The following is a 72,089-nucleotide window of genomic DNA, read 5'->3' as shown; positions in this document are numbered from 1 at the left end:
ATAGTTAGTTTTTATTTTTCCATGATAGTTTAAAATTTCAGCCTGAATACCAGATAGTAATAAATATTACATTTCAAGAAAAAGTTGTTTTTAATTTTTTACATTTATATCAATTTTTAATGTAATTGTATTTTGGTCAGAGTGTGCTCTTTATACTATGGGGTAATTTTAAATTATGAGTGCCTGTACTGGACCAAGAGCTATACTTTTTTATTAATACACCATTAGCAATTCAAAGGTCAAAAAACTGAGCATCATCATCACCACAGAAAGTCTTTTTTTTTTTTTTTTTTTTTTTTCTCCGGTACCGGGAACCAAACTTACGACCTTGCGCTTCCCAGGCAGGCGCTTTTGCCGCTGAGCTAAATCCTCAGCCCCCCACCAGAGAAAGTGTTTTCATTGTCTCTTTTTTTTAATTTAAGAGACAAAAAAATTCAATATTTTTCCATCATAACTAAATCTAGGTTTTCTAGAAACTCATCTTAATACTATCACACAGTGAAGATTGTTCAGGACAAAGTGCTTTTTCTCTGAGTACTTTACTTATTCAAGCATGCTGTGGTCAGGAGGTCAGTTTTTATTTTAAGGTTATATTACATGAGCATACCACATGTCTTTTCCTTCCTTCTCATATTGATGAAGAGTGGTTTCTTGTTATCAGTAGAAAAATGTAAAAATATTTAACATCTTCTGAATTGCATCATGGGATAGTTACCTATATCATTTTAATAGAAGCCAAAATATATTAGAAAGTTTAATATCACATAATTAAATATGATTCTAATTGTACATTTTCTTGAATTTTTTATGTGATGAAACATGTTCTTTATATTGCTCACAATTTAAGCACTAACACTTCTAACTTGAATCAGATGTTTTTTCTGTATCATTGAGTTAGTCATGTGTTGTTCTTCACTAACCTAAAATAAAACTTTTCACACGTATTTTAAAATATTAATCAGGATGAGCTTGACTATTGCTCCCCAATTGTGTGAATTAGGTTTCCATTACTGTTAAAAATACATGCTCAAAACTGAGAGGTAGAGAAGATTTATTTTGGGTTAATGTTTTGGATCATTCAGACTAGAATTACTTGGCCTCTTTGGTGGGGAATGTTGCATTCAAGACACTGAAATAAGCTTGTGAGAACACAATCACTTACTTCATGTGTAGGGAATAGAAAAGGAGGAACAGAATGTGTTCTCATAAGTCTCTTAAAGAGCAAGTTCCTAACAATGTAATGTCGTCCCTGTAGGCCCTAAGTCTTAAAAGTTCTACCCCCTGTCTATAATGTCAAACTGCAGATCAAACCTTTAACACATTGGATTTTTAGACACTTCCCAGATCCAAATGTACCACAGCTCCTCTATACCCAAAAGATTCATCCCATCACACAGTTCAGCCTACATGCAGCCAATTTTCCAGATTTACAAAGTATTACCCTTTCCAGTGTTGCTTAGTGTATAATTTCCAAGTCTTCCCTGAGACTTGGAAATACAAATTTAGAGTTGTGAATTCCCATGAGAAATCCAAAATTCAAGTTACACACATCCAAGTAGAAATGGTATGATAGACACAGGGTGAAAATTCACATTCTACAAAAGGAACAGGAAAATATAATGAGCATGTTAGACCAAAGCAAAGTGAAAATCCAATAAGGCAAATACTAAATACCATAGGTCCATGGGTAGTATCTGAAACAAATAGTGTTGGGGTATATGAAAGCTCCTGAAGTGTTCAGATTCCTTGTCTTATATCCTTGCTGACTGCAGCCTTGATGGCATCTCTCCTAGACAATTTTTTCTACTTCTAGCAGATTCCTTTGACAGGCATCAATGTTTCTAGTACCTCTTCTGTTTTGGAGATTCCATTATAGTTCCTGCTTTATTATCACAGTTCCATGTGTCACTTGTGTGCTTGACTTCCCAGGTGAAATCTTGGTTGAAATGTTCATAACTTATAACTATGACATCTTGCAGGACTGCAAACACAGGTGCCACTGCTGAAGGCTGCTACTAGTGCAAACTATACCTATGTCCAATTGAGCCATGGATATAGTCATCTCTGGTTGCACTTCCGGTTATACATGAAATACAAAAACTTAGGCCTTTGGGGGAATGCTGGATGTGGAATGGCTCTCTTCTCAAAAGACTGCCTTGGAATACCTTTGAAACAAATTTGCATTTATACATCTCTGAGCCTGGAGTACCTTGCCAGTTCCTGAGATGACATCAAGGCTTCTTTCTTATTGTCCTGATGCAAAACACTCAGATTAATTTTATGGCCACTAATCAAGCCTACCTTTGTGGTTGTACTTTCCTTCAAAACAGCTTTGAATATGCTACTTTTCTGGATAAACTGCAAGCTTTCCAAATAGTCCTGCTCTGTTCCTTTGGCTCCAAATTCATACTGTCAATTTGACTAAATACAGCCATTAATACCCATTCTGCAGCCTGAGTGTTTTGCTGCTTTGAAAATCTCTTTGCCAAGTAAACTAGTCCACCACCTTTAAGCTCAGAATTCCCAAAATATTAGTGTTTGGAAAACTGCAGTCAAATTCTTGGTCACAATGATGACTCATGTGAAACGTCATCAACATTGCCTTTATGCTGTACAGTCATTCTTTTGAGCCCTCACCAGAATTAATTAACAAGCTCCACTTACAGTATCCTAGACATTTTGATATGTGTTATGGTTTGTGTCTGTATCTCCCCCCAAAGCCTCATGCAGTCATGCAGCAGGCATTATGGGTGTGAGTGCTACACTGGCCCTGGGGCAGATAGTTTGCATGTGTATGGGAGAGAAAGAGGCTGCTTGCTGCCACTCCTCCCTTTAGCTCTTGCTGCTTTTTATCAATACTTTATGATAGAGTGTTGTATTTGTCTTCAAAAGTGCTATTTATTTATCTCTTTCATTTGAGGGTACAATTTTATTACCAAGATTTAGGGATAGATATCAATACAAACTTTAGATTTTTGTTTCATCATTAATAGAAGCAGATATGTAATGCTTTCGTTATTTCTTATTTGATCCTTTGATCATCGTTATCATTGAAAATATTTGATCTTGGAGAATTTTTAATGTAATATAACTTATAACAAATAATTTAATAAGTATAGTATTTCAGGTTGCTTTACTTCCATGTTAGTTTTGGAAGTTGTACTTTTTAAGACATATATCCATTCCATTTATAAGTCAACTCTGTTAGTATAAAATGATAATTCATATATGCTTTTTATTTTTTAATCCCTATATTATCCTAAGTTGTGCTGCAGTAGAAATTAAGAATTTGTGCTTTCTCAATTTTTTAATTGAGTAAGCTAAAATATTATTTATTCCTCTCATATTTTGTGAGGATGAAATTTGGTTTTATTAGTGTTATGTATTCTTTTTATTTAAGACTGTAATTATATGTGTATTAGAACCTTTTATTAGTCCACATATCCTAAAATACTTCATTAATTTTCAACCTTTGTTTGTCAATTGTTGAATCTGCAAAGAAACAAAATAAAAAAAATTAGGCATGCACAAAATAAAACCATTAAAAAGCTCTGGCTTGTACAAATGTATAGTAATTATTGTGATGCTATTGTTAGATGATACAATGATATGAATGCTAAATTTTTTCAGTGAAAATGGTGAAATTTATTAATTTATTATGAGAGGTAACTCTAAGATGTTTATTGAGTTTATCTTTTGTCTAGTATTTCAAATACCTAGAACAAAGTTTTCAAACTCTAGTTCATAGAGTGGTCATTTATAGTTTTAAATGAAGCACTATTGACATATAGGACATCATGTGTTTTCAGAGTGTTTTTTGGTGTGTTAATGCTAAGGTTAATTAATTAAACTTGGTACCATAATTACCAGAAGTATTAGATGCTTCCTATCTTGTTCTTTACAAGAACTATTTAGATAAGGCTATGAAGAATATAATATATTTATTATATTATGTAAATATAATAAAATACTTTATATGAGTGTATTTAACATGTTTATATACTAACAGAACCACAAAATGTGTACACACATCATTTGAAAATTACTATATGATAAGGCATATTTATTTATTTATTTATTTATTTATTTTTTGGTTTTTCTCTGGTACCGGGAACCGAACTCATGACCTTGCGCTTGCCAGGCAGGCGCTTTTTGCCACTGAGCTAAATACCCAACCCCAATAAGGCATATTTATATGTATAAGTAATGTGTATTTCTCTGAGAAGTGTTATCTTTTACTATCTACTTGATAAAATAAAGCATATTAGAAACACTTTTCAGATATTAAAAAATACTAAAAGACATACTATTTATATGATAATTAAACAGGTGAAATCCATATATATTAATTGTTGTAAAGTTGTCTAATGGAGGAACTTGTTACCTAAGGAAGGATATGTATATTTTAAAATAACTAAACATGAGGGCCAGAAATATACTAATAATCATGGTCTCATCTATTGTCAGTTATAATAGACTTAAAAATCGAAACGTAAAACTTTGGTAATATGTTAAATACATATTGAGGATTTAAAGTAATTATAAGTGTCTGCAAATATGAATGAGTTAATAGATAATTTTATCATTAAAACAATTATACTGATATAATTGTAAAATAAAACAAAGTGGACATATATGATCAATAAGAACAAGAGTAGCTTCATTAAATTTCTAGGTACTAGATTAAATCTTCTAAAAAATATCATCAAATATACTAAATATATTAATAGACTAGAAGAACAATGCTTATGTTACCCCCAAATTAATTACAGGTTAAAGCAACATAGCATGTCATGAGAATAACAGAAAGAATTTCTGAGATTACATAAAAAGCAAGACAGAAAATGTCTATTAAATAAATTAAGCTTTGGTTTATTCTAAAAAGTATCATCAAATATACTAAATATATTAATAGACTAGAAAAACAATGCTTATGTTACACAAAAATTAATTAAAGGTTAAAGCAATATAGCATGTCATGAGAATAACAGATAATTCCTGAGATTACATAAAAAGCAACACAGAAAATGTTTATTAAATAAATTAAGCTTTGGTTTATTATCTCAGGATAAGCTCCCCAAAACTACGTGAAATCAGATCTATGCCTGACATAATCAAAAGCAGAAATGTAATCCCACTCACCTGAGGAGAGGTTCTAGAAAAAGAAGCTTGGACTAAAAAATTCAGATCAGTTCCTTCACTTAGAGACTGAATTAAATGTGATCAGTAGAAATTCTATGGCTAGTGGCCAAAATTCAATGCAAAAGTCAATGAAAATCATAAGGATGACTGACTCCTTCTTTACTATTTCCTATATTTACATCAAATTTATAGAGATTTTCTATATATCAAGTGAGCAAAGAGATTAAGAATTAATATTTAAATATAGGTTAATCTGCCTTAGGCATTACTCTATGTTCCTATAGTATTCACAATAACCTTATGCTATTGAAAGATTTCATATTTGACAGCTTTCCTAGACATACAATAACTCTCAAGGAAACCTGTGCTCAACTGTTGCCCCTGCTACAAGGAAATGTAAAGAGTAAATGTTTACTGCTGCAAAGTTTGGGGGATGCAAGGAACATCTTCCTTTCTTACATGAGCTGTGAGTTACAAGATCTGGTAAGAACAATGCCCTGCAAAGTATGATATTTTATTATTGTACATATATAATGGCAGATACACAAAGACATTCTTATAAGGACAATATTAGAAATATCTAATGACTACTGCCAAACCCTAAGGTAAAATGCTGTACCTTACTCTGGATAGTATCAAATTTTTACTAATCATATAATTATATGAATTACATAAAATATATTTTTAGATTTGTATTACACAAAAACTTAAAGACAGCACATTTTGTATGTCATATCTCGTTGAGCATTCTATCCTAAGCAAATATGGTACTCTTGTAAAACAGCAACATAAATATACGTTATAAATGGTTATGTGATCTTGAAAGCATTCTAAGTATACTTCTATGGATGACTACTGGAAAATATGTTTTCAAGAAAAAATATAAGATCAAAATTATTATTATAATATGTTTTCCACACACCTTCTATCTAAGAGACTTGTGAGAATGATACAACCTAAAACAGTTACAAGCAAGAATGTTACAATTTCATTAAGAGACTATATTTTTATGAATTATAAATAAAACACTATATGCTAATGATAAATAAAACAATGTATTCACCAAAGCTATGCTGGGCAAGCACAAACTCTAACCTGTAGTTAACATAAAGTACAAGTACAACCAAGGGAAAAAATAGTGTTGAATAGTAAAGCTGTATCAGTATTGTTTATAGGGTCATATGTAATTATTTGTCCTTAGATTTTCTTTTTTTTCGGTTTTTCTCCGGTACCGGGAACCTAACTCACAACGTTGTGCTTGCCAGGCAGGCGCTTTGCCGCTGAGCTAAATCCCCATCACCGTTTTTAGATTTTCTGAGAGGAAATTTAAAAGTGAGTATACCTTAAATGAGTTCACTCTACCATATTAAAAATGATGAATTCTATGTATTGGTAAAGAAACATACCTATTTATTAGTACAGTTTATGAATGTGCTCAGATCAGATATTTTTCTTGCTTTGGAAAGTATGAAGAATGTGGTGATGTGGAATTTCTTCTCAATATTTGCAGTACAGCTATTCAAAAATATAGTAGCTACTAGCATTTTGACTTCTAGCCTTAATGAATACTTTTACTGGAAATGAAGTGCATCATTTCGGGCATTCATCTGTGATGTCGGTACCAAGCGTAATGTTTTTTTTTTTTTTTTGGTTTTTCTCCGGTACCGGGAACCGAACTCACGACCTTGCGCTTGCCAGGAAGACGCTTTGCCGCTGAGCTAAATCCCCAGCCCCTCCAATAATAATTTATGTTATTTCTATTTTGCTCTTGATATGAATGTACAATCTTGATCTTTATAATTCATTTTTAAAAACTAAATTGTTATAAATATATACAAATTAAAACAATTTTAAATAATACTAGTGAACAATTCACTTGGTTGATTACATTTAGAATGCTATGAAAATATTATTATTATTACAAAAATATTTATTTTTCTCCAAACAGAATCTCTACTCATAGGAGTTAACAGGTCCTCATGCATGCATCTTTGAATTTTAATTTAGAGTTTTTTTTATACATTTTATTCAGTGGCTAGTTTCTATAAGTGTAACTTAGTACAGCTTTTATCTCAACCTTGAATGTTATTTCTGCTTACTAAACCATAAATGCAATGATGGTTACAGGACTGAAAATATGACTCCTTTCCTATACTATGGTACTGGGGAGTAGTGAGAGATCATGAACTTCTAGTAAAAATATGGTCATATAGCGGCAATAAAAGGAAATATTCAAAAATTTACTTAGCTATATGCTACAGACTTACTAAATAATATGGGAGCGTCTTCAGGTCACAGAAGGTATGGAACATTTCTCATACTTTCACTGTGTAAACCTGAAAGAGTTAATTTAAACTTATAGGTATGGTAGACACTGTGAAATGAAGGAAAATGCTCAAGGGTAAAGGACAACTGGGATGTGGGAAAAGAGAAGGGAAAGCAGGAGAAATTTTGTATGTATATATATATACAGGATAGCTAACATAGTTGTTCTACTGTCTTCTATTTCTTTGCTGAAAGAAACTGTCAGTGAGTCCTTGATTGTTCAGTATTGCATGTCTCTATCTGTTTTCATGAGAAACCACTTTGAAGGTATCAATATGTAATACAACAAGCATTGTTAATTTCCTACCACTTTGTTTGTAACTCTGTATTGCCTGTACTGTTCTTTTGCTATTGTGTAAAAGGTTGTCTGTTCATGTTTTCCTCCTTTCACTTTTAAAATAAAAAAATAAAATAAAATATCTCCTGAGCATCCAATAGAGGAATATAATACTTTTATAATAACCTAATTTATTTCTCTGTTTTCAGCACATTCTGCTCACAGATATCAAGGAGTTACCACCAGATAATATGCTTTCTCAACACTTTCTTAAATTAAGAGTAAATACAAAGAATAAACCTAAGCCAAATGTAGTCACTGATTTTTGAGTGTTGACCTTGTATCCAGCTGTGCGACTGAATTTGGTTATTGGATGTAGAAGTCTTTGTATAAAATTTGTAGGGCCTTCTGTATAGATTATCACGTCATCTGCTAATAATGATAATTTAACTTTTTGTTTTCCTATCTTTATTCATTTTCTTTTTTTCTAGGTATTCTGGCTACTGTTTCCAGAACTATATTAATTAAGTAGTAGTGGTGATAAAGGACATAGTTGTCCTGTTCCTTATTTAGGGTGAAAGATTTAAGTTTGTGGGCATTCAGTGTAATGTTGGTGGTTAGTTTGTCATAAATGACTTTCATCAGATTGAGATAAAGACATTCATTCCAATTTTCTGTAGATTTTTTTTGTCATGAATGGGTGTTGAACATTGTCAAATGTCTTTTCTATCTGCATCTATTGAGACGATTAACTGTTTTTTGTAGTTGGTTTTGTTGATTTGGTTGCAATACTGATTTTAATGAATCTTAAATATCATTCTATATATTATTTTCAAAATATAAAAATAGCCTTATTTTTGAAGCATACAATCTGCAGTGTACTATTTTTGTGTCATGAACTATGAGAAATTTTAAAACCAGATGTGGTGCGCCATGGCTTTAATCTCAGAGTCTGGGAGGTTAAAAAAAGAAGATCAAGATTTGTACTCCAGGTGGAGAGTAATTTTGCAACTTAGTGAGACCCTGTTTCAAAAATAAATAAATAAATAAATAAATAGGTCTGGGGGAATTGATCAGTGCAACTATCCTGTATTCAATCTGCAATATCAAGAATATAAGAACTTATTATGAAATTTTATGTATACACATATAGTAACCTGATTTCAATGTACATTAATTTAAAATTCTAGTTTCATTTAAAATCTGATAAGTGTACAGAACTATAATGGAATCCAACCTGTCTCTCTGTTTGTGCATATATAAAATCCTCCACAGTATACCTGAAATCAAAGTGTCTTTATTTGAGTTCATTTATTTTAGGAGTCAAATTTGCTAATGTTTAAGCTTCCGCCCTCAGATTATCTAAATGAAGAGATCATTAACTGCAGCTACTCTTCCCATCTCAGTCACACACACTTTGTCACTTACCAGTGGTGTCTTTTCTTTCTTTACTTCTATGCCTAACAACTACATAGGAATTGCATATTTTAAAAGCTTCCTGATTTTTTGCCTACTAGTACCTGTAACTATTTGCTCATTTAATTATGTCTCTTCTGAGTTGCCGCAAGGTATAAATTTTACCTATGGCTGAACTTATACCATAGAAACCATGATTCTCTTTCCTTTACCTTAGTCAGTCTCACTAATTTTAACAATCTTTACCATACTTTACTTTTTTGTTCCTGATACCTAGTCCACCATATAAAATATTGCAAAGCATAATCGTAGCTTATCTACTTTCCATGCCTTAAAAACTTGAGAACATTCTCCCTTTAAAATGTCCACCTTCTTAAGACACACAAATTCAAACGTCTGGAGGAAATTTACTTGTGCCTGAAAACTTGAAAATAAGTTGGAGAAATTATTGCTTATGTAATCTTGGCCAACTTGCTTAACCACAATGTACCTCTATTTTCTCATCTGTGTGACAAAGATAATAGAATTTATCATTCAGTGTTGTTGGGAAGATTGTGCAAATTATATGTGCAAACACACAAAGTAGAGTTGGAAGCCTGTTGAGCACTTTGTAAATATCAGCTCTTATTTCACAAAGATATGCAAAGACAAGAACCATGACAGCGTTTATCATAGTGACAATCACCAATCAATATATATCTTCAAATAATAATTTCAGTGGTGTGCTGTTAAATTCACACCAAATTATTATTAAATATAGAAATAGATGATACTCCCTTCCTTTGCCATAAATTGGAGGACATAGTACAAGTCTACAATGCAGAATACTTGCACTAAAGCACTTGTGCAGTCTTAATGTGAGCAGTGAGTGCGTGCTATCTTAGACATACTAAATAAAATATTTTCAAGGTTTTTTCCATTTCATAATCTTGTTCATAAACGTGAACAGTTTGATTTTTGATTTTTATAGTTGATTGTAATCTTAGTATAACTAAACTAAAATTCTCATTCATAACTGAAGACATTATGTTTCAAAACATAAAGACTTCTAATTACAATAATGCAGAATTGCATTCTTTATTTTACAAGACATAATCACATTTTACTTTGGAATCAGAATGAGCCTTGGGTGTTTCCAATCTACATATATTAATCATACAATTTTACTGATGAACACACAGTTTTCTATGAGTACCAACCCCACTGCAATCTTAGAGTACAAATGTAGCGTAATGTGTGAGATATACAATTATACTCTAAGCCTTCGCAATGTTTTGTATATATATTTTACCAGACACTTCTTAAAATCTATCCTAAAAATTTTTTGGGGGAGAATGTTAGTTTTTATTACAGAAAGATATTTAAAAACTATTTTAGAACATGGTATATTCTCATAAAAATGTCCTAATCTCAAGCACATGGTTCCATCAAGCCAGAGAGCAAAAGGAGAGGCCCAAACAAAGCACATTTTAAACACTTCTGGTTTACAAATTTCTTTACGTTTTTACAAAGGTAATTACAAATAAACATATAAATATATCTTTCTGAAGGTTTTTCCTTGCAACTCTAACTCCTCCTGGGCAATCTGTTGACCTAAATCTGTCAGTTTAGGAAAGGTATCATTACAGATTTCTCTTTTTACTGCAAAGAAAAACAAGGAATTCTCTTTCCCACTGCTTGATTTGGAAAAACGATCAGACATTGTCCGATCAGAATTTGTGCACACTGTCACTACAAACTAGGCTTTAAGTTGTGGTTAACCATGGAACATAGCAATCAATAAAATTCATTTATACAATCATGATCAATAGTATTTCCAAACTAGTGTCAACAACTAATCACCATGGATGGTATAGTTTCAGAGAGAAGTAATATTTAAGACTCTGTATTCCATATGACTAAAATTCTTGGCTATTACATTTGAAATTTTAATGCAAATATAAATTGAGGAATATTCACAATTGATATTAAACAGTTGGAAGTTTATATTGTGATGTTGGCCACAATGTAATAAATGTTTTAGTTTAACTGCATTGAACTCTGTGCATGAGAAAAGTATTGAGCATGAATATTTACAGCTGCTTTTAATTTTTTTTGAGACAAGTTCTATGCGGTTCAAGATGGCCTTCAACCTACTACATAGCCTAGGCTGGCTTCAAACTCACGATGGCCCTCCTGTGTCAGCCTTCTGAGAGCTAGGGTTACTGTCATGCATCACCATGCATGCCTTTCCAGCTGCTTTTAATTCCTCTTTTTTTTTTTTCAAAATATATAGCAAAAAAAAAAATACAATGAAATACATTGAATTTACCTCTCTTAATTGGTTAAAATCTTACTGTGCAAATCTAAAATATTCAAATGGATTAAGTAGATTTTTTATTCTGGATTGATTTAATTCACTAAGAATATCACTAACAACACACAACAATAATCCTCAATGACTGCTGAGTGGTAAGGGAGAGTGTGAAAATGCTCAAATCATTAAAAAGTAGGGATGTAGCACTTGTGTTATCACAAATATTCACAAAATAAAAACACTGTTGAAAGAATATTATAAGAGAATGGATTTTCCGAAGGTTATTCAATGAAATTCGTCCTGACACCCAAGAACTGTTCTGCAATTGCTACAACATCTCGTTTTGATGTTTTATTAAGTGTGAGAAAAATATTAGGATTATTGGACAGAGCTTGCCACAGTAATTTTGACATCACCAACTCTTCATCAATAAGAAACTGCCATTGTTTTCAGTAGAATAGTTGAAGTTCATATTGCCTAAATGTCAGTGAGAAAAAGACTTACCTCTCTTGGGAACTGTGATCATGTACTTTCACTTTCACTGCAACATTTTCAGCCTTTTTGGCACCTTTCTTGTGGACATATGTAACAGATAAAGGATCATAAAATGCCACAGGCTTTCTTACATTCCAGAGCTACTGAAATCCCAATATTCTGCAAAGAGTAACTTAAGAAAAGTAAACACCAGTATTCATTCAGAGGTAGAATTTAAATAGTTTTCTGGCATTGTCTTAATAGTCTCTATGTGCATACTAAACTTTACAAGTTAAAAATGTTTCCAAGCTTCACTGTCCAAAAGATAAGTCCTTGTATTACACAAGGAATAGTACTTGCATTACAAGTTTTCTTATACTGATTCAGGGTCCTTTCCACTTAGCCAATATATTACATCTCTGACACCTTTGTTCTAATTCTAGAACAATAAAAACAACATTCTCCATTTTGCTGAATTCACTAACTTTTATTTAAATAAAATGTCAACATTTTTCTGTTTCATGTATACTGCACCTACCCTGAAAACACAAGTACTCACATACATATCTTGTTTTTGGTTCAAATTAATTTTGAGGGGGAATTATTTGACTCATTAAAATCTGACTTTAAAATTTTTCCAGCACTCTGCGCATTTATGCTGATTTTATTAAAAAGTCTGATTATTCATATATATACACATATACTTCTCTATATTTAAGAAGGTAAGCCATAGTTTAATACACTTCTATGCATATGGAAAGTAGGAGAGAGATTTTTGTGGTATTTAACGCAAGAGCACGAGTACTGTGTTTGTTTGGCACCTGCTGTGCAGCCACATGCTAGCCAGCTCTCCGCATCACCCAAGCAGATCAATCAGAAGGAACATTGAGTAGGACGCTTTACTTGGAATAAATATATTTTCTTATTATCAGCATTATTCTGGGCCATTTACACCCCTGCTCAGTTTTAAGGTTCTGCTCATCTTTCACTTTCTTAAGGAAGGATTTCTATGTACTGATAATCCTGAGGATTCATCTCTGAGAAATGCATTGAGTATAAGGACCAATACATCTCCTGAAAGTACCATTTCTTTGTTGACTTTAGCGTCTCTATTTTTTGATGGTCTAATTCAAAATATATATCCTTGGGTGGTTTTATATCACCATATCTTTTCTTCATACATGATATGAGGAAGAAATTACCTGAAACATTTCTTTTATAATACATACAATATTTCTAACATACGTATATATGTACATTTTAAAATGTGTATATATATATTTATATATATATATATACTTTAGTAGAGCACTCCTCTCAGATATATGGTCCTTATGGTAGAACACTATCATTCAGGAATATCTGAAAGTACCATACTTACACAAATATTTGCTGAAAATATCAAGAGAATAATTTGATAAATGAGTTAATGTTATACAAGATGTTGCATATGATTAACACAATGTATTTACTTTTTGCTGCTTCAGAGGGTAATATGTGAACAATTGATACCAATATACAATTCCATTTTTGAAGCAGGCATTTAGCCTATTGTTCAGTATCTAATTGGATCAGTGGCTGGCCAAGACTTAAATAGACAGTGACCTAAATGATAAAGCATGTCAGGAAGGCATAAAGTTTAAGGACATGAGAAAAGATATTCATTAGCCAACTAATGAGTCAACTTATAAATACTGTAGAATTTTAAGTGCCAATAATGCTCATCACAGTGAGGTTTATACCCTTATCTACAGCCCTTTGCATTAAGGAGTTTTGAGATTTCTGTGGAGGACAATTGGAAACCAAGTTAGCCCTGCTATCATGATGGCACACGACCTATCAGTTGCTTCTCGTGCTCAGAGTAGTTCATAAGTCCAAGAAAAGTGAAAATTTATATTTTCTGGATTCCTAGAACTTAACTGCTAATCTACACAATAAAAGTAATCGATGTACTGAGTCTCTTTTAATGTAAGACTCTAAAATAGCCAAATGGAGAAACAAGGTCAGGATAAATGACAGTCTTGTACACACACACTTCGAATGTCTACTAATTTTTAATTACAAGTACCTGATGTTTACTTCAATGTAAAAAATTCTAGTTTAGAATATCAGTAAAAAATGAACTCAGAGGTTCAACGATATAATTTGTAAGAAATAGAATGCATAAGAAAAAAATTGGAAAGAGCAAAAATTAACAGAGGGATTGTTGTTATATATGTTACGTATAATATTTCATAGATGAAATATTCGTAAAAAGAGTGAAATATTTATGCAAAACCAAAAAGCACTAAATGAAATGTATCTCAGTAATACATGTGCAAATACATGATAATACAAATATTGTATTACTGCTTCACTTTTAATGAAACTAAAAATTAATTTTAAAAATTCTATATGAATATCATTAAAAAGGGAAGGAGTAGTTTGAGATAGTCTTTTATTTTATCTTTGGGTGGTTATTACATTAGTTATCAGAAAAATTTTTAATACTTTACAAAATTCTGAAGTATCCAATAGATCTATTTTCTAAGGCTTAATATCTTATAGCTAAATAAATTTAATTTGAAATGTATTCATATAACATCATTTAATGCTTACTGGAAGAAACAGATTCTTCAATAAAAACAATGAAATCTTTTCTGTTGCAACTTTTACTTCTCATAATATAATGTGACATATGTGATAATATAAAAATACAACATATTGATACAACAATATGATATCATAAAGAGATATTAGAAAGTCAGTATTATTTACTTGGTCAGAATCAAGTCGTGGTTAAACTGTAAATTCCTAACTGGGCTGAGTTAGGAAGAACATATAGATTACTAGATATATAAAGTATTTTCCCATGAAGGGCAAGAGAAATGAAAGAAAGTTTGGTATGAAAATTAATGCATCGTTCCTAAGTGGAGTTTAATTTAAATTGGTACAGATGAAGGTGGAAATGTAGGCTGGAGTAAGATTAAAATATGTTGTAATGAATTGTTTTTTCCAGATTACTTCATGTAATTTCTTCTTATCCCTGAAAGTAAAAGGACAAATTCTACATTTTGCAGAACAGTAAATAAAAACATCTGGAAATTACTGAGAGTACAGTGATGGTCTTGAGTAAACTGGACACAGGGATGGTTAAGTTAGTAGTAACAAGGTTAAATACAAAATCAAAATAATATTATAGGAAAAATGTTATGTTTGAGATTATAATCAACAAAATTTGGAATACTATTTGATATAGGAGAAGGTAAAAGGAATTTGTCAGATTTTTATACTTTCATTTATTTATCAAGGTAGGCTACATTACATAATAAGTGATGTGAAGAGATGGATTCATTAAAGAAAATGCTGAATTTTACATGTCTATTTCAATACACGTTTAGGTTATGAAACAGACAGGTTTATAGGTTATGATGTAAAAAGAAATCCTTGATTTTTAATCTACAGCAAATCGATAGTGGGTATAGATGAGAGTATTTATAAAAACAGTTGGGCTCTATGCAATAATCCAGGACAAGTGTAGTAAACGAGATATGTCTACCTTTTAATCTTTAGTTCTAATTTCTTGATAATTACTTTCTAGAATAATTTCAGAAATATAATGAAAATTTTGAATTAGTAAGATAAAAAGTATAACAATATATGGGTGCTTATATATATTGCCCAAATGATTGCATATGTATATTTACATTACTATTTTCATTATTAAATGTATTTTTGTAGCCTTGATGTGTTTTAACAATAATATTTGTAGAGTTTAAGGGGCATGGAAAAATATGAAATAAAACAAATTAGCATATTGAAGTTAAATGTAAAAATTAATCACTTGGTGACCCATCAATGTGAATGTAGACATTCTTTCACAGATTGCAGAGTGAGACTCCTTCTATTCACATCCCAGCTTACTTCCAGATCTTGAATTTTAATAGAATTTTTATGCTAAAAATTACATAAAGCTAAAACAAAATATGAAGGGTATAATTAAATGAAGAGATATCCTATATTCATGGATTGAAAAATAAAACATAGTAGAGGCTGATTGTTACTAAATTCATAGCCAGATTTGATGCAATGACCATTGCAATCTCCCAGTAATTTTTCTGTATCTATAGACAAAATTAATCTAAAATTTATAAATAAAAGCTAAAAGAATAAATGTAATATATATATCATATATATGTATATATATATGATATATATATAAATTTGGCAACATGGAAGATTCTATTAAGAGTATCAGAAAGAATCTATAGAATGAAGAAAATATTTGTAAACTATGTGTCCACAAAATTTAGATGAGATTGGGCATGGTCAGGGTGGTACAGTCGTAGATGTCCACAAAATTTAGTATCTAGAAAATATGATAAAATCCAAAAATTCAACATTTAATGTACAATATTAAATGGGCAAAATACATGCAGAGACATTTTGTTAAAAAATGATATATACTATAAGAAGAATTTAAAATGATATGTAACATTACTTGTTATTAAACAAATGAAAATTAAAATTATAATGAATGCAACTCTATATAATAAAAACTAAAAAAGAAAAAATAACAGCCCCAAATTTTAGGAGAGAATGTGGAGAAATATATCCTTAGATATGCTTGATGGGAATATAAAAAAGTACAACCATTCTGGAAAACAATTTGGTACCTTCTCAGAAAACTAAATATGCAAGCACCACATAGCCCAGCAAGTGTACTTCTTGGCATTTTTTCCAGGAGGGTGAAACTTATACTGCTATCAAAATCACTACAAGCTTGATAATATCATCATTTGATAGCCTCAGATGACCTACCTCCAACTGATATATGATTAAAATAACACAGCTTGGCATATTTATATCTCTCAGTAATAAATAAGAAAAAGTGTATTATGATAATTATAAACATGAAGAAATCTGCAGAGAACTGTTAGGAAACAACCAATCTTTAAAAGTTTCATTCCATATATTTTTATATACATGACATTTTTAAACTTTAATATTTTAGCAATATGAAACAGAGTAGTAGTTACCAGACTTTTACCCAGTAGTAGGAGTTACCAGTTTCCCACATCTTATCAAGGAGAAGTTATTATAGCTGTAAAAGAAATATGACCAATCACGTATTCATGGAAATATTTTAAACCCGGATTTATGAATATCAAGAAACTAATTATAATTAAATACTGTGGCTTCATAAACATTACCATTAGGGGCAAGTAGGTAAAAAGGATTTTTTTATACATTTTTTTCTTAAAATTATACTCTAATCTACAAATGCCTTAAATAAGGTTAATTTTAAAAATAACAGAGTGCTTATTTTACAGTAGTTGCTCAAGGTCAAACATCATCTATCAAAAATGATGCTGTAGAAACATTCTTAAACATGAAACTACAATCAATTGAAAGTAATTAAATGAATTTCATTTTATATAAGAATATGATAACATAGAATATAGTCAAATTAATTAAATACCTTCAGCATAGAAATGCCTTATAATACAGAAAACAGCAAAATCTGAGAATTGTTACAGTTGTCTGTCATTTTAATGATGAAAATGTGAACTACTATTGTGTGACATATATCTCTTGAAATAGGAAAAATTAAAAGTGAATGAATGAAAATTGAAAAAAAAATTAATTATAAACTATTCTTCAAATATTTAATAGTACTTACTCAATATGTATGTACAGGCTACACAATAATGTGAGAGTCAATTTAAAATTTACATTTAACTTCCAAATCAATAAAAAGTTTCAAAAAATTACTTTGAAGCTTAAAAAAAGCATATGTACTTTGTATAAGGTATACTCCATATCATACAGTGGAGACAATATTTATGTATAAGAACTACAGATGATTCCTATTGATTGTCTACTTTGTAAGTTCTTCTTTAAGACAGTACATTAATATAATAAAAATAATAGGTCCAGGAATTTTAAGATCTAATATTTTTTCAACAAATAGTTTGCTCTTTAAAATATAAAAATATCCACCTTATATAGAAAAGAATACCATTGACCACTAATAATACATCATCATAAATTATATACTGATTCTTAAATATTTATTAAAAATATTTTCTGAATTATGACCTGGATGTTGAGTATCCTGAGGATGGAAGCAGTGGTCAAGACTTTCTCAGGCTCTAGACAAACCTACCAGAAAAGAACAAGATTTAAAACTTCTGCCAACAAGTTGAACTATGTGTGTTCTTTAATTTTCACTTTCTTTTTGCAACCATTCCCTCCTTTTTTGACATGATGTTTTTTGTTGAATTCATGCCTCCAAGATATATTTACTCCTATACCATCATACCTTTGAGTGTGACCTTGTTTATACATAGATTTTGTAGTTGTGCTTCCTTCAGATGAGGAGATGCTGTTTCTGGTTGAGCTCACAGTCCAATAAGAGCTGCATTCATATAAGAAGTAGAGTTGTATACACAGTGGTATCATATGATATTGAAGGCAGAACCTGGGATAGTGTATCTATGAAACAAGAAATGCCTGACAGCAAGTGTAGGGGACAATGAATCTTAGCATACTGTTTTAGATAAAATAGTTGGGTAAAAGCCTGCATGGTGCCTCCGGAAGCCTCCCGGGACAGTGCAAGAGCTAATTCCCCAGATCAACACTGCCCAGGAATGTCTCCCCAAGATAAGGGGGTGCCTAGGCCTAGGTGACCCTCCGTGACCCTGCCTGGGCAGTGCCATCTCCTGGCCCTAGGTAAACATTGTAACCCTAAAGGAATGCATAGGTTGTAAAAAAGGAGATAATGGGGGAGGGGGGAACATCTATCACGGTTTGACATGCGACCTGCAACTGACCTGGGGTCCAACAGGATGAGAGAAACACCATATGCCCACCGGGGTCAGAGAATGTAACACCCCAATCTGTTGTCAATGGAAACCAAAATGTATATAAGGGGAGACAAAGTTAGCCATGGGCCCCCGCTTCCAGATTGGCAAAGGAAGTGAGGGTGGCTAGCCTCAAATTAAACTCTGATTTTGTTCTCACTGGCGATTGGCGTCTCTTGTGGAATGTTTGGGACAAACGGGAATTTTCTGCTGTAATACAAGCAATTATGGAGGGCTGATCAGACCATTGGATGCCTGTAGTGAGGATGATGCAGAATAAAGAAAAACACAGAGACAAATTTTAGGTTACAAGGGGGACCAGGAGAAGTTCTCTAGTGGACAGCTCCACTACCTCCAAAGTTGGCTCAGTTGTATTGGCAAGCAAGAAGCACAGGGGGAGAGGTAGCATGTCTTTCATGGAACAGTAGCTATGGAAAGTGGGTGGATAAGGATTAAATTAATGAGGAACCAGATTTTCTCTAAACCCAAATGACTGTATTTTGACAACTGCTCTCAGCAGATGCTATCTTGCCTCAGGAGTACTGGGTTATTACCATCCCTACCACAACCATGGGCATGTGGACTTCTGTACATCTCCCTGCTCCTGAAGAAAGGTCAAACTGTCTTTGTGACTTTGGGGACTTAAATAACATAGTTGGCCTCCCAATAATCTATCACATAGTCTGGTCCCAAATACGCAATCATCAGAAGCTGAAAAGAGGCCAAAAAGAAGTCTTACGTATATCCTTCACACAGCATATGACCCTATGAACACCTTCCATGTGGACTTTTAGTCTCTTACTGTGAGTGAATATATTTGTGTTTTCTTGAGTTGTGAAATATGTGGTAATTTAATACAGCATCTCTAGGAAACTAACAAACATGTTTATTCCATCCTTGGAATTATCATGGCAGATACCCACTACCATACTCAAATATGTATATCCATGAATTTTTATTATTACAATTTGAAATAAAAGTCAGAACCTAACTGAAAAACTTAAAGATTTCTTTGGAAGTGGATGCATACACAAGAAGTTAAAAAAACTACACCTCAGTTTTAAGTTGCTCTCAATGTGTGAGACTCTAGATGAGATAGTGACAAGGCAAAATCAAAAGGCATACAATGATAGGTACAGTAATACTTTGTGACCTATAATCTCAGCACTCTTTTAGGCTGAGACAAGAAGATCTTAAGATTGAGTCCAGCGTCAAAATTTAGTATCTTAGGGAGACTGTGCCTCAATTATAGAAAAATAATTATAAAATGCTGGAGATGTATATTAGTGTGAAGCTCCTGGGTTTAATTATCAGTACTAAAAAGAAAGTAATACTCTGTGAAACCATCTTTTAAAATTCACTGATAACACCTACATCTTTTAATTAACCTAAGGTGGAAAGGCATTGTACTAGATTGATCTATTCTAAAAATGAAATATGTGTCTACTGAAGACAGCAAAAGCTGAGTAACTTAACTATCAAGTAACTTGGTCTTTCAATAGCTATTCAGGATTAGCTAGCGTGTGTAATCTGTGAAATGTAAATGGAATTGGGCAGATATGTTATTTCCAAAACAGTGAACAGAGGAAGAGGACTGTATGAAAATTCTCCTAGGGTAATGAAGGATTCTTACTGCACATACGAAATATCTTAATGGGCATAGTCAGATCTTTCTGCTCTGAGATTAGAATGGCATATAGTTAAATAAATTAAATAGATTCATGTAGAAATGCCCTATAATAGAGAAAACAGGAAAATTTCAGATTAGTTAATGGCCATAGTCGGATCTTTCTTCTCAGAGACTATCATAAATCTTGGATAAAATTGTGGACACTTGAAATTTACAAAATGTATCTTTTTTTTTTACCACTTTACCTAAAAACTTCAATCACTAAATCCCATTTTTACTCAGAGTCAGGTTCTATTTTTTCCCTAGCCCTGTACACAGCTTTCCAATAATCCTCTTAAAACTTGGCAAATAGAAAACAAACGATACAAATGTTACTTATATATCTCTTTTACTTGCTCTTGCATTCTATTTGGTGATTTAGAAATAGCAGGCTTGCAAGAAAACTTTAAATAGCCAATGAGTTCTGACTTCAAAGTTCCCATTCTAGCCATGAAAGAAATTCTATGAGAAAAGTTGAAAATTCAACAGTTCCCAGATGTCTTTAGAGGAATTGCATAGGTGGAAAAGACTGACATTTGCATGAAGAAATTCACATTTGAGGAATATATGATATGTCAAAGAAAAGAAGTAGATCAGTTTGGATGGTATAAAAGCCTCATGCCTTTCTTACAGTACAATTCGCATCATTTAGTTGACTGAAGGATGGCTATTACACAAGTTATTTTAAGTACAAACAAAAAGTAAAACGCATGCAAATACTCAAATTAAGCAAAATGTATTTCATTACTATAGGGTGAATGTTTTGTTTGTTACATTTCTGAAATGTCAACTAACAGTTCATATTTCCCTTTAATTTAAAGAAAGTGTGTTTAGAACTACAGGACTGGGTACCTGCATAAATATTCTAACAGCCATTAATCAGCCTGTTTTGGTAACAATCTAAAAATTGACATTAGAATTTTGTGTATTTAGAAACAACTATAAATGTGATAAATATATGCTTTGCTGCCTGGGGAATATGTACAGTTTTAAATAGGTGCACATATAGAATGAGATAGAAAACTCTTGTAAGGAATCAGTATATCATAGTAATCAAGCTGTTAACTGAAAGAAAATAGATATCATTTGCTAGGATACTGTATAGATGAAAGAACTGAAAAATGAATGGTATTGGGAAGACAAGGGGCACTGCACAGAGCCACTGATCCCAAACCGGGGAGAAGGAAAATGGCCAGAGCTGCAGCTCTTCCAATAATGCATTTGAGTCCTACAACCCCTACATACTGTTTCCAGTATTAAAGCCCTCCAGAACTGAATAGAAATGGCAATGGCTGAGCCTAAGTCCCATGGTGATTAGTTCATTTTTCAAAGGTGGATAAAGGAAATGTAAATCTTTTCTCAAGCCCACCAAGAAACTAACAGAAATTAACCATCTATACATTACAAGAACATCAGACAATGAGAGGGCTTGACAAGATATTTTCCATGGTTTCCATAGAGACTGTGTTCCTTTGCCTTCCCATCCATGGGGTGGAAGGTACATTTTTATCCCATTTCCCCTTTACTGTTTTTGTTTATGGTGGTGGCCATTTAGACTGGGGTGAGATGAAATCTCTGTGTAGTTTGATTTGCATTTTACTAATGCCTAAAGATATTACACATTTTTATGTATTTACTCATCATTTTTACTTTACCTTTTAGGAGGAGTCTGTCTAATCATTTGTTGATTGGGATGTTTTTCTATTATTGTTTTTTTTTTGTGTTCTTTAAATACTCTTGGTATTACCCTTTCATTAGAAGAGCAGTTGGCAAAGAATTTCTCCCATTCCTTAGGCTCTTTCTTCACTAAAAACGCTAAAAGTGGAGATATCATTCAATGCAGCTATTGCACTTTGTATGTTTCCAAAAATTAAGAACAGCATCCTATAGTGATATCCTCATACTTACGTTTGTTATAGCACAACTCACAATAGTTAAGCTATGACCACAGTTTAGGTGTCCATCCTTAGAAGAATGAAGAAACTGCAGAATATATACACAATGAAATATTATTCACCTATTTTGAATAATGAAATAATATTATTTGCAGGAAAATATGTACAACTGGAATTGGAAACAGTCAAGTAACTGAAATGAGGCAGAGTAAGAAAGTTAAATATTATGTTTTCTCTTATCTCAACAAAGATTTAAAAAGTAACCAGAGCAAAAAAGACGTGACAAGAAAGCAGAAGTGAAATGGAAGAGGATTGGGACAAAGTGCAGAGAAGGTGGAAGCAGTGATTGAGCAGTAAATAATCACAATATGTTTGGGGCTGGGAATATAGCTTAGTGGCATAAGCACCTGCCTGGCAAGAGCAAGGTCATGAGTTCAATTTACTGGTACCACACACACAAAAATTCATAATATGTTTTATATATTACCAATATCCCAAACCAAGTCCTATTATTCTGTATAACTAATACCCACTAATAAAAATCTTTAAAAATTTTTCTTCAAAATGATCATGTCTATAAAACTGATAAATTTGTATATTACTTAGTCAATTGGTAAGAAAATATTTAGCACCAGTTACTTACTGCATAAATGGTGTACTATGAAAATTTGAGATTTTCCTCAAGGTATCTTTAAATCTTGTATTCTTACACCTGGTAATCTGAACTTTGCCAAATATAATATGTAATATAACAACCATTGCTAATTTCCTATCATCTTGTTTTGAAATTCTGTATCATTGTAATTGTTTTTGTGTTGTTTTGTTTTTAATCTTTGTTATTTTGTTTTTTTTTTCTTTAAAATAAAAAGAAAAACTAAATAAATCCCAATGACTAAAACTGTGTGGCATTTTTTATATACTTATCAACCACATCTATTTATCCATCTGTCATTATTGTCTCCATCCAATATCAATAGAAAGAAATAATAAGATTTCTTCAAGGAGATATTCCATAGGATCTAAATACAGCTGCATGGATTTTCTTTAAAGCATTTTTGTTACATTGCTAACAAAGTAATATAACTATTTGCTTGTGGAATATAACTCATCATATGGTTAAGTTTCATTCTGCTGTACAACTTTTAAGATATTCTTTTTCTTTTCATTTTACACGCTACCTATACTGTGTGCTATGTGGTTCCTCATATGGATAAATCCCACATTAATTCTACAAAAAAAATTTCCTTCTTTCTGCTTCTCATACAGCTAGTCCCTTCTGAATAATTAAAATTCTCTGCCATTTATCCTCACATTCCTATATCATACAGAATGTGCTATATCCTCATTTATTTTCTAGTTCATTTAGTTATTACCATGACATAAAACAGTTTGTATATTTGCTCCTTTTGTTGTTGATAATGGCACACATTTTGCAGTTTCTGTGGGCCTTGATGTAGATGCAAACTGGCTCAACGTACCTAACTTTCAGAGCCAGTACGATGTCCAAAATGCTTATGGCTAAAGTTTTCTATTACAATAATCTCACCTTCAGGAACTAGCACACTGTTGAAGAGCCCGTCAGTCCTTACTGCTGGCCATTGAATAAACCATGTATATTTCAACTAATATTTGTTACTAAATACATGAGTGATGCTTTCCTTTTTAGAAACAATGAAACTATGTCACTAAGCCTAAAATTTAAAAACAAATTTTAAACATTGATACCTGTTCCAAGCGGAAATAAGAATTATGATAGATATTACAGAGCAGTAGAGAAGATATGTGTGCTTCTCCTTGCCAAAAGAATATGCTTTATCCCAAAGTATAAATCCATATTTTGTGCAAGGTTAAAGAATAGTACATATGGTCCATATTAATATGGAAAATAAGTTTTACTATGACTATTTTCCCCAAATCAGTGAAAAAACATTTCAAAACTATCTAAATTAATTTTCCAAAGTATTGCAGGTAGAGTTGATGTCAACAAGTGTGACAGGACACCTAGTGGGTGCTTTCACAGCCACATATTTGGTGTATGCCATGGCTGAAGATGTGGACAATACTTTGTCCAAAGTGCATTAGGTTAAGGTTTTAACTCACCAGGTAGTGACAATGAGAAGTCCTGAAGATCTCCACATCAGATTCCCAACTCTTATCCCAAACAAAGGTGAAAAAGACTCTGGTAATGTTCACAGTTTGGGAAAAAAAAATCTCAGACACAAAAGCAGTGATTAAATGTTGTATTCTGTCAGTGGATTTTAATTTGAAGATCTTTATAAGTGAATCACTTGTGGTAAAATTTTAAAGGTAACTGAAAGATCAGATTCTCCTGAACTCATTTTTGAGCAAAAATGATCCATGAACAGAGGAAATTAACAACAAGAAATTGTTACAAGAGACAAATCCAATCATGTAAACATTCTATGAAATGGATTGCAGATACCGTGCAATAATGGAAAAGCATTTGATGCACAATTGTATAATCTAATTAAAAAAAAAGGAACTTTTTGTGTATTTTTTCACTTCACATTTGGAAATTATACCTTTTTGTATTTTTAAGTGCTTTTTGGGTACATGTGTTCAGTAGATAATGGTTGCTTTACTCAGGAGAGTTGGCACCTGCTCATAATATATTTTAATTTTTTTCATTTCCTTTTCTTCCTCCCTCCCTCTTTCTCCATTTCTAAATCCCATTCCCATTTGCAAAAGACTTACCTCTTTTTCTTCTGTTGTTTGTCGTTTACTGTGCTCTTTATACTGTTTGAACTCTTGGTTTCTCATACAAATGAAGCTCTTCGGTATTGACATTTGTCTTTCTGATTTAGTTCACTTAACATTAGGGTCTCGAGCAGCATCCATTTTCCTACAAGTGACTTAGATCTATCCTTGTTTGTGGGAAAAAGGGCTCCGTTTTGTACATCACATTTTCTTTTTCCATTAATCTATTTTAGGTTAATGGAAAATACAAGTTATTTCCAAAATCCAGCTTTTTAGAGTTGTGTTGTTCATGTATCACTGTAATATGATGTCTTTAAGTCTTTCAGGAAGATAGGTAAAAGGGGAATAGCTGGTTCTAATTAAATATTTTGTTCCAGTTTGTGAGGAATTCCCACACTGAGTTTAATACTAGTTCTAGGTTTCATTCTCACCAACAGTGTGAAGGATTCATTTTTCCCAAGTCTCACCAGCATTTGTTTTTGTGTGACTTCTTAATGACAGTCTTTTTTTATGGAGCAAGATGAAATCTCAATATTGGTTTAATTTGCATTTTTCTGATTGCTAGAAATGTGGAACAATCTTTCATATGTTTATTGACCATTCATACTTGTGAGAAAGGTCTATGCATCTCACTTGATCATATTTTGACTGGACTGTGTCTTTTATTTTGAGGGGTCCAAAGCTTTTAGTTCTTTAAAATTTTAGGTATTAGGGGTAGTGGGCAATTGTTTTTTCATTCTGTAGAACATCCCTTCACTCTAATGGTTTTTCCATTTGCTGTGCAGAATTACTTCTATATAATTCATTTGTTGATTCTTCATATTATTTCTTGTGCAACTGAGATTTCTTTAAGGAAGTTCTTGTCTGTACCTGAGTTTTACTTACTTCATCCTCCATTGAAATAAATGTGTCCATTTTAATATTTATGTCTTTATGAATTTTTGTCTTAGTTTGGTGCATGACTGAAGGGAAAAAAATGTAAACAAAGCTTTGTTAAATAGAGAAAGTGGGATGGAAGGGAGGTGAGGAGAATGGAAAAAAAGGAAATGGAAAAAAAAGTAGGTAGGGCTGTAACTCAGACTTCTGAGTGTGTGTCACCAATTTTCCCAGCAAACCGTTTGTTAGAGAAGTTATTTTTCTTCAATATCTGCTTTTGATCCCTTTGTCAAAGATCAGATGATTTAATGAGCCTACGGGTGTTTCCATTCCTTCTATTCTATTTCACTGACTCACAAGTTTATTTTGTGCTAATAACATTTTTTTCTTTCAATGTAGCTTTGCTCACAGTGTGGGGAAAATTTTGTCATCCATTTCTCAGACAAAGGACTACTAGCTAGAATATATAAAGATCTCAAACAAATCAGACCCCTAAAATTTATAAAGACCCACCCAAAAATGGGCATTTAAAATAAACATTTCTCAGATGATGAAGTAGAAACAGCAAATGAATACAAGAAAAAAATTTCAACATCATTGGTAAGTTGGTAATTACAAGTTGAAATAACATTGAGATTCCATCTCACTACAGAAAGAATGACTATCATCAATAAATCAACAATAACAAATGTTGATGAGGCTGTGGGGAAAAAGGAAGCTTTCTTCTCTGTGGGTGGCAGTATGAACTGCTGTAATCACTGTGAAAATCATTGTGGAGATTCCTCAAAATCTATGACTAGAGGTTGCATTTGACCCAGGTGTTTTTCTTCTTTGTACCTTCCTGAAAGAATTAAAAGCTTATTATCACAGCAATATATGCACACAGGTTTGTAGAAGTACAGCCTTGCAGTTGTAATAGCTAAATCTTGGAAACCGCCAAAATGTCCATCAACTGATGAATGGATAAAGAAGGTACATTTTTATATACAATGGAATACTACTCTCCCATAAAAAAGGATAAGCTTGAGACATTACTAGATAAATGAGTGCATTTTGAGGCCATATACTTAAGTGAAATAAATTGGACACACTTATATAAATACCACATTATTTCTCTGCTGTGAGGAATCAAAAGTGTAAATAAAGACTAAATGTGTAAAGGATATTGTGAAATAGAAGAAAATGTTCACATCAGAAAGATAACTAAGGATGGGGGAGCAGAAAGGAAGGAAGGGGAAAAATGATGAGAAAAGAAGGAAAAAATGGAAATGATGCTTTTGTAAATAAGGAGGGGAGGAATGGGAAATATAAGAATCAACCTTCAGTACATTTCTACCAATGGTACATTGGTAAAATGTACTAATACATTTAATTACTTTTTAAAAATCACACACAACAACAGAAAAGTCTTTGTAACATAATTTCAAAGTTGTGACTCTGATGTTTCCTGTTCTGCTCTTTCTGCCAAGTATTGCTGTTGCTATTCTGAGTCACTTTGGATCCCATATAAGTTTTACAATTGTTTTCTCCAATTCTGTGATGAATATTATTGTTACTTTGATTGCTATGCATTTAATTTATATATTTATATATTTGATACTATGGCCAATTTAACAATAATCATTCTGCCTATCAAGGAACGTGCTGTATCTTTTAATTTTCAGATGTCGTCTTCAGTTTTCTCTTCCCATGCACAGTAGTTTTCACTGTAGAGGTCTCTGGTTTCCTCAGTAGAAGAACTCCTAAAAGCTTGCTTTTCCTGACACTATTGTGCACAGTATTCTTTTCCCCATTTTCTCTTCAGTGGCTTATTAGTAGTGCATTGAACTGTTGATGATTCTGTGGCTGAAACTGAACCCTACTACGTTGTTGAAGTTGGTCACAGTTCTAGGAGACTTCCAGTTAAATCTTCTGAATCATCTACATACACAATCATGACATCTACAACAAGTGATAGTTGGATTTATTCCTTTCCTATGCATATGCCTTTTATTTCTCACTCTTGCTAATTTCTTTAGTGAATATTTAACTATTAGCTTAAACAGGAGTAGTGGTAGCAAACATCCTTATCTTATTTTCTTTATTTTTAGAGGAAAATAATATAATTTTCCCCATTTAATATAATTGTAACAGTAGATTTGTGATATTTTGGCCATCAGATTTTTATCTTCATCATGAATTGGATATTATCAAAGGCTTTCTGCATGTGTTGAGGAGAGCAAGTAATTTTTGTCCTATTTATATGGTATATTCAATGTATTGATATACACATAATAAACCATTCTTGAATCTCTAACATGAAGTTCACTTAGTCATGATGTATAATACTTTGATGATTTGTTCCATTATGTTTTCCAGGATCTTGTTGAGAATTTTTGGTTCTATGGTCATTAAAATATCAGCCCGCTGTACATTCTTATGTTTTTTTTTTTGATCATTGTTTTTGGAATCAACATAGTGTTAGCTTCCCAGTATGAGTTTTTCTTTTGGTGTTACCAGTGGTTAGGTCCACTGTTGATCTTATGGGGAAATTTGATTCAGTTCTTTTTTAATTTGGTATGGTGACCAGCATAGTGTAAAAAATTAAATACATGAATCATGATACCTCTGTACAATGACATTAGATCTTTTAAGTTCTTGCAGAATTCAGAGTTGAATATTTTGAATTGTGATCTCTTTTTATTTTTGGTAAGTTTTCTATTAATGTCTCAGTTTCTTTACCTGTATTTGAAATGTTCAGGATTTTTTTTTTAATCTTCTTCAATCCAGATTTTAGCATTTTCTGTTGCGATTTTCCCATTTCATTTCTGTATGGTTTGTGTCTGCATGTTCCCCCAAATCCTCTTGCAGTCATGGAGTGGGCCTCTATTTTAGATTTTTGATGGATCCATACTTCAATGCTGGGTTTATGCCTGTGAGTACCACACCCATCTTTGGGTGGATAGTTTGCATGCAATGTAAAGGAGGGAAAGAGGATGCTTGCCCCTGCTCTTCCCTTTGCTCCCGTTGCTTTGCTATCTTCCGCACACCTCTGTCGCTAATGAACCATGTGAGATTCTCCTGGGAAGTCATACTTTTAGTACTAAAGATAAGTTTGAAAACAGATCATCTGACTCTAGGTATTTTCCTGAATGAAATGAGCAGAAACAAATTGCTCACACTTGGAAAACTGATGCATGGCATGAACATTGTTCTGGGACCTGGTAGACTTAAATAGGAAAATAAAAACTCTCCATATCATGCTTTGTTGTGATACATTTAATGATTTTGCCAAGATACTGCAGATTCCAACTGGAAAACTTTAAAGTATGAAGAAATCATTTTGGATAACTACTTCAGTTAGCAAATCACATTAAAATCCCAGCACCTTATACCAATAATTTATTCTATTTTATAGCGTTGTGGGTTCACTGAAGGAAATGACCATGTTCACCCTCAGGTTACAGCACGTGACTGTGGTTAGATATTTCACTCATCTCAAGACTTTGCAGCGATGGGCATTGAAGCCAACTGATACATATGGTGGTGACTGATGCTCATTACTGTGTAGTAGCTGATCTGCTGTTGTCTGCCAAACACCTGAAATCACTTATGCAATTGCTTTTACTTTTTACAATAAGGTAATCTTACTTTCATAGGGAGCATAACAAATACTGTATTCTAAGTGAGAGACAGCTTTCACTGAAGTACTGGACCCAGATACATGCTCACTGTCATCTCTTCTAAAATTCTGTTAGGCAAAGTGGTCATGATATCTACCTGTTACAAAGCCAAGTCACATAAATCCAGTTTTTCAATGGGAGAAATGTAAAAGAATTCATCATTTGTAACTTTCCATAAGAAGTAAAACTATGTAGTCACTCCACATAAGCATTAAATTTGTATAAAGAACTAAGAGGAAAAATCATTTGTTGTTATCATTTAGTTCTCTTTGTCTCCAAAGAAAGTAAGCATGTATATCAATGACCTCTCAAGTATCCATTTCCAAAACTTTATCTGTAATTGAAGAAAATCAAATGAATTTTTGTACCTATCCCATTGCATCACTGTAAGAGTACTTTTTCACATACAAAATTTAATTTGTCTGTATTTCAAATATCACAAAAACCATCACAGGTACTCTAGACTACATATTATGTTTAAATACTAAACATATTTGTATGATTTCACTGTCTTTGTTTACCATGAAAAAAGAATTGATGGATACCCATAAAAGTGATTTGACTATTTAATATTTTTCTCTGCTCTCCAAAAGAGATCTTAAAGACAGTTTTCAAATAATATGTCACAATAATGGAAGGGTAAAATCTAATTCTTTTCTAGAACATTTTAACAAGGAAAGATTATGAGGCATTTCTTATACTTCACTTTGAGTAAAACAGAAAATAAAATTCATAACTTGTACCAGTATGCATAAATGGTAGAAGATAACTTTGAAAATTTGAAGGAACATTCATAGGTAATATCAAGAGTATTAAAAATCAGATAAAAATTTTGTGTTAAAACATATATTTATGGGAGCATTTTTGTATAATTTGTTATGATTATTTTTAGAATATGTGAATTATTTGGAATTACAATAGAAATATGAGGTAACATAAATGAAATGACTGCTGAATAAAATATAAATAGAGAACATGTTTATTTGAAGAATATATTTACAAGATGACCAGTTATTATGGAAACTTGGAAGGCTATGAAGGTGAAGTCAAATTCAAATTATTCTCAGTAACTCAAAGCTATTAAAAACTGATATACGGGAGTGGCAATAGCAACTTTGTTTTTAATGCAGTCTGTGTCTGTTTATTGGCTGCTCAGGATCTGTGAAACTTGTCTAATTTTAAACCAACTAAACATGAATATATCATCAAAAATACTACATAAAGTTTTACGAGATGTGATAGAAAAGTAAAACGTGACGAATACTTAAATTAAAAAGAAAAAAAAAAAAACAAGAACAAGACCCTTGGCACCTCTGTGCAGTCATAAGCAAGGAAGGGGACAGGTGGGTCCACACCAGAACCAACACCCCTCTGATGTGATGCAAACACGCAGACCCAACCAGATCCATACCATCCCTCCCCCGATTCAAGCAAGTATTAAACAGGAAAGCTTGCAGTGTCCCATCTGTGGCCCTCTCCTGATGCTGACAGGCAGACCTGTGTGGGATTCAGGTGACGAGAAAGGTGAGTTCATCTACCCACTCCAAGATGGGTCTACATTTTGCATCACCTTGGCATGGAGCAGCAAAGGTAAGGGTTATCCAAATAACCTGGTTCTGAATGAAGAGTACACCTGGAGAGAGAAGAGAGTAGCCAGACTTCCTGATTGTCAGCATTAGATTGAACAGTCCACTCAAACCCTCGTCCCTATGGCCTACAGAGAGCAGAGACCAGAAGACAGACTGTGCTCCCCACCTACAAATAGAAGCAAGAACCACCTTGGCTTGGATGGTAAGGGCTATTGGGTTGACAGAAAGAGGGGCCTCTGGTGTGGGGCAAGGACCTCAAAAACTGATGAGAACTAAAGTTACAGAGAAAAAAGTCGTGACTGGCTAAATATCAAAGCTACAGAACTTGGAAAGAATCCATTCATTCAAAAACATAGGAATGTTTATTTTGACTGAATTCTTTTTTGAATGTTCTGTATTTTACTGTTTTTTTCTTTCCTTTTTTGAACTTTTTCAGAATTGGTGTTTTCTCTCCATTTTTTTTTTATGTTTTTCATTTTAATTTCTCTTCTTTTTTCCCTTTAAATCCTTTTCTCTCTGCTTTCTTATCTTTGTTTTATTTCCTATATTTTGTTCTCTGTTTACCTTTTTTTTCCTCTTTTCCTTATTTATTTGCTTCTTGAACTGTTCTTTCCCCACATTAATTTCATTTTATTCTTCAATACAATCCCTTACCTTACTTTTCTCTCCTCATCCTCATATCTTCTTAATTTCTGAAATTTTGCTCTTTTCTCATTTTCTAGCTTCAAACACCTTCTACGTTTACTAATATAGTTACTAAACTTTATTAATTTTTAGAGAACTATTTATGTTTTCACTATTATCATTGAACATTCTTCTTGACTTCTCCTATCCTTAGGAGAATATATCAATAGTAGTTTGACATTTGGTCTATTTCTATGTTCAGACTATAATTATAGGTCTCTTTCCTATGGTTAAGATTGATGCTGGCAGGCAGACCTGTGTGGGATTCAGGTGACCAACCCCTGATCAGAAAAGTGAGCCCATCCACCCACTCCAATCTGGATCTACATTTGGGTTTGTCAATACCACTGTTTGTATTTGTGTTTTTAAGCTGATTTTAATATGCTAAGCAAGGTGACACAGCTGTTGCTATTTACTGGTTCTCTTGGAATGCCAGTTCCTGGACTGCCTTGAAGTCATTAGCCACATGGTTCCTGTAACTGGTTACTGGGGCAAACACACTGCAACCTCCCATCCGAGGACATGGAGATAGTAAATGGAGGTAAAGGCTGATACTTAGCATGACCCAGAGGACACAGAAAAGTAGACAACAGCTAAAGAGGTCTCCATGGTAGAAACAAACATTTCACTAGAGTCAACCCCCTACCCTCAACACAAATAAATGAACAAGAAAATAGAAACAAGAGAAGAATAACAGCAAAATATCTCCAAACCTCTTCCAAAGTCAATCCATGGAACACTGAGAGGAGAAAATCAAAAGCCTGGCAACTCAGTTATAAAAAATGGTATCAGGTAAGTTAATAAAAAGAGATCAATAATGCATTTGATAAGATCACAGAAGATACAAATAAGATATTGGGCCAAACAAACAAAGCTACAACATTAATAAAAAGCTAGCAGAGCTAAACAAAATGATATGAAACATGAATGAGCAGCATACAAAAGAATTTGGGCTACAAGTGTGAAGAGGATCAAGAGATGGATTGAGGGGGAAGAAGAGGGAGATTGAACAAAAACAGGATAGAAAAAAAAGGATGAAAACAGAAACTAGGATATGCATTTGCCAAACCCATACCCGGAATGTAAACATTATGTAATAGAAAGCTGCATTAAGATTTTTTTAAAAAACAGTAGTAAAAGACACATTACCATGAATCCCTCTCAAAATACTGCCCCCCTTGTTTTGAAAACACTTCCCTTCTTTCTTGCCATTTTCTGGGGCAGTTATGGACATCCTCTTGCCTAAGTGTCTTCCATTGTACTGGCACAATTGCCTTGATGTCCCAAATTGCTCCAAAATGTGTATCCTTGGTCACTTTTACACTGCTACATCCAGTGAACAAGGCAGAAGAGAACACTCCATAATGTTTTAGGTAAACTGACTTTCACTGTGATGGCAGTAAGCAGTAGTAGTCACCATATCTTAGACTGCAGTTGTAAAAACAGAAACTGGACTGCCAAAGTGTCTGAGGAAAGCAGCAAGCATGTTGGAATAAGGGCATTCAAACTGAGGGGGAGTATTTTGAGGACAATTAGTGGAATTAATGAGGGGGAGTATTTTGAGGAGAATTATTTTATTGTAATATATATATGTGTAAGTGTTTATGAAAACACAGTATGTGTCAAGGATCACTTATATACTCAAAAATGTATAAATATATATTCCATAAAAGTAGAATATTTTTCTTTCATTTGTTCTTCAGTTTCAGATTAGTAATACAGTACATGACATATAATAAGTTTAAAAAAATTATTTGATAAATTTTTGAATGAATCTATGAATATCACTTCAAAAATTCCTATAGCAAGCCATATTCCTAAAAAAATTCAATTTCATTTACTAGTAGTAATATCAGTGCTATTAGTGTTATCAATCTTAGTATTAACCTTGCTGTTACTTTTTAAAAATTATTGATTAATGTTTCTTAATTGGATAATACACTTTAATTATTAATCAGATTTGTTCTTTGTTAATCTTTCCCACACACATATGTTCACTGATAAGAAATTATATTCTTATGAAATAAACTTTCACTTGGTCACAAAAGCCCAAGTATGACATAGAGTATGTGTTTTAGATGACTTTTCTGGTATTAAAGTCAATTTCACTGAATATATGTTTATTGCCTCAAGAACATGATCATGGAATACTGAGCTCTCATATTTTCGATTCAAGCTGGGCCTGGAAAACCTGCCTCTTGGGATGAATCCACAAACTTAGTGAGTCTTGCCACATCAGAATAAAAATGAACCATGGTTTGTAAAATCAATTCCCTTTGTGCATCGTATTCTCATATCCTACTCTGTGTCCTTCCCCTCCTCCTTCCCTCTCTCCTCCCTCCCCTGCCTTCCCTCGCAAATTCTGTATCATGAGGATATTATTGAAAATTCTTAAATCTATGTTAGAAAAATAAGTAATACAATAACTTGGTTTGGACTAATATATTGGAAAATTCAGCAATAATTTTTCCATCCTATTAAAATGAGTAAAACTAAATACATTTTATAAAATGCAAGGATTTACTTTTAAAATTAAAGTGTTATCTTGAATACTATTAGGTCATTAAATTAATTTTATGGGCCTGCTGTGCGGGGATGTGCCTCTAATTCCAGGACTTGGGACTGAGAAAGAAGGATCATTTGAGTGGGACCTGCTTGGACCGAGAGGGAGGGAGCTCCAGATTGACCTCTACCACAAGTGAGATATCTAAAGCAGAAAATAACAAACATACAAATAAACAAGTAAACAATTCATTTCATGAATTCCAGTACAGGGGATGTACGAGGACAACACATTCAACCATAAAATTCAACCATAAAACGGAAAGGTCCCTAGACTTTATAATGAAATGAGTACTACATTAATGTGTAATTCCTTCGAATGCTCAACTCTTAAGTTATTTACTGATATATTATTGCATTTACCTAATAAAAGTGATGTACTTTAATAGTGCTTGTCACTGACTAAGTAATAAACATGTGCACCATTGTAGGACTTCTTCTCAATTCTCCTCACCCATTAATAAAAACTCTCTACTGAACCCAACCTCATGTAGACTTCTTGGAGACCTCTCCTCAGTTAGTACTCAAACTTTGGCTTCCATGTTAATCCTTACTGTGTCGGGTTTTAGCAGGAATCCTGCTAAATCAGTTCAGGATGTTTCTCCCTACACCTGCTGTCTCCCCTCAGCAATTTTTATCTATTCATGTCTTCATTCTGATCATTTGCAATATAAATCATCAGATGTCTCCAATAAAGTATTTTTAAGTCATTTAAAATGTTAGAATTTTATTTTTCTTTAACACTACTTCTCCTCTCTGTATTAGTCATGTTTCTCATTGCTGCAGGAAAATACCTGAGACTCACTATTTAAAAGAGGAGAGGTTTGATTTAAATGATGCTTCAGAGGATGCTGTCCATGGCTAGCAGTCTCTAAGGCAGAAACTTCATGGAAGAAAAGCATTGCAGAGCAAAGAATGTTAGTTTATGCCAGTTGGGGAGCAGAGTAAGAGAATAATTGCAGAGTGGAAGGTGTGAAGGATGAGAGATAGACCTCAAGGGTACAGTTTTCCCTGACCCACCAAGCCACAGCCAGAAGTAAGCTCCTCCAGACCCCTTGAAGGATCCCAAAGCCAATAAATTTGAAAATTGATCCAAACCACACCTTTAATCCAATCATCCAAGTTTTACTTGGTCTATGGCCTACCCTATTTGCCTTACAAACTGGATCACAATCCATGTTTCTGTTGGAAAACGCTGTCACCTAATCATTTACTCAATCTAACAAGCTTTATCTCACCCCTGAGATGGAAACACTGAACCTGCATATGACAGATAGGAGTTACTCCATGGAGGAAAATCTTCTCTCCACAGCTTCTGTACCTCCCACTGTAAGGAAAACCTGACCCATTACCACTGAGTCCAGGTTTTCAACCCAAACATGAGGTTTTACTGGCAAAGAATGGTATTTATTTACACATTCCCATAATTGTTACAGCATAAGTGTTATTTCTAGTCACTACATCTCAAGATTTGAATATCACCTAGATTTTCAAATATTTCTTCAGGGGCATTTTAAAATTACTAATATCTGTAATAACAAAAAATAAGCCTGTCATGTATTTAATGTTCAATTTTATCATTCCATAAAACATATACCATTAAATACTAAAGCTTTAGAATTGTTTAATTCAAGTATGAAATCATAAGCAAATAAGTCAGCCTTGAACATATTCATGTGAGCAGAAAGAAAGAGTGGAGTCAAATTTTAAAATTTCATGACAATGTTATTGTTCATGTATTTCTTGGCACATGTCAATGTTTTTGTCTTGAGACTTTTATTTATTAGTCTCCATAACACTCCAACATATAACAAGAGAATGTTTTAGCTTGAAATAATACCATGAATTTAAGAGAAAAGATGTAAATTATTTATAGTTACAACTTTGGTGGCAAACTCTGATACTTAATATATATTGCACTTAAAGCAAAAGTGTTATGAATCAGCTGGAGACTACTTTTCTTCATGTAGTGTACTCTTTCTGTTCCTTAAAGACTACTGCAATTCATTCAGATAGTGTTTAGATCACGCTGTATAATCAGTGTATACTCCATATAAACATTTGCTTTATGGTATGCCAGAGTGAAATTTTGGAGCTCTAGAGGTGAAAACAAGATGTTCTGATTTTTCAATGCAGACAATCACATCACAATGTAGTGTTCTTACATTTTTAGCCTGTAGTCATACCTTATAATTGCTAAAAAATAAGTTTAAGTTGTTGATATTCTATTTTTCAGTCAGCCTTGATGTATAAAACAGGAAAATATCTTCATCGACTTTGTATTGTTGTAATTTACTTGTTTTTATTGTTGAATCAAGAATGCTTAATTAAAATATTCCTTTGTATTGAGCAATTCCAAGATCTCTAAGCAGCCACAAAACTTTATACACATGCTGCAAAGGTACACATGAGACACAGTGTTTATGATTCTGTTTTGTAGAGGTCATACTTTCTATTTGGAAAAACAGAGTCTTGTTTATAACATGGCCACTGTTAGGTGAATGAGGACCTGCTCACAGAACACAGGGCCAGCCCGAGTTTGGGGGTTCCATGTGGGAATTCCTGGAGTGACCCCAAAGGAATCTGAATTCATTTGATTCAGCTGAATTTTTCATGTAAAGGTTCAGGGCTTTAGTGGGTATTTTTCATGTAAAGGTTCACTGGCTTAGGTGAGGGGAGAGGAAGGGGGATGTGAGAACAGCGGAGTAAGATGAGCGGAGTCCTGACCATGCTAACAGCTAGTGGGCTAGTGTTCTGTTGTTGGGGTGCCGTGAATAGCAAGGAGGATGGGCGTACCCTGTGTCCGCAGAGGAAGCTTTGTTTCCTGTGCTCAGCCGCGAAGCCTAGGAACTGCGATGACTGCGGTGAGGGGAAGCAGACAAGGTCAAACCTCTAGACCTTAATTTGCAAATTTCTGTTGTGTAATCACACATCTTATTAATGGTGTCATTTAGAATATAATGGTTATAAAGAACTACATCCAATTATCTTCTTATTCACCTTTCTAACTATCTAAAGAAATTTCATAAAATATGTAGTGACAGAAAACTCCACTTTTAGAGAAGGAAAACAAACGTTCCCTGTTCCCTTTCCATCATTTTTGCTCACAGGACCTCAACATCGAGGCTGTTCATCCTGTTACTACAGTGTTTTCAAAGCAGAAGAATATGGAGGGAAACATACCTGTATTTTCTGAAAAGAAAAGAATAGGCTATGCATTAATTTCCTACGGTCACTGTAACAAAATATTAATAACTGGCTCAGAAGAACAAAATGCATTCTCTTACAACTTTGAAGGCTAGATGTCCAAAATCAAGGTGTTAACAAGGTTGTTTTCTTAGGAGAAGGATTGTCTGATGTTCTGTTTTAGTTTCTGTTTACTTTAGTCATTCCTGTCTTATAAAGAACCTCTGCCCAGCTGTCCATATCTTTCTTTGCTGTGTTTCTCTATATACAAATTTCTGCCTTTTTGCAACGATATGGTCAAAATGCCTTTAAGGTTCACCTTAAATAACCCATTTTAATTTAAATATTTCTATGAGTACCCCATTTCTAATTAAGGTCCCATCCACAGATCCTGCTGCTTCAGGTTCAACATGGTATGTGATGATATAACCCAGTGCATAAGGTGTGGTAGACAGCAAAGGAAAGCTATCTAGGCAGTTCATTCTGATTAAGTTTTCAAAATCTTCTGGGATAAATCAATGGACTTCATGAAAGATTCAGGGCCCCCTTTACTGATATATGCTTACAACATTCCTGAATTATGAAGAATTTTGCTGTATAACTGGAGTGGTTAACTTAACAATTTGTTCAGATGTAGTCAGAATTCCAAGGCGGAAGTCCTGTAACAGAACTTGACCTTCAGAACTCTTTATCAGTGATCCATGCCCATATTTCCTTCTCATTTTTATCCAGGTTTACTTTGTGTTGTGTTCTGATTTGCACATGTACAATAGTGTCCCTGATCATGGCAAATATATTGTTCATTTTGGTGAATAATTAAGTATCCTTTGTGGATGGATGGTAGTGATTTTTATTCTTCAGGTTAGTGATGACACAGAGTTCTATTTGTTGATCCTTGTTTTAAATATTTGGTTTAAATACTTTTCAGCTATAAAAAACTTAAAACTTGTTCCACAACCACTGGATGGTAGAATATATATTAAAGATCTGGACTCATTGAAAAAAATAATTGCTGGATTTTCTTTGTGGCTAATACTGTAAATCTAAAAGTCCAGGGGAAACCTCAAATATATATATATAAATAATTTTCTGTATTGTAGAAAATTATTTTCTATTCCTGTGAGAATTAAAGTATTTAGCAATGCTGTAAAATTAATAAACCAGATAATGTTATATAAATTCAATAATCATTGTAAAAAACTAATCTTCCTGTTTTCCAAAAAGTAAAGAAATTGAAACTGAAATATATTGGCTTTTTAATAAAAAATGTTGCAGAAAATAGTAATTTATATATATTGTTCTTGAGAATAGAAGTATATATTGTTAAGATAAATTTTTGGAGTAAGTCAAATAATTTGATAGTATCAAAAAATACATGAAGTATTTTATTTGATTTTAATCAAACATAATACTTGTAAACATTTTCCTTTCTATTTGCATGAAATATAGCTTTGTTTTTTATAAACAGGCTATTTCAACTTTAAACTGCCTATCACAGATTGAATAAGTGAATATTTTAGAGATGAAGTACTTGGAATGTGAAAAGTGAAGCATATATTATGCTACAGGGAATTGTAATTATGAAATTTAAAAAATAGTTACAAACATTTCACTTGAATATAAGTTTTTAAGGACATTTAATTAACTAAAAATTGATCTAATATTAAATTATATTACTTAACAGATTAATTTGGATAAACTGGATAATTTATAAACAAATCAGAACAATGAAATATTGGTCAAAATTAATAGTGTTAAAATATATACATTGTTTCTTATTGTTGTGTTATAAAATTCCTAAAATATATCACCAACTTTTTTTTATTTTTAAGCAGGGTCTTGCTGTGTAGTTAAGACTGGCTTTGAATTTATTTTGTAGCCTCAGCTGGCCTCAAACTCATGGAGATCCTCTTGCCTCAACCTCCCAGGTGCTGAGATTACAGGTGTTAACCACCACACTTAGCTCACATCACTAAATGTAATTACTGGAAGTTGACATTTATGTGGTAGTAGATTACCATATTTCACATGTTAGAGAGTATTCCTCATTAATTAAAATGATTTCATGTGGCAGACATTCATCAATTCCTATTTCTTCATTTTATCTGTGAAATATAAATTAGTTAACTTGATTTTTTTTATTTAGGAGATTTAAACTGTATCAGAAGCTTGAGTGAGAAAAGTTTGATTATATATTTACACAAATACAGTACATTTAAAAAAAATCCTTCCCCAAATAAAGCTCCTGGTTGCTTATTTCATGTGAAAGCATTTGCTAGTGCAAGAAGGAAAGAGGGGAAAAGATAATGAAATGTGATGAAAGAGTAAAAGTAACACAAAAACCTGCATAAATACAATTAGTGTTTAAAATACACTGAAATTCTATTAAAATCACTTCTATTATCCATAAAAATTGTGTTTTGCTGCCCTGCATTTGATGATCAGAAATGTAAAATTTGTGTTTATCTCTTTAAAAGTGATTATCTTTATGCACTAAATTTGTTGCTAATAGTGAGTCACAAATGTCATTCCTTACCTCCATGAGAATCTACTCAAGTAGCACAATTGGTATCATCCCAGCATACTTTTCTGGGCTTTGTGTTAATTTTATCATTGTAGATGATTACAAGAATTTATCCTCACATCCAAAAGAACAAGCTGTCCTCATATTCACGTAAGCCAGTATTTACATGGAAACAATGTGTTATCACTTTAAATAGATAACCAGTGTTTATTTCAGGCTCCTCTCATATACTGTAAAAATATGAACTTTTCACCTTGAAGGTTTTTTGTAAAAACTGAATCAGAATTATGTATGTTCATAATGATGGCCAATAGTTAATATTTAATGCTATATTGTAATATGACTGTTCTATATATTTACATAGGTAAAAAATATTGGTAGGACATAAAATAAACTTTCATTCACAAATATTTCTGGTGTTAGTAAAACCTTGTAGTGCCTTTAAAAAAGTTTATTTTAAAGAGAATTGAAAAAAGAATCACAGCAAAATACAAACAGAACAAAGAAAGAATATTAAAAATGATACGGGGTTTCAAACCAAATGATAGGAATAAGCAGTGGTTGTTATATTACATATTGTTATCTTCAATGAAGTTGTTCAGATTACCGGATGTAAGAATGGAAGATTGATTGTCATCTTCATATCACCTAATCTACAATGAAGAGAAATACGCTTAGAAACACTTTAGATGGGAGGACATTAGCTGTGCTGCATATAGCATGTGCTGTAAAAACACACCAAAAACCCCGAGAAAACTACATTGTTTTGTGCTTTCTTAACATTTTGGGAGAAAAATATCCCCTATGTTACATGATTGTTTAATCATGACTGAAGTATTAATACGTAGCCACTGGACTATCCCTTATCAAGATATTTTATTTTTAATTTTTTTATTTATAAATGTTTGCCATACATAATGACTCCTTAAATAATGGGTCTTTGGTACATTTACATAAGCTGTCTTATTTTTTTTGTGCACACTTCCCTTCCCCCACCATCTATTTACTAAAACTAAGATAATGCACAGGAGGATACACTAAGTTGCATGTGTATATAAACAAAATATTAAAACAAATAAAAACTTGAACACAAAATGAAGGCTTTTAATCTCATATATCTCTAGATTCTATTAGAATCACTATGTGCACATGTGTGCTGTTAATTTTTTCTTTCCCACATAAAGAAACAGAACTACTATTCTTTTATATTTTCTTAACATGCTACATATACTGGCAAGTTTTTCATAGTAGACATGTTATGCTAATTCCTTAAAATTTGACACTATGACATTATGAAATTTACCGAAGAGGTCCTCATTTGCAAACGCAGTGTTTCTGCTTCAGGAAATAATATTTTGAGGATATAAAATCAAACAGTTTCATCAGTATGCTTTTGGGTACATATCTGAAAAATAATTTTTACCTTTTTTTTTTTTTTTTTTTTTGGTTTTTCTTCAGTACCGGCGACCGAACTCACGACCTTGCACTTGCCAGGCAGGCGCTTTGCCGCTAAGCTAAATCCCCAGCCCTCAATTTTTATCATTTCTAAGATCAAGAAATATTTGTATTATACCTGTAGCAAACTGGGGACAAACTACTACTAAAATAGTTCCTGAGGCTTTTGTAACTTCACTATAAATCATAAAATTTCATTTTATATATATTTTATCAATAATAAGTATGGAAATTTTTATTTTTTGTTAATCTAACATAAATAGTGTCTTGTTTCAAATTTTATTGCAATTCTTACAAGGAAATTACTTTTTCACATGTTTATCAAAATTATTTTTTGTATAAATTATCTTTATTTAATTTTAGAAGTTGTAAACACTATTATGAATTTTGATATAAATAGATAAATGATAAATAGATAAATAGATACATAGATACATAGATGATAGATAGATGTATAAAAAAACAAATAGTTTAAAATCTGGTGTGTGCTATTGCCCATTATAACTAAGTTTTCCATAAAATTACATGGTTCATATATTGGAAAAAAACATGCACTATGTAATTTTTAATATTCTCGGTAAAAAGTCTCCCTCCCTTGTTTGTTTCTGCACAATATTTCTACCTCTAGCATCATGCTGTATTGCATGAAAAATTTCCATTTGGAATTATTTCATTTTGCTCTGTAGGTGTTTGTGCTGATTTAGTGAAGAATACTCAGTGTGCTTAGATAAAATGTTTTCTGCCAGAAAAAATATTATTGTTCCCATCTAAAATGCTTTGTCTGAAGGTAAAAGTAGCCAATTTTGGGTTTTTCTCTTTTAAAAATCAAAGCATTTATATCATAACAATGAATATTTGAGTGGTGGCTTACCAGGCTGCATTTCTAGGCCACTTCCTAAAGCCAGATTTCCTAATCACAAAGCAGTGTTTAAGCCCTTTATCATCCTCGGGTAGATAAATTGAATGCCATGCACTTTGCTGTGGAGGGAACTTTTGAACGAAACCTTTTAAGGCCATGGGCTTGTTTTTTCTGACTAAAAATCAAAGCAGAGATTCACAGTTGTCATTAATAAAATAGGTTTATGTGGTAGGTGATGTTCTTCTAGAAATTGTTGCTAGAACTAAGTATTCATGTAATCTAAAAATTTAATAGATATATGCTCAGCATAGCTTGATAGTTCTCTAGATAAAATGTGATTATCAGTATTCCAGAGCCTCTATATTTATATCAGTAAAAATACAGATGAGTTAACTGTCAAAAAGTTAACTTTTTAACAATAAAAATTATTGAGTTAACAATAAATTTTTCAAGATTTATTGTTATAGTATATTTATAAATAGTGAGTGGTATCACTTATCTACTAGCATCCACAAAAACAAAATTATTATTAGAAAAATTAAAAGCATCACTCGATGTAATGAGGAAATATGATCACTGAATAAAAATTAAACCAAGTAATTATGATATATATGTGTATTGTATATTTGTTTAAAAGGAAAAAAAAAATTCTGTTAAAATGTTAAGCCCAACAAAATATTTCATTTTCATGTGTAATTTACTTTGCCAAAGTAGTAATGCTGTAATTTTGGTATTTTCTCAATTAAAATATAAGGAACAAAATAATCAAGCATTCTACTGTGGAAACACTAGAATTAGATACTTCAGGACTTGACTCTCCTTAATCTTGTAAGTTTACTGTGATATTTAAATATTTGTACATATCAATATTTAGCATATGGCTTTACCATATAAAGTGAACTTGAAAAAAATTCACCATTATTATCAATATGGTAAATGGAATTCACCACACTGCATGGCTTTTACAATTAGAGTTTTCATGTGTGGTGTTTTTTGTGACAGAAAGAGAAAAATGCTGGGGGCTGGGGATTTAGCTCAGCGGCAAAGCGCCTGCCTGGCAAGCGCAAGGTCGTGAGTTCGGTTCCCGGTACCGGAGAAAAACCAAAAAAAAAAAAAAAAAAAAAAAAGGAAAAATGCTGGCAGATTCATAAAATGTACGTAGGTGTGGACGTGTTTAGTTTTTTTAAGACATAATGTAAAGTTTTAGAAGATATCCTGTTTAAAATAAAAAATATTAGATAGGAGTGCAAAACATAACAAGGACTAAAATGGAGAAAAAGTGAAGAAAAGCAAGTACAATAAGAGGAAAAACAAAGGGGAGATTAAATGAAAAGAAAAATGAAGGTGAATTTAACTTTAAAATATTTTTCTTTATTGGATTAAGAGAAACGTAGATAAAATATTTTCACTTTTTAAATTGTTTTATTACTTACAATTCTTCTTAACTTCCTTACCTGGTATATTCTTTCAATAACTATGTAAGTATGAGGAATGGTTTTTTAACTTTCTATTGAAAAGAGGAATTTGAGCCTAGAAATTTTTAGTAAACTAAGTTTACAAGACAAAAAGCATCAAGGCCTAAAATTAAATCTAATATTTTCTTAGCACTCTGTCATGATATCAAACTATTGCCTTGTAAGCAAATTTTATCCAAGTGGATTAATTCAAATGCTTGAAAAACCTACAATATGCTGGAAATTCTGTGCTTTCAATTTGCACGTCTTTTTTGTTTCATTTAAGGCTTTTAATAACCTTGTGAGATTGTTAGAAAATATATTTAAAGTTGGAGAAATGCTGGGTAATGTACTCTAGGTTCTAAATATCAACTTTGAAATGTTAGCCTGTGGGTCTGACACTTAAAGCACCAATTTATGTGTTGACAAGCAAGAGTCACCTTTAGCATTAAACACTCCATGTGGATGGCTCCTACTGGCAGTGCTCATCTGCACCTATGAGTCATCCTTAGTGTTGAAAAATTAAACTCGGTGAGGAATTCTTCTTAGTGAATGGATTAGTACTATCCCTGTAAAACTTCTTCACTTCTACCACAGATATCTGATAATCACAAATTAAGGAATAATATGTATTATGAATCAGGAGTATGACATTTTTATATAATCAATAATCAAGTGTTGCCACAGTCAGGAAAGATATTTAAGACTATCACTCTGAAATCTATTATCTCTATCATTTATTTATCCCTCAGAGTAAGTCATTTCATATATTGACCTTAATTGGAAGTAACTTTGTCTATCAAAGTGAGGAGACTGAACCTTTATATTTAATGAGTCTTTATAACAAACTGTAATTCTATCATTAATGAGAGCTCATTCAGAAAGGGAATGTCTGTTTTGTTCACTTTGATATTTCTAACACTTTATTTATCTGTACATACACAATACCTATTAAGAATTTTTCTCCAGTAAATATTGGTTTTCTTTCAAAACAAGGAATGGTTGCATCGTCTCCTCAGTAAGTGTACTTTGTAAAAGAAGAACCCGCTGGCATCCTATGTAGCTTGTTATATTTATTCATGAAATTAACAGGGTATGGTAGGAACTTCTAAATTTGATCCAAAACTAGAAAAATAATTATTAAATTTTATTACTTCTTCAATCTCATTTTTAGTTAGTAATTTTTTGAAAAGATGAAGTATTAAATTTGACATTCCATTTTAATGCCTGGAGGTGACTGTGTTTTGAAAGTACTACTATCCCTGACTCACAAAGAATCGCAGAAACACTCACAAATATGTGTTTGTAATAATACTCGACTTGTATGAAACAACAATTGAATTGGCCTAGTTTTTCTTTTATAGCAATTTAGAAGCCTTTTAAAACCTGCTATTTGAGAATATTGCACCTAAGGGAAAATACCAAGAATCATCACATGTGATGAGCTCCTAAAATGTACTCTTTTCAAAACGCTTCTTACATCTGTCCTTCCTTTTCCTTTCTGCAATCATCAGCTCTATCAGATAGTAATTTGATCTGGAGCAATTCTAATCATGTCCTAAATGTTCTCATACTTTACTCACTTGCTCATCAAAGTGTACTTCACTCCGTTCTACAGCCTTAAAATATTGTTATTTGTTCTTATTTCAAACTTCAGTATGTCCCATGACCTAGAAAAATGATTGTAGCATTGTTCCTGAACAGGCTTGAGAGATCATCAAACTCCCAAGTTTAACAATATCTCATTTCAACTGTCTCATTTGTAACTACAAAGATAAGAGATTAAGTCATCTGAAGACCGCTACATTCTAAATAGAGTGCAGTGGAATGAGTATGGGACACATTGTTTGCAACTAATTCAGCGCCCTCAGCTGTCTTACTCTGCACTATTACTTAAAATTCGATTTGTGGAAAATTTTGTCATTCACACTGGCAATTTCTTCTACCTGATACATTAACATTTTAATTTGAATTTTGTGTATAATCAGTCTGGCATTTATTCACAATTGTCAAATAAAGTTTTATATATATATATATATATATATATATTTTTCTTTTTTTTTTTTTTGGTTTTGGTTTTTCTCCGGTACCGGAATCCGAACTCACGACCTTGCGCTTGCCAGGCAGGCACTTTTGCCGCTGAGCTAAATGCCCAGCCCCCAGTTTCCTTATTTTTATATGTGCTGTCACTCTACCTGTGGAATACTATATTAAATAGGAATACCAAAACCAAAATTATTTATCTAGGGCTGGAGATGAGGCTCTTGCCTCTGATGCACAAAGCCCAGGGTTGGATCTCCAGTACCACCAAAAAAAAAAAAACAGAACTTATTTATCTGAGGAAAAATTACTTTATTGGTAAGCCATGCACAATTTCAAAACCTTCACCACATTTTACCACGTGGCAAAAACAATCACAAGAAACTCCCTTTAAAAACGAACAAGATAATACTGACATTGACCTGTTCTTGGACCTCATTTTCTACAAGTGCAGTCATATTAGATTGAACTGGAAGTTTTCACTTCCTTGACTTCTAACTTTATGTGTGAGGAATAGTTCCCCTTGATACTGGGAAAGAGAAGCAAGTTAAATCCTTATTCCTTGTGTGTGATGCAGGGATGACAGGGCTCACAGAGCTAAATAGTGGAAATAATTATAGACAGTCCCCTCTTGTGGCTTAAATATGGGGCCTAGCAGCACTGGGATTTAACATGGCGTACAGTATTTGAAAAAAGTTCTACTGTTTTATCATTTTCACAAAGATTTGAAATAGAAACTGTTATATTTCTATAACAGCACCACAAGTAAAAGTGCCTTTATTTTGCATTTGAAGTTTTTATTTCATAAAATAGATTCAAAGGATTCTAATTTCCATGGCTCATTATATACTTAAATAACAGTTTTTTGCCATCTTCTTTGTAAGTATTCCCTGAAAAATATACATTAAATAATCTATTTTAAGCAATTGCTTCCAAATTTAGAAACAGCAATGGATACTAAAAAATAATATTTTGTCTTCAAATACCTTTATAAGAATTCATGACAAAGTGTCATTTCAATGCACTATTAATTGATTGACTGTGCTATTGATTACAGTGACAGGTTTTAGGCATAGGAATATAGATATTCCGCATTTAGCGACTTACCTGTTTAATGACTCTTTTATCTTACAGTGGTGAAATGTGAGTGACACTGCACCCTCATGGTGGCTTCTCCTACAGTAAATTAGTGTAACTTTTACTGAATGTATTATAAAGTAAAATATTGTGGCTTTATGTCCTGTTATAGTACTCCAGGTAGAAGTTATGCAAATAATAGCAAATTCATCAAGTTGGAGTTTGGAGTTTCCTTTGGTCATTACTATATTATGAGTATTGTAATGAACATAGTATATGTGATTCCTCATTTAGATACCAATTCGTTTAATGATCTAGTCACAGGAATAATGCTTGGTTTTTAAGTAAGGAATGCTTGTAGTAGCATTTATTTTCTCATATACTTACTGAGGGGAGAAGAATTTCTCATTTTGTTTCTATGAAGCCACTTCTTTCTGGAACTTTGCTTGTGCTTCATACATTTATTATTTTTGGGAATAATGATAAAGTAATAAAAATGTTACACTTCCTCAAAGAAATTGTCACAGTCTGAATGATTTATTTCTTCATCAGAGAGCCTATTTTCATTTTGTAGAGTTGTAACATGAGAATAAAAATCTATGTTCTGGGAACTATTGTTTTGGAAACTTGTACATTAATTCTTTGATATAGTCCCTTAGGCTTGCTATTATTAGATTTTAAAAGTATAGGCATTTCCATTATATTTTATTGAAGTGGACATCTTAAAATAAAACTAATGTTTTTTAAGATACTAAAGTAGTTATTTTCCATCCATTCAATAAAATTTTAAATGAAATATATAAACCTAGAATAAATATCTATCTTTAATAAAGTACATATGTTAATGAAAATTTATTTCAAGTTAATTGTGAATGCTTAAGAATAAAATAATAACAATTAACTTCTCAGAAATAACAAACAAGTGTCATCAACTGATCTCATATTTGTTGTGATAGGATCTCTGATCTTTATGTTTTGTCATTTTATGGGACACATGTGGATTAAAACATAAATTGCTTACTCAAATTTGATCAACTTTTCTTGATTTAAAGGATAGTTCCAATGTTAATAGGAGATTTCAGCAACCAATGCAATAAAAATTAATATTTATTGTTTCAGTAAAATATTCACCCTGTTGAGCCATATTTTGTTCTTATTTATTAATCCAAACACTTTATCAAATTGAAAACTTACCTAAATTATGTTCTTCCTGAATATTCAATGCAAGGAGATTGTTACAGTGTTAATATTCATAGATTACATAAATGGCAGTACTTTGCAAAGGAAAATAATTGCATTTGGTATTCAATATCTAAGGTGTTGGTATGTTTGTTTATTTTTCCAAGTGATTAAGAGATTTCTCATTCCAGGAGACACGTTTTCCCAAATCTGAATCACAAATGCTCCAGGCAATCAAGGTTGTATAATTTTCTATTTATTAATCCACAGGAACATCAAGAATAGCAGACAATACACTGTAGTAAGGATTGGGTGTATTGTCTCAGTCGGTAAGTCATATATATATGTAATGTATATATATGCAGCTCAGCAATTCATATATTCGTGTATATATATATTCATAGATATATTCATAGGTATATAAATATATATCTGTATATTCTTCCCCTGTAAGAGGAAATTATTCCACTCCTTAACAATGGTCCTTTCAAAATTAATATCTCTGCCTAGGATTGCTACCACATCTTATTATCTCACTATTGTCTCAAATATAAAAATACTGATAAACTTGCATACAGCAAAAAGTAAAAGTTAAACATTATCATTTTCAATGTTATTGTTATTCCAAAAACATTTATCAAAAAATATCTAGAGTTACCAGTAAGTCACAGTCACTTTGTTAGGAAATTCAGGTAGATGTTAAATCATCATTAGCAGTAGTTACATTCTATAACAACATCACTGCAAACTGTGAGATAAAAAAGTATTTTTAGAAGTTCCTCCCTGGATAAATATAGTGATGAGTTCCAGTGAGCACCCGTTCATAACATTTTACCAACTGACCAATAACTTATTGTATGTATGCTTCTATTTAACAATACATGAAGTAAGATGAACTGTGAATTCACTAACATTAAATTTAAGCCCACCATACTATTACTCCCATACATGAACAAGTCTTACCTGATACATGTATTTCTCTGTAAGATACAAAAACATATTTCTTGCATAGAGATGAATCCTATAATGCTTCAGTACTGTGGTGGATGGGCATTTTTACTTATTATTTATTTATTTTTGGTAACAGGACTTGAACTCAGAACCTTGTGCTTGCCAGGCAAACATTGTGCTGCTGAGTTATCTCCCTAGTCCCAGGGTGGGGCTTTTGAACAGCAAAATCTCTGACAAAAGCCGGCAAGTGTGCAAAGTGTGCCATAAGCAGATGACGAAAAGAAAACTTGCTTAGCAAGTGAGCACTGAGAGCTATACTTTGCTCAAGCTCACCTGGGAACTTGAACTTTGGAAGAGTCCAACTTTACATGACGCCGAGCAAAATGCCTGCAGATGAGGTTGACAGTGGCATATGTTTGCATTCTGAGATTACAAATCTGTTTTAGGGAATTAATGACTTCAAAAAAATGGAATACACAAGACAAGGAGAATGAAGTGTAGATAAACTAAAAACAAGTAGCCTCATGACCTTGCTTTCTTTGGTATCACTTTTACAGAGTATAATTTATAAAGATATTTTTGTTGTACCTCTTCATTCATGTGGCATAAAACATACTTTAATTAATTTTGTAGTAATTATGTAATTTTCTGATTTAACATTCTTAATATTAAAAAAAAACAGAAAAAATGCCAAAAGATATGAAAAGTCAAACAAGTTGCACAGAATCCTGCTAATTGAACATAAATTAAATAAAAATATTTACTCTGCAAAAATTATATATTTGCCTGTTTTAAACTGTTAGTCTCTATTTGTAAACACTCATTGCTCTTTTTTGTCATAATTTTAGTAAATTATAATAACACTTATTTTTTAATCTTTTTGGGATATTATCAGAATTTCTGGGTAAAAGCAAATTAATTTTGTATTTCCAAATTAATAACAGATGGCTAAAGAGAGATACTCACCCTCTCTGGTGATTGTGTGTGACTGATCTCCTCACCTTTTCCTGGCATCGCCTCTAATTTCTGCACACAGACACACACTCCTGCTCATCGCTCTGAAAATCTAGTAAACATTGACATTTGTTTTTACTCTATATACAAACTGTCCTTAAATTGAATTTTTCCAAAAATATTTGTCTTTTACAATCTCATATCTGTCAGTTGTGCATTAATGTAATTTGTACAACTTCTACTTGAGTGGTAGATTTTTTTGCTTCATTCATTTGTACAAAGATTGTTCGAATTCATGCCCCATTCATCACATTCATGGCAAATTCCTTCACTCAATATATCAGTAGCACTGTATGTAAGGCTAGTTGTCCCTAAATAGTCATTATCTCCATCTTCTCTTATCAAAAACTGGGTTAAATAGCCCTAAGTTATTACAGTCTGATCAGGCCTGAAATCTCCCAAGGGAGTGGAGGATGAAGATTTAAATAAATGCAGACAATGGCAATGATTTTGGGGCACCAGGAAAGACTAACTCCCTTACAGTTTCAGTATTCTCTGAGTTAGCAGAAGACTTCTCTGGGCATCCCGTATTTATTTTGCTTACAAACAAAGGAGGAAGATACTCAAAAAAAGGAGTGAATCTGGGCAGGACTTTTTCAAGTAATACATTATATTAATTTAGGAGAATTCTGTTATCTCCAGGAAGGCCTTCATAGCAGGAGTGAGATGCCTACAGCTACAGTCTCCTTTAAGTTATTTGGGGTTGGAGCCAGACATCCTCAGCTGTTGCCTTCAGACAACTCAGAAGTAAACACAGAAAGCCAATTGGTTAATATTAAATCCAGCTCAGAGCCACTTTGTAGTGGTCCCCAACATTCTCTACAATAATAGAAACCTGCAAATGATGCCACAAACTTTATTCTGTAGAAATTCCCCCATCTCAATTAATACTCCTATAGAAATTCACATTTAAAACAATTGAGGTCAGTGTTGACATTTCCCTTTCTTTCATGCTGCACCTGTAAACGCTGTCAGAACATTCCGTTACACTCCCCAGTTCCTATCACTGCCGCTGATGGCAGTCCACTGTGTCGCCACCCTCTCTCGGCTGGATGATTGCAGTATCTTTGTGACTGATCACCTTGCTTCTATCTTTGCCAACAATATACTTTCCAGAGTGATCCTATTAAAACTTCAATTCAGATCAGATCAAACTTGCAAAATTTTTCTTTATAAAACCACACCCCTAAAATGGCTCAATAGATGCTAACGTACCCACAAACTCTCGGACCTTGTCTCCCCATATCAAACCGGGGGGGCTGTTTTGATATGGGGAATCAAGCCAGATAGGGTTTCACCTTCGTTCTCTGCACTGGTTCTCCTCTAGGTCTGAATTGACAATAAAGGAAGTTTCTTAATAGCCTAATAACATAAATGTTATTATTAATATGTTTATTGTTTTTAAGCCAACTTAGCAGGGATAAGTATATTCCCTAGAAAGTATTTATCAAGAATAATTGGCAGTCTGTTTAAAAGTTCCACAATCATCCCAAATCATCCTTTCATTAGACAGTTATATTTATATTGAATCCTAGCACTAGTTTGTATCAGCTGCATGACAGCTAGAATTCAATGAACTATTTTTTTAATATCCTAAATTATTAAGCAATTAATATGTAATAATTTTTGTGTTCAATGTTTTATTAAAATGTAGTATATTGATTTGGGGTCATTACATTTCTATTAGTTTATTTAACATCCTTGACACTGGATCAGACAAGACCTGAAATATTTACTTTAATCAGAAGAAAATTAAAAATGAAATATTGCTTTTAACATGATAAATAATAAGGGACTATCATTACAATGCAAATGCAAACCAATATGATATTCAAAGAGACTATGGAACAATGTGTCATTCAATATCTCTACTCATTAAAGAAAAACATTTTCAACTTACACTTTTCAGACGTGTTGGTTATTTGTATGTCAGGCTAAACTGCAGCTTTAACTGAACCAAGTAAACTTGTATAACATAACTGAGCCTTGTGCAGTAAATTGTACACCTTGCAAGCAACGACTGTGGTTTCCTAAAAGAGAAGAAATTCTCATTGTAGTGTGCAACGTAAAGTTCTTGCCTGAATTTGAGATGCTTATCAGCTGCCTCTCCTGCAGATTTCAGACTCAAACAAGCCATCTGCATGTTGTGTGTGTGTGTGTGTATTTCAAACAACTCTTTAAGCCTGTATTTTAACTTCATGCTAGACAACTTGATTATTTTTCTGTAACACAAAAGAAAGTTAGTAATAAGTTCATGGCCTCAACAATTGTTTGCAAGTTTATATTCTTTAGTTTGGAAGGCGAGACACTGAGATAAAATTGCAAAAGTAAATTCATGAAAGTAAATGATTGTTTAATCTGGTGTATTGTGGGAAAGTACATGCATCCAGTGGGAAGTTTTAAAGTATTCAGGGACCATTTAAATTGTTACAATTGCTTTCTGAAATAACTTCCATTATAGTTGCATAAAAATTGGGCTGGGGATTTAGCTCAGCGGCAAAGCGCCTGCCTGGCAAGAGCAAGGTCGTGAGTTCTGTTCCTGGTACCGGAGAAAAACCAAAAAAAAAAAAAAAAATTACAAGGGTTTTGGAAATAAATACTGTAAGAGTCTGGATATTTTTGTTGCACTAATATACACTATCAAAATATTCATTAAATTTTATTTTTAGTTTTATTTACTTAAGGTTAACAAAATTAGAATTCAGTTTATCAAACAATATGCCCAAAATGGGGTAGAATTTAACTACTTAAGTTTGAGAGCTACATTAATGTTGCAAAATGCCCAATGAGTAGTAAAGTCATTTTACTGTAGTTGTTCAATATCAGAAAAAGAACATTGTCAATATTAAGCTTGCTTTCATTTTTGCTTTTGCTTGACATTTCTTCTTACAAATGTTGTTATTACATTTTTTTCTTTTCACAAGAAGCTACTTTATAACTAATTTTGGATCATGCTTAGGAAAAAGGTTATTAATTTAAAGTTGGGTAGTAGTAATTTAAATTTGCATTTTATTTACACTATGTCTTATGCAATTTAGGGTCATTTTCAGTAATACACACCCCAATAGACATTTGCTAAGGACTTTATTTTTTTAATTTAATAACCTATACTATAATAATCCAACATATATTCATATAAACATCCTAGTAAAGAGGAATGTTGTGTGAACAAGTATTATGTAATTTTTTCTGTCAGTGATATACTAGTTTAAATATAAATATATTAAATACTATCCCAAATATTTTTCTTTAAACAAATAGTTTAGAGAAGGTTTTTCCTTTACCTAGATGTCAAACACAAACACAATGCAGAAGTTCAAAATTAATTACCTATAAATAGGTTTCAGACCATTCACAATGTATTACTATGAAAGGATTGCTTTATTTATCATTCAAAATGAGTATGGTACCTTATGATTTTTCTATAAAAATTACAAGTTTTGAAGTACTTTTATGCGAATGGAGACAGATTTGATGCTGGCATTTTATGAAATTATTAAATCAAATATCATATTAACTTGTGTACATTCCAAAAATACATTGTTATAATATGTTATAGAGTGATTGACTCTGTTATTTTGTGTCATTTTATAATACTATGTACATTACATAAATTCCGAGTAGTGTTGGTATGATTCGGTACTATAGAACACACCTGCAAAAATCTTATAAATTATAATAGAAAAGTGCTTCACTAGTTCAAAGCATCGCGGCTGTTCATCTCTTAAATCATATTTTACCTGCATAAAATATTGCCTTTTGAATACATAATTCTATTTTGAATTAAATAATTGAAAACTTTATTCTCCTCTAATATATACACTTTATATAAAATTTTAAATGTTAAAATTTAAAACGTTTACTGATTTCTAAATTCTTAAAATATATAAATTTTTGGAAAACACACAAATAAGTATTAACTGAAACTAGATTATGTTTGATGATGTGGATAATATATGGTTTTTAAAGTATAATATAATAAAATATATGAAACCCATTATAAGGGAATTTTAAAGTGTAAGTTACACTGATTTCCATAAGTTTATTAACCGTTCAGGGATTACCAATTGATAATTTTTCTGCCTTAACACATTTTATCTGCCCCATGTCATTTCATGAATAATGCTCTCACATTATTGTGTCTTACACTTCTCATATTCAATAAACTTAAAGATCAGTTTGGCCAGGTATCTTCACAGAAAAAAATGCCATAATCCACAGAGGTTTATGCAGTATAAAATTCACTTGTATCATTCATAAACTGAAAATTCCAGGACTAACTGATGACACACAGGTCTACACCTTTTCTGAAGCAAATGCATTAAAATAGACCCTGAAGAGTAAGAAGTGAGACATGCTAAAGCACATTCACGGAAGGGAGCAGAGTGCTCAAGGCACAGGTAAAATAATGAGGGTCCGTACAAAGAGTAAATAGCTGTTCAAAGTGAATGATTTATACCAAAAGACATAGAAGGCATTTTCATAAACACAGAATGAGGATACATTATACTCTCTTCTTGTGATTTTTGCAGTACATTATCATTACATTCATCATGGGAGTTGATACCTGTACATAATGCAATCTAACTCTCTTTAATTCCCCTTCTCCTCTCCTTTATCCAACCTGTCCCCCATCTCTTGGTTCCCTTCCTACTTGCAAAAGGTACACGTGGTTATCACTAAAACTTCAGTAAATGATGGGATCTTGGAAACAAAAATATGTTCTTGCTTACATTTTTACTTAATGATGAAGTCAAATATGGTCTTCCCCTGTCTAAATGAGAAAGAAGGTAAGAGAGATGAGGAATACAGTAACAATATCATAAATTACAACAGTTTCATTTTTTAAAGGGAGTCCTAGTGTAGGATGATATCATTACTAAAAAAGAAAGATAGTTCATTAAATATACTTTAAAATTCATCCAGATAAAATATTGGACTTAATGTGAAGAAATAAAACCTCATGATGTGAGAGTTTCAGTTTAGGATTGTCATGAATCAAAGCATATATAAAATGATGGGATATTATATTCAAGATACTGGCTCATAGATTCCTATTCCAGAACAAAAATTGGGAAATCAGAATCTCCAATATTAATTCAAAATTCATAATTGTTATACATTTTGACTTCCAATTTGTATGCAAACTGGAAACGCTAAGCAGAAGGCAGGAGGACAGACTATAATATGTTCAAAATGTGTCCACATGAGAACCTGGTAGATTTGATTTGGTCATTGTATCATAACAGATCAGCACAGCCTCTAAATTCCAAATACTATATTTAACTACTAGTATTAATCAGTCATTCACTCTCTTTTCTTTCCTTCTACCTCTTCTTCCTCCTTCTCATCAATCTCATACTTATTAATCTCATACTGTATGGACCTTGATAGTTATTTTTTTTTTTAACTTTCAGTTAAGAAATATAACCCAGGCTAACTTCTGGTGAAGATCAAAGGACATTTCCAGAAAGGCAAGAGAAGTAGAAATGTCATTCACAACTTGCGAATAGTCACACAAAATAAAGTGATTGCAAAGTTACACTTTTTGTCCTTTACCACTTTCACAGGGTAATAAACACATGAAGCTTTAGTCACTTAGCAGATAATTGCTAAAAGTTTATAACATGGGTGAAATGTTTATGCATAGCCAATTGGTTGCATTTTTGCATGTGTGTGTTTATGCCAGTATATATATATAATATATATATATACACACACATGTGCAGGTAGGTATCTCTATAAATTAAAGATTAGCAAGTTTTAAATATTTCTGATAAAAATATTTGCAAGTGAATTATTTAATATTAACCACATATTGAATAAAAATCATCAAAGTCAGAAAGTAATTTTATGCACATCATTTTGTCTTTCAGAGTTATCTAGCAATGTACTTAAAAAAATTTAAATATGAACAAATGGATATTTTCTATTAATGAAAGAATACATCTTTAAATTGTGTATGTTATGAAGACATTTTAAAATTTAACAATACTTTTAATTTAGCATGACATATGCAGAATATTAACATACCAACATGTAATTCATTTAAAATTTATCCTGCATCATTTTTATATATTAGTGCACTGAAATCTAGTATATATTTTGCAATGCAACATATTTCAATTTATTGAAAATTGAGTTTTTAACTGATACATAAAAGCAAAAATGTAACAAATTAGTGAATGTCACATAATGTTTTAACACATACATACATTATTTAATGTAAAAAAAATTTTAAAGAATGAAAATAAAGTTTTTCTACATGAAGTGGCAGTTTCAATACAGGACCTTAACCGAGACAGGAGAAGATTCATCTTTTTATGCTTAGTTGATTGGGAGCAGCTCACTAACTTTTCTTGTTTAAATTAATCTTTTAGTGTACAAAAGTACATAGGTCAAATTGGAATGCCTGTCAGGTATTCAACATGTGGAGCTGACCTCAATTTAATTCTTTTATAAAGCATTTACTTTTATGTCACTATTATACAATGAATAATATTTCACATTTGAAAATGAGCTCCTTATGATTGCAGGGAATCAGTGGAGAAAGGACCTGTATATTAAAGTGTAAGTCAGAGGCAAGACATAGAGGAGAAGAGGAAGGTACAATTGGGATTACAGAGAATTGAGGAAATGTTACAACCTATGGGAAAATGGAAGTGCAAAAGGAAATGAACCATAGAATATAAAAGACTGAGCCTTGATAGCAAAAATTAGGACAGTCTCCTCACCCCTGCAGTATTTTCTCAATTGTGGTCTCAGTTTTTCTCTCCCTGAACCTGTAATTTAAAGTTATCTAGGATTGCTACTTTCCTGTTTTTTTTTTTTTTCTTTTTAGTTTATTGTTTTTTGATTTTGAGATTTCTTCTTCTCTTGATTTTCATCACAATATCACAAAGTTGCTAAGTTTAACACTGGTTCATCATTATACACAGACACTTTGCAGAATTTGCCAAAGATAACATTCCATTTCTATTTTTAAAAGTCATCTTTATTCACACATGAAAATTTGCTTTTTGTTACATCCTGAGTCCTGAGTCCTCATCCTGAATCCTCTAGGTTATCCGAACTGCTGTCTTATTTTTGTTCATGCTATTTCTCAGTTTATTTAACACTGTTTATTGATCTCTAATGATTTGATAAGATCGTTCAGTATGGCACATCAATTTATGTCCTTAGTGAAATCACAATCCAACTGGATTATTAGAAGTATAGACATTTACACAGTATTCAAGTGAGAACTATAAACACATTATGAATGCACAAAAGGTGTCTCTTGTATTTAGGAAGCTTCAACATTAGTAACTTTTTGAAACTCACCGTGAGTTGTATAAATTTTTCTCACCTTTAATAAATTGCTTATTTAACTCTATTATTTATATAATACACGGTATTTGATGGGTTCGTGGATCTTATCCTTCTCTGGAAATAGAATCTTCTTCAAGGGAAAACAACTTCTAATTCCTTATAAAATTTTATCTCATTTTTGTCTAATTATGGAACCATCTAAGCAGGATTTTTCAAATGTGCAAAGTACTTGTGTAACACTTACAGACTGTCTATGCATGTAAAATCGATCTAAGGTTAATTTAAAAATTTTGAACTATATGCATGTTTTCTATTCAGTGTACATTGAAAGTAAATGTGCTTTACATTTATTGAGATATTTAAATATAGGAAATTTTAATACAAATACTTGGAATATTTCATCTAATAAAATTCTATCATTATTATTTTGAATTTTAAGGAATCTGAAAAGTTTTCTCTAGAATGATGCTAAAAATTTAAGTAGATTTATTAGGAGAAATAAAAGTGCACTGTGTACCTGATCTATCTATTACAAATCACTGTCACTACAAAACCAATGCAGGACATTAAAACATGTTGTTATCCATTTTTTGGAATTATACGAAATTTTCATAAGTGTAAATATCATCTTCGGTGTCTCACCATCAGCAAATAACAGTACAAACATGAGACAAGTATGTCTGGATTCATTATCATGTGTTCTTGTCACTTCATAGTTTACCCATGTTAATGACATCATTTAAAAGGATGAAAATATTGAAATATTTTTTCTGATGAATACAAGGCATTCCCTGATGAGATAATAAGAACTGTAGCTGTAGAGTAAATTTCACATCAACTAAACCAAAATTATTAACACTTCAAATAATAAACAGATCTCCTTAAACATGAATTAAATGTCAAAGGCTTATGATGAGTCCTTAACATTGAAAAGATGAGTATTGAGACCTTTGAATTCTGAGAGCTTTCTGCCCCAGTTACTTCAATAATATAATTTGTGCTAATTTCAACTGCAGAAAACAAAACAATCCAACAAAACACAATATTTTATAGTGAAGGAAATCATCGATAAGATTGATTGCTGTGTGGGTGGAATAGTTTAAAATTTTACTGAAAGAAAGCATCAAAGAAAAGTACATGAAATAGAAAAGAGTAACTGGATGTTAATTAATGAGTAAATGGGATTTTGATTTCATCCCTATTGAAAAGAAATTTATTTACCACATCACTTCATGAAATTAAGAAATCATTAGCAAAACTAGTACCTAAAAAATAAAATATTTGAATGAATAAGCACATTCGCAGTGAATCTTTAATTCAGTACAGTAGCTTTTCAACTACTTGTAATGATATATTCAAATCAAGAGAATTTTTTAACATGACCCCAATAAATGTATTAATTTGGGCATGAATCAGTTAATGAACGGGGTGCAATCTGAGAACATTGATGTTAAGAGACTTTGTCAACATTATAGTGTGTATTTACACAAACTTAGATATCATAAGCCAGTCACTTAATATAGTCTTCTAATTCAATCAAAACAAGAGAGGAATATAAGATGTAAGAATCTTCAGGCAGCATAAAAATGACATTATGTTACACATAATCTTTTATGTAATCAAAGGGTTATTTTATAAAATAATGGCAAGAAATATAGAATAATAATTATATACATTAGTAGCATAGTTATATAGCATTATTACCGAGTATCAGGTAACTTTGGTAATGGTATGTTCTACAGTTTATATAACTAGCTACGTATTAGGTTTGCTTAGACCAGCATCACCATAAATACAATAACTAATGTACAGAACTAAGTCTTTTAGTGCTTATGGTATAACTAGGTGCACCTTCATTTTCATTATAATCATATGTAACCACTATCACATATGGGTTCATCACAGATTGATACTTAATTATATGGTCTTTGAATACATGTTACAGTCATACATGAATTGTTTTACCCTTGGTACATTATAAAACAAATACAAAGTTAAAATTAATATTTTCTTGATATCCTCAATGTTCATGTTCCCTTTCTTATAAATTACTAACCCTTATAAACAGTTTATGAAAGAGTCTCTTTCTTTGGAAAATAATATTGCAAAAAATAACTTACCCTAAGCTATTTCCTACATCTGAGTTCTTAAATCAAAGATAGGGGCCTCCAGTTATTACTGTTCTCAAGATACTAAGGCTATGTAAGTGAGATGAAGAATATTTTTTTCGCACAAAAATCTCTGTGTGAACAAAATCATCCCCAAGTAGATAAATTAATGGATTCCCAAAGATACTTCATAGAGGTTGAAATCATATTAGATACCAATGGAAATGACTACTGAAAGACAAATATAAGAAACGTACAATTTATCACATGATGCGATACTTACATCAACTCAGTCAAGAATATCAGTCATAATCATGAATGAAAAAAGTGGTGACATGAAGACATTTGACCAGATGAACAATGGTAAAAGAGAAATTACAATAATTTTCCTTACTCCTCAGACTAGTATTTTCCCTTACTTACCACATGAAGAAGGATCAATATTTTAAAACTATTAATAGGGGCTGGGGATTTAGCTCAGCGGCAAAAGCGCCTGCCTGGCAAGCGCAGGGTCGTGAGTTCGGTTCCCGGTACCGGAGAAAAACCAAAAAAAAAAACCAAACAAACATAAAACTATTAATAAATCAAAACAAAACATCTTAACCCATTGACTTCAGCCTACCATCAAGGTTATAATATTCTTCATCAATATACCTTTGATTATGACATCTTATGTCTAGAAGGAACACAAATTTATACTAAATCTTTCTTTATCCCTTATGCAGTCACTTTGTAACCCATACTATATTGTGTGGTTATTTCAAAGGGAACATGCCCATCTACAGTCAAACAGAATGGAACATTTGCTTTTCTAACCATGACAAACACTTGAAAATAGATTGGAGCTCATTTTGCTACTGCTATTGTCTTTTTTCAGATCTACTTTCTTTATCTTCGTTTGTATTCTGAGTATTGGGGAAATATAATTTATTTGCATGAGATCTAGGTAAGTATGAAAGGAGAAGGATAATGATGATGCTGGCTGCAAATTCTGATGAAAATACACTTCCAGTAGGCCATGGTCCACATCAGCATCAGAAAAACATATACAAATCCATTTTAACATTTTCCCTGAAGCAAATATTGAGTAACAATTTCATCTTTACAGTGGAAGAAAGATGATTAAAATACAAATAGAGTTGTGAAATTGTCCACAGGAAGAACAAAGTTGGTTTGATAATTAAAGGGACTTCATATGGAAGATAAAGATATTTGAATCTTAAATTATTTTTCAGTTTGTCCCTTGTATATCTTCTTTCAAATCAGAGATCATACTCTCCATGTGGAAAATCTTTAAAGTGTTTTAAGTATACATGTTAAGAAAAATATTGAGAATTTCACAAAGGTTTCATAGGAGTTTTTCAGGTAACTTTATTTAAATTTAGAAAAGAATTGGGTGTATTGTTGTGGATATTTAATAAAACCATATGTTGATGGTTTCTCTTAAGATTTAATATGGTATATAGGCTTAGTTTATTGGATTCCCATAGGAAAATGTTGGTTTGTATAGATATTTCAAATCTCTCACCATGCATACATTGATTCAATATCTAATTTTTGATCACTAAATTTAATTACACACTAAAAAGGGAATTTTGTTGAAATGTAATTGTCACCCCACGAAATGTATTTGCAATTCTGCTTGCTAATTCCATATGTGGCATAAACTATGAAATCATGCATTATAAAGCAGCATTTCATCTGAGGAGTTCACGATCAAACTCATATTTGTTTCCATATTTGCTTTCGTATTCGTTCTTGAGTATGGGTTAGGAAAATAATTCTCATGTTAAACACTGTTAGCTTTACTTTAAAAGTACGAAAACATTTCCAGATAATAGAACCTGTTTACGAAGCTTCACTGCCTCAAGGAATTACCACCTGTGCTGAACAGAGTTGATCAAATGAAATCACCCTTCGTCAAAACAGCCCTGTCATAAATGTTTACGGGAATGGTGCTGTCAGGCTACTTTAAATAAAATAAGCAAGTGTCCTTACTGACATTACTTCAGATTTCTACTCTGGAGCCATACCGTAGCATTCTCCAAACTCTTGTAGAACTAACAAAAAATGAGATGAAACAGCTCCTTAGTGTTCAGATCAGTGGTACATCTACCTCATTTATTGAACAAAATGGGATGTAAGCTCTGTCTCTAAACCAAAGTCACAAGCATTTTAGAATGATTCTTTGCATGGAAGACATAAATCATGACTACCTTGATGACTGTTTTTGTTGGAATTCCAAATCCTGGTATCAGTATTCATGTTGGTTAAGGATCATATATCAACCTATTTTTTCTTTTCTTTTTTTTTTAGCTTTTTAATTAGAGCATGTTTTGCAGTGAATAATGATCATATTCCTGTGAGGTTTCGGGACATGCAAATAACATATCTGCGATTTTCACCACTCCTACTCTCTTCCCTCCTACCTACTTCCAGCTCCTGGTTCACTTCACAGTACTCTGCATTTATATTTTGAATTTTTCATGCAAGAGAAACCATGCAATGAAACCTTTAAGTCCATGTGTTTGATTAATTTTACTCAACATGCCTATTTTCCAACAGGTGACTCACCTTTCTGCATCTTTATGTTAGAGTAATATAATTCACACATTTCTTTTCTCCACTTATCTGTTGATGGAAATATAAACAGCTTCCAAGATGTACCTATTATGAGTTGTACTGTTATAAACTCGGATGTGGATGTATCACAGTACAAGGATGTTTCAAACTCTTTCAGGAAGACACATAGACATGGAAGAGTTGGGTTGAATAGAATTTCTAATTTCAGTTTTTGTGAAATTTCCATATTGATTTCCATACTAAGTACACAGTATGAGTTTACATTCTTATCAACAATGTAAGAAGGTTTCTTTTTCCCTGCAGCCTTTACTGCATTTAATTCATCATGTACTGAATTAAAATCAAAAGGGGTCAAAAATATAGATGCTAAAACAGACATATCTGATTACTTTAGACAGAACAGTTTATAATGCATTATTAACTTGTGCTTTCCAGTTTAATTCTTTAGTCTAAGGCAGTCATTCACATAATAATGACTTTAATTTTAATTCATAGGATAATTTTTCTCAAATCAGACATTATACCTCTAAATATAATTTAGAAAAAATCACTATATGAGCCTTATTTCTATCTACCACTTATGTGGAAGATACTATGTAGTTGTGGGTGTATATTTTTCTCTCCGTTCTCTTCATATTTTGTCCTGCACACTTTACCCATTTTCTTTGTTCATCAAAAATTTTCCATTGAGTTAGTATAGCATATATATTGGAATCAAATTTCTCATATAAATCAGATCAGAAGGCTACATTTGTGCCAAAGACACATCTTTTAAAAGTAGCTTTTTCAAAATTTATTTTAAAAATAAAAAAGGAAAACATATTAACAAGCAGACATCCATTTACAAAATAGCATAAGAACAATACAAACAATACAGAGTTACGGACAAAGTTGTAGGAAATTAATGATTGTTATATTATGTATTGATATCTTCAAAGTGGTTTCTCAGGAAAACAAATAGAGACATGCAAGACTGATCCAACAAGTAATCATTAGCTGTTCCATTCCACTTAAGCAATAGAAGACAGTAGCACAACTATGTTAGCTATCCTGTATATACATACATACATACATAATTTCCCCTTCTTTCCCGCACCCCAGTTGCCCTTTACCTTTGAGCATTTTCCTTTCATTTCACATTAACTATCATACCTCCTAATTTTTATTGAGTCTTTCAGGTTCTTACACTAGTGAGACAGTATGTTGTTTACACATGCACTTAAAGGTAGCTTTTGTTTTAGTTAGAATTGTGATAAATATGCCTAATACAGTCATAAAATCTTAGATTTTTCTGAACTTAAAATAAAAGATATTAAACAAATCAAGTGGAACTGACAAAGGAATTTTATTTCAGGTAAGAACAGAAGACCACGTGTTTATTAGCTATTAAAACTTATACAATGATAGTTTGATCTCTTCCCTTCCTTTTTTTTTTTTTTTTTTTTAGTACTGAGAACAGAACTTAGGACTTTGCACCCACCAAGCATGTGCAGTTCTTTGTTTCCTGTGTGTATCTTTATTTTATTATTTTCTTCTGCCGTATTGCTCTATTTCTCTCAGTAGTAAGTTGAATATGAGAGGTAAGAAGAAGTATCCTTGTCTTGTTCCTGATTACAGAGGGAAAGCTTTCAGTTTTTCCTAAGTTAACATGATGTTGATCTTCTGCAGATTTCATACAAATTTTCAACCTACTAAATGCATTACTTTGTACAAAGGTACATATATTTAGAAAATAATATAACATTAAGAATAAATTAACACTTTTTCTTTGTTGTATAAAATTTTCCAAGCCAAAAGTATCCTAAAATACTGCTTCTGCACTGCTTTTATTTAACAATATTTAAAAGCCACACGGTTTTCCAAATGTCAGAAGATAACATTACTCTTCTTAAATATAAAAGCATCTAAAAAGAAAAGAAATTGAATGATTCAATGAATCAATTCCTGAAGAAATCTGCCAAATCAATATACTGGGGATTTATGCAACTTTAATCAAATGTAAAAGACTGGACTCTAAGGATACTGTTATATAAAGGAATTTTCTAGTATACTCATCAATCTATTATTTTTGCTCACTGTGGACATTCTATACTGTGAATTTAGGACTTTTACTTGATATAAATGTGACTAGTGCTAGTATGTACTATCCTTCCCTTGGTCCCACACACTACCATATTAAATTTCCTAAGTTATTCATCTAAGAGAATACCGCAAGTGAGTGTTTTTGTAATGTTTGTTTTACTTTATATTTTTAGTTCTCTTGTCATGCATAAAATTTGAGGAGGGAAAGCAGATGTCACTCTATACCCATCTATTTGGGAGCGTGTATTAAAGTTAAAGAAAAAAAATATCACAAGGATTACACATTTATTTTATAGCAAGATTTGTATGAGATCCTAAATCCTCTCTTGTTTTCATCTCATTTCCAATTGTTAATTATTGAACACTTTCTGTGGAGATCTCAATGTTTTCCACTTTATTACAGTGCCCTGCTTTTATTTTTGAAGACAAACATCTAGACTAATTTATGTTTGTATAGGAGAAAGTAGGACGATTTGATTCACTTGTTTAATGAATGTATGCACCAACTTTAAAGAGCATATTTTCCCTCAAATTTTAAATATGAACACATATGCCAGGGAATGTATAGAACTGGACTGAGCAGAACAGTGAGCAATGGGGACATTTACTACAACTTTATCTATTCTCCTTCCCTTTCAGCCTTTATGATAGCAGTAATTCCCAATTTAATTGTGAGATGCAGATTTTTGGTTATTATTGAAATAAAATTACAATCAAACAAATGAAAGACTTTTGAAATCTTAGTGAGGTAAAATATTCTACTCATAGTTATATGATGAGATAAACCAGCCCCATAATTAATCCAATACCACAAATAGGATGGGAAAAGTACAGCATAAAGAATGAAGACCTAAACTTGTAAAAGTCTCCTGAGACTGTTGTGCAACCATCAGTATCCATTATCAGTGAAGTATTACTGAATTTATCCTTACATTTTCAAGGGGGTAATATTGTCATTAAAATGCAATTTGGAATCCCTTTGTAGAGTACGTTTTAATACAAAACCCCTAATCTTTACCTTTTTAGAGAAAAGATTACACATCTTTTGAATATTTCATGAATTGTAAGAATCCCACAAAGGTCCATGTGGTAAAGGCTTTTCCCTAGTCTGGTGTTACTCGGAAGTGATAGAATCCTTAAGATTAAGTCTGACTTTCTGGATTGCCTTTAGGCCATGGAGACATGCCTCAATAGGGGTTATGAGAAGCAGCCACTTCTTTCTCTTTTGCTTCCGGGTCATTGGCTGAGTGGTTTTGCAATGCCATGAGCTCTCATCATGATGTCCTGCCTTGTCACAGATCCAAAGCAACATGGTAAAACAATCACCAATAAATGTGTGAGGAGAAATAGTTCTTTAATCATCATAGGTTGATTATGTCAGCTACTTGTTATTGTAGTGGAAGTTTAATCAACACAGAAAATTAGTACTTAGGACTGAGATCTTTAATGTTATTACATAATGATGAAAAGGAGCCTTGAGAATTTATTTAGAGTAGGAATGATAACAAGTTTTAAGAAGTTAGAAAAAGCCTACAATGCCATTACTAGAGCTCAATGAGCTACTCTTTTGGGGGGCATAGAGGATCAGAATATGATGACATTTTCCCATGTTGTCTATAATATATATTTGATCAAGTCATAGAGATCAAAAATCATAAATAATAAAATTTGTACTCAGATGAGTGTTGCTTATGGTAATCTATGCTGTCATTCAAAATTGTTAATATCAAGATATGTAGAGAGATTAGAGAAGTTGTCAGGGAGAAGCCAATTCTGCTGCCATGTAAAGAGTAAACAATTGCTACATTTTAAGGTAAAATAAAGCAAACACTTATAATTATCTATTTCCTACATCATTGCTGTGTCTTTGAAATATTTTCCTGACATTTTTTCTTCTTTTTTCCTCTGAACTACAAATTCTACGAATCAAATTTGAGCAACCTATATCTAGTGGTAACTACTCTGTCATCATACACTCAACATAAGATCCAAATGCTTTAGTGAAAATTATAACATATCTTTCAAAGTTTTTACAGACTAAGTAACTACGTGCTTGCAATTCCATTACTGATTTTGAAGACTGGGTTCGTTGAAGTAGCTTACTTAGCCTTTTGATGGCTCAACTTTGTTTATCTCCAAAGTTTAACTCTGACTCTCTTCAATATTTTTTAAATTTTTAAGTCAGATTTTTATTGTAATACCTGGTGTCTAATATTATAAATTACAAATGCATGTATATGTCTTAAGGATCATCAATGGTAAAATGAGGATGAGAAATTATGTATTGTGCTTGTCTAATATCTTCATATTCTATGCCTGTGGCCTGATTGTGGGGAAGCAGATGAGTTTTAAAGTTGTATCTGGTTGAGGTTGAAAAAAACAAAGATAGAGATTTAATCAAATCTCACTTTAATAATGTCTACTTGCAATTTCACCAACTGTTATATCAATAACTATAGATTCAGCAGTTCTATGGGGAAAAGCAATCTAAATAAGAGAGAAAATACATAGAATGTGTACTTTATAAATATGATATTTGAAAATATCAATTGAAATGATATTATAATGCCACTTTATTTTAAAGACTTCAGTTAGTCCAAAGAAGAGCTCATAATGATCATGAATTTGGAGCAGATTTTAAAGATAAAATGCTTAAAAAATACCTCCTTGAGAGAACCTACTACAAAGTCAAAAGTAGTGTTTAACTGTAAACTTTTGAAAGCATGTTTTCAGCTATTGAAGTCTATTCAACTAACTGTCCTTCCAGAAATAAAAGAGGAAGCAATGAACTAAAATTCAGTTCAACATTTCTGAGGCTGCCAGTTCTGGAATGAGCAAGAGCAGACATAATGTGATTAGGAGGACTCAAAGCATTCAGGAAGTACAGCTGAATGCCACATAGATTACTGGCCAAAGGGAGATGTTTCTGGATGCCCTACAAACAGAGATTTGCCGTGATCAAGCTTTTCAGTATGTTTTGCTGGGATGAAGTGAATCTCATATCCAAAAATTAGGCTTTTATGGTCACAAGTTCTGCCAAAACTTCAGCTCATTGCTTCTAAACAAGTTTTCAATAATTATAACATTAACACAGTTGGGCATTTTGTACATTGAACCATTTGCCACTCTTATGAAAATTTTCTTGAAAACAATGTCTAAAATCATCTCTATTTTACTGTAGAGAAAATTGAAACATTAAATAAATGCTTTCATGACATGATATAACATGTGAATACTAAAGGGTACACTGAGGAATTAATTTAAATTGATTTACTGGGGTATTCAATAATAAACCTCACAAATCAGAATAGAATAAACAAAAATTGTTCTCATGGATTTATGAACGCTCATACACAAAATTTTTATTCTGTGTTATTGCACAGTGTTTTTATGCTTACACAAAAATATGCACGAATATACAATCTTTATTATATTTTCAGAATTCCTTTATTATAAAAAAGTGAAATCAGGAATATAAGGATTCATCTCTACATTTGGAAAACAACTAAACTGGGTCACCCATGTGCAGTTCCTATGTTTGGGAGAACAAAATGTAGAGTTGCATGCATCAACCTCACTGTGATAAAGAACACCATTAGGCTCTAAGTCAAGAGAAACAAACTAAAAAATAACTAAAAATACACTTCACAGCAAATGCCTGAAAGACGCACCCAAATGAGCTCATATCTCAGCATATATAAGTTAAGGCATACTTCCCGCAGACTTCAAACTTCCCCTATCAAAGAATACACAACGAATAAGGTTTAACCAAATCACCAGCCCCACATCTAATGTCAAAGGAACAGAAAATGTTCTCTGTATCAAGAGTATCATTATCTTTTTGGTCTGTAATATTGAAGAGGTTGAATCACTATCCAAAATTATGAGTTTTAATAATAAAGGTGAATATGATAAAATTTGGTAAATTTTGCAGACATGCAAGTGATCAGTGAATTTTATTAGTATAATAGCATTAATAAAGGAAAATTTATTCCATTAATTTAGAATTATTTTCATCATTTATAACCTGGCAAGCTTGTATGTTTTACTTTTTTATTTCACATTTACCATACCATTTTTATATATAGAAAATCCCACTAATCTATCTTACTGGAAAGAACATTACCATATTTGTATATTGTGTCCATTTTTTCCCTCATGCTTCCTGTGAAGCAAACAGAAGAGGCTTTGTCTTGCTGTTTTAGCAGAGAAAATAATTCAAGTAAGCCAAATTTTTAAAAAAATGGTCTTTTTTTTGCAGTCATCATCAAAGACTGTGGCATTTCTTGTGAGTAATTTTTCCAGAACTTCCTTGGGACATTCACCTGGCATTGCACTGTGAAATCATTCACACTTGCTATGTGACAAGATAAAATTTGACTCATTGTATTTACCCACCATGCAATAATGAAGCATGTTAATAGCAAGTTACTCTGTGTCACAGTTTGTGATTTCTTACCTTCCATGTTGGTATTAACAGAAAATACAATTAACTCTGTAAAGTGTGCCCCTTGATAAACCTCTCCATCATCCCTGGGATGCCAGTATTATTATTTGGAAGGAGGTCCTGAACCAGACAGGAAAGACCTCTGCCATCACAAGCTGCGACCGTGAGCAAATGTCATTTTTTTCTTTTAAATCCTAATTTCTTTATTGCAAAAATGAGGTCAATAGACTATACACTTCACATGGCAATGTTTCTTTAATACTTTCTGAAAACAGAGACAGTCATTGCTACTACCTGATGGCTGGAGGGGCCAAAAGTCTGTAAAGCAATTTAACAATTTAGAACTTCAAAGGCCAATGAAAACTCAATGCTGCCCTTAGTTAACAGGTGGATAAAGCGCATTTTATGTTCTCTACAAACACATGCAAAGGGAAAATTGGATAATTATAAATAACAGCAAAGAAAGATTATAGTGTCCCTTAACACCTTTAGTTTCCTTAATTTTGTGGTTTTTTTTTGTTGTTGTTGTTGTTTTTTTTGTTTGTTTTTTCTCCGTTACCGGGAACAGAACTCATGACCTTGCACTTGCCAGGCAGGCGCTTTTGCCGCTGAGCTAATTCCCCAGCCCCTAGTTTTCTTAATTGTTAGTTTAAAGATGTAGAATTTTAAAGTGAACTATTTTGTATAGCTACTTTACATAGAAAACTGGAAATAAGATTATTGGTGAATTTTCAGAAATTAATGAGGTGCTGTATAAAAAGGAAAGATCTGATATTCCTAGTTTGAAAAAAATAAATAATATTTGAAAGATTAATAAAATTTAAAATCATACCAAGACATAATTTAGGTACAATGAAATTTACCATAGTAATGAACAATTCCTCTATGTTTTGAGATAATATAATCATACCATATCTTAATTATATCATATCAGAATAGTTTAAAACCTTTTAAAATCAACTTCTTTTCATGTCTTTTGTGAATATTGAGTGATTAAATGGTAATGAAATGATAAATTCAATAAAAAATTATCATACAAGAAATATACAAGAAAAAATCATTCCTGAGCATGTTTATACTTGGAGAGAAGTGTGAACCGTAGGAAACTGGTTGGGGAACACAGAACAAAACAACATAATATGGGAGAAGAAAAACTGAGGCTGAGGAAGGGAATCAGACAGGATTGAAATATCTGTTACTCAGTCAGTTTTGAAGAAATGATTAGCGCTGTGTTATCCATTCTGGGTTGGTTCAAGTGATGTCACTAATGAATATAAATTTATATAATTAGTCTACCCATCAAGAAAAATAAAAGAGAGATGTCAGAAGTAGTTCAATAGATTGGGTAAGAGAAAAAATATTTAATGCATTTTTTACCATTTACTGGTTGTATACTTTGAGCATGCGGCATAAACTATAATTTAAAAATTTATCCTGTTGAAATAATAATAAATCTCATAGATGTGACCAACAGATATTGCACAGCTAATACAAAATCCAGTACATAGGTAGTTTTCAGCAAAGATACTAGTTAGAAAAGTTGTAATAGTTTAGATGTGGAATGGCCCCAATAAGCTTATGTGATGAAAGCTTGGTTACTAGCTGTGATGCTGATGGGGAGATGATAGGAATTTTTTTTTTTTCATTTTTTTGAGACAGGGTCTTGTTATGCAGCTCAGGGTGGCCTTGAGCTCATTTTGTAGATGAGGCTGACCTCGAACTCACAATGATCCTCCTGCCTCAGCCTCCCGAGTACTGGAATTATAGGCATGCATCACCACACCTGGCTGATGATAGGAATTTTAGATGGTGGGGAAGTGTTAGAGGGTTTAATATATTATGGATGTCCATTTGCAGGATACACATTTTCACGATGGTCTGAAACACCTGAAACCCATGAAGCAAAAGAGATCTCCTATTCTTTAAGTTCATTTTCTCAGGATTTTGTGAAATGACTGACACTGAGGGTAGTTCTAGCACAGTATGAAGTAGCTTGTTTCTCAGCTCATTTTCCAGCAAATTCCATTTATGCTCTCTGCATACTTCCCCAGCCTGCTCACATGCAATGATATCTCAGCCCTTTTTTTGTGATACTCCAACCAGGCCAAACTATTTAAAATATTCAAAATTCCTAGAGCCTTTACACATATGCAGTTTTGCATGTTTTTTTTTTAATTCTAAGGAGAATAATACATAAAACAATAAAAATGATACAGAATTTCAAAACAAGATGATAGAAAATTAACAATGGTCATTACACTGCATATTGTTATCTTCAAAGTAGTTCAGCAGATCACGAGATATAGGCATGCAAAATTGATCAAACAACATAAACACTACTGGTTCTTTTCAATGAACTAAGAGAAATTAGTAATGCAATTATCTTAGCCATCTTGTGTGTGTATATAAAATTATCTTAGATTTTATATATATATATATTCACATATACATAATTTCTTCTTTTCTCATTTTCCCCATCCTAGTTATTCTTTCCTTTTTGAGCACTTTCTCTTTCACAACGTCTACTATACCATTTAGATCTTACTTACCCTTTCAGTTTCTTAAAAAAGAAAGAAAAAATTCTCAAGAAGATATAAAACTTGCTGCTGTATTTTATAGAAAGGAGATGCTAGACTGTGCAAATTTGATATTATTTGATATTATTTGATATTATTTATTGTTATGGAGTAAACAAGTTACAACACTGTTTAAGGCTCCATAACCAATAAGAACAAACATTTCATTGTGAATGTGTGCATGGTGTGCCCTTATTTTAAATTCATTTAATATGAATTGCTGCCAGTAGATCAAAGTGTTTCTTAAATCTTTAAAAGTAATCCTTCAAAATATTGTCTCGTCTTTAATTTCGCTTAAAAATTTACTAACATAAGTGTGCTTATATGGGTAAGATATTTATTGGTAAACTGTTTTTAGGTAAAATTTGTGTGGAATAAGACTAGTTCTACAAGTGTCTGATGATGGCTGGTGTGTACCTTTGTTATACCAGATATTGCAGAATTGGTTGTTAGTAGGGGAAAATATAATCAACATTTTCTTATATACACACAGAGGAACTGTTATCACTTCTCAAATATTGTCAATAGGTCCGAGGAAGGAGTATTTTAAACAGCAATTACTTAAAAATCAATTGCATGTAACCTAAAAGAAACTAAGTTTTTCATCCAGTATAACTGTAAAGAGATTTGTTTCTAAGCCTGTTTGATAACTGTGATATTATTGATACTCAAGGACTATTTAAAACATCAAGCCTTTTCATGCCATTTAAAATGTTCTCATTTGCCAAGGATAATTTTCTTCCATTGTTCAAAGAAATTATATTTTTTGAAGCCTGACATCTCTACTTGATTGATAAATCATAGTAAAAAATT

Source organism: Chinchilla lanigera, unplaced genomic scaffold (assembly GCF_000276665.1).
Source record: "Chinchilla lanigera isolate Chin_1 unplaced genomic scaffold, ChiLan1.0 scaffold00006, whole genome shotgun sequence".
Classification (NCBI taxonomy): Eukaryota; Metazoa; Chordata; class Mammalia; order Rodentia; family Chinchillidae; genus Chinchilla; species Chinchilla lanigera.
This window is presented reverse-complemented; position numbering follows the sequence as displayed.